Genomic DNA, 60,948 nt, shown 5'->3' with positions numbered 1-60,948 from the left:
AAGAGAGGCCATCCAGTGAAATGAGAGTGTGATCAGAATATTGCTGAGCCGGCTGAGGCTGCCCCTGGCGGTGACAGGGGCTTCTGGGAGCAATTAGCAGAACCGCACTTACAGGCTTTATGGCCCCTGATTTGGTCTGCCAGCTCATATCACCAAAGCATCTTGTCAGCTACAGGCCTGTCCCCCGTGGTGGCTGGACCTAGAGCTACCAGGCAGGTGGTATGGACTCCAGAACCCCTGTATATTTATTGTGGGGACTCTTCTGGTGGTGCAGATGCCCCAGCATGCCCATCTCAATTCTCTTATATACAAAATGGGTTACATTTCAAGCATTCAGTTTCCACTTCCCGGAAACTGGAGAGAGAAAAAAAAAACAACAACATCATTCTCCCTCTTCAGAAAGAACAGGCACTGAGAGGCAAGCGCAGGGAAGAATTCATTTTTTCTTTAAACAAATGACTCTTGAGCCCTGAGTATAAGTCAGGGTCCAGACAAAGAGACACAAATGAGGTTTCTCTGTGCTGGGAAGCTTAGGGCCTCCTGGGGGGAGACAGGAGTATGTGTGAACTGATTTAATATGAGGTGATGAAGAACAAATAAACCACCTGGTGGGGGGAGAGGCTTAGGAAAGCTTCAGGGGAAAAGGGTATCTGAGCATCCTCTTCTTCAAGCAAGAATGGGATGAGGGGCCTTGGCAAGGGGTGGAGGGGAGCACCAAGGTGCCGACTGGAGCACAGGGGAGCACCAAGGTGCCGACTGGAGCACATTTGAGCAGCAGCCACAGGTCAGGCTTGAAGTGACTTTAGGTCAATGACAGCTGATCTGTTGGGACCAATTTTTTTTTTTCCTGACAGGGTTGTATATAAGCTAGGCAGGCCTTGAAATCAATACATAGTAAAAGACCTTGAGTTTCTTTAGAATTTTTGAAATCATACTTATTGTGTGTGTGCCTGAACACGGGCATGTGTGAGAATGCTCCAACACGTGTATGGAGGTCAGAGAACAGCTGTGAGTGGTTATTTCTCTCCTTCCATGATGTGGGTCTCAGGATGGAAATTCATGTCTTCAGCCTTGGCCTTCAAAAGCCTCTTTACTCCCTGAGCCTCCTCATTGGCTCAATTCCTGAGTGCTGGGATGCCAGGTATGTGTCGTCATGGTACCAGGAACCAAACCCGGAGCTTTGTACATCCTAGACACGCGCTCTTCCAAACAAACTCTCTCCCAGCCCAGGACCACCTATTCTTACCCTGTTCGCAGCAGAGAGACTGGAACAGATTTGGATCTGACAGATGTTCAAAGACAGATGGGTGAACAGAGGCCCCCATTCTTGCACATAGCAGAGGCCATTGTGACATTGTGAGTCACCTTTGGCCATGTTGATGCCCGTTTTTCCCAGGATCATTTGTGGGAAAGGCCACCCTAATGCACTGAATGAACTTGTCTCCTTTGTTACAATGAATTTGACCATGAAGATGACTTGATTCATGCAGACGATGAGCGTAACATGGCCAGATTCTGCACCAGTAACTTGGTGCAGAATCAGGAAAGGTCTAAAGAAGAAGAGGTTAAAGAGACAGAGGAAAGAAGACAGGGATCTGAGGAGAAAAGCAGTCCCCAGGTCATCTAAGGCCCATGGCAGAGTGGCTATGTTCTCATCTAAGGCAAGGAGGTTAGCCAGAATCTTGTCCATAGAGCCTGAGGACTGGGAAGGAGACAGGCCAGAGAGCAAAAGGCAAGACTGCTGGGCCCCCAAAGGCCCACAGAGTGGTAAAAGAAAACCCACTGCAGACATAGCCACTTGCAAAGTAAGTTTTCAGTCAATGAGAGGGCTGTAAAGGCAGAGCGGTGCCAATTACAGCCGCATTATCCCGGATTAGGAAGCTCCTGAGAGGCCGCTCATGCTTCCAGACATGCTGTGCCTGGGATTTCTAGGGGACACCTGGGATCCCAATGTCCAAGCTATCAGATACAGGCTGCCAGACAAATATAACTCTGGGACCTGCAGTGACCTGCCTCTACGTCACCAAGGATGTAGTTCACCGGGAGGTAGGGGTAGCCCAGCTCCCCACAACACATAGAGCAGGAAGGAGGAAGGGAGGGAAAGAATTTAGATATGAACCATCACTGCAGGGGCTTTCAGTGGTCTTCCCCAGCATCAGGTCCCTCGATAGACCTTCTATTCCATCCCTACCCATGACATCACTCCTTGGCCTGACCCATGGAGACCTGCTCTCATTTGGAGCCAGCCCAGAGTTGCCCTATCCCTTCTGGGCTTGTCCTATCAGCTTCTCTCAACACTAGTTTCTGCTTTGGTAAACCAGAGAGATCAGACATCCCACCCCAGCCCACGCCACAACCCCACTTACAGGTCTGTTTTCAGAATGAGGTGTTGCCGATAAAAAGTCCAGAGACAAAAATTACCAGTACAACCTCCATGCCTGAGAGTGCCTGTTGAAAGAAGAACCCTTCCCACTGGGAGCCCCCAGGGGCCTCTTTCCATCATTTCCCACAGAGAAGGTTCAGCAAGTGCAGTCCAGGTGGTGGAGTGGAGGACGTTCCCTGAAATACCTTACACAGAGGTTGAAAAATCGGAAACAGCTGAAGAGGCCATTGATAGGGGCCCGATTAAATTAGGGCCATCCGTCCTGTGAGTCCTCTGCTGTAATTAGAGTCTGGCAGCATCCACACGCTGTCTTGGGCAGATCCCCACGTGGGGCTTTGTGAGCCAAGCCAATGCAAACACCTACAGAACGACGGCACAAGCTCTTCAGAGCTCTCCCACGAACGCCCTGCACTTCATCCATCCAAATACACGGCTGTGATTAACCAGAGAGAAAGGCCTTCCCAATAGCCTGGCTGTGATCTCCAGGGAGGGGCTTCCGATGGCAGCAGGGAGGTGGCGGGTGCATCAGAGCAAACTTCACCTTGCTGGAGTTTAAATGTTTTACCACACTCTGTGTCTGCGACACCTGCTTGTATTCACAGTGAAAATTCAATGCCAAGCGCAGAAAGCAGCACTTAGCCAGGGCTCAATCAAGGCTCGAGGGCCATAATTATAACCACGGTTCAAGGAGGAGCCGGCAAGGTTCACAGAGTCTCATGTCGACATCTCCAGTGCTGGAGTCTCCGTTCAGGGCTGAAGCCCCTCCAGTGGGCAAATGACATCCCCAGGCACTTAGGAGGGACAGATTGACGCCACTCAGCTTGGCTGGGCCAAGGCAATGGCCCACCTCTCCCGGAAGAGCTGTGTGCCAAGAAAACTATTGAACTACATAAAAATCCATCCCTGAAGTCCCAAAGGCATCCTTAGGCTGGAACATGGCCTTTAAATTAGATGGAGGAGGGGGAAAGAGGCAGGTTTTGCCTGTAACTCGATTTCAGGTTAGTGAGAGCTAGGGGCCAAAGAACTAACGATGCCCCCAGCTGCACCCACCCACTAAAGTCCTGTGATGGTGGCTGTGAGGGACACTCTAGCCCCACTAAGCATATAACAAGCACATGTTCCCATGGAAACTGCTGCACAGAATCCTCTGGAATTTTTTTTCTGGGGGTGGGGACACAGCTCCTGTACCTACTTCCTGGGTTTGGTTCCTCGAGATGCTTTTGTTTTTTGTTTTTTTTTTTTTTTATTGAGGAAAAAAAATTTCCACCTCCTCCCAGCCTCCCACTCCTCCCCCCCTCCCCCCACTCCTCTCCCCCTCCCTCTCCAGTCTGAAGAGCAGTCAGGGTTCCCTGCCCTGTGGAAAGTCCAAAGTCCTCCCCCCTCCATCCTGGTCTAGGAAGGAGAACATCCAAACTGTCTAGGCTCCCACAAAGCCAGGACTTTCTTTTGCAAAGGTTGTGGCGAGCTGAAGCCAACCGAGGGGTGGGGTCGGGTGGGGCTGTCAACTTCCAGCCTTTTACAACTCTTGGGAGAAGCTGAAGGTGGGAAGCTGTAGGGGGTCCCTTGAAGTGATCCTGATGTCCTAAGGCTCTGAAGAAGCTACCAGGTGAGAAGACCTCAGAGAAGCCTGGGCCAGAGAGTGCGTGGAAATCCCTCCAGGCAGGGGCAAGGACTCGCTCCACCAATGAGAGGGTCACATCAGCCTTCCTTGAAGAGCCCAGGCTCCTCTTTACCTTCCCCATTCAGCCATCCTCTCTCAAGTACCTCCCAGCTGTGCCCCTTCTGGGGGTGCTGCTAGACCCAGGAACCACCTCCCCTCTGCCTCACTCCCTGTGCTACCCACCTCCAATCCCCTGTAGCTGGAGAAGCCCTAATCTGCCTCCTGAGAAGGATGCTTCTGTTTTCTGAGGAGGTCTGTCTGCTCTCAATCATTGCCCTAGCAGTTTGAATCAAGGAAACATACTCGGAAGGGCCTGGAGACCTCCCTGTCTGTCCACTACACCCTGAGTGGTCTGGATTGTCGCTGGAAACCCAGGCTCAAGCAGGCAGGTAGTGACTTAATCGAGTCTGAGTTGCTGCTAGGAGGTGGAGCTGGGTCCTAAGGGAGGTCTTGTGCCTCTCCTCTCCCTTCCCATTCAAGGCCTGTCCCCAAGGGGTTCACATTCAGGGGCCCCTCTCCTCCTCCTTCATCCTTGCCATCCGCATCCTTCATCCTTGCACCAGCTCCCCTCTCCAGGCTCTTAGGCTTGGGTGGGTGCTCAGCCTTCTTTGTTGACTACTGGGAGACACAAAATACTCTTCCCTAAGTCTCCCTAATGTGGAAACCCCTTACTAGGTCCCACCCTGAACCCTACAACTTCCTTTTCTTCCTCCTCCTCTTTTCCTTCTCCTTCCCTTCCCAGACTCGATTCTTGACCGACAGAGCCCTTTGTAAGCCCTGCCCCCCAACCTTGTGCCCGTTTTTTGCCACAACCAGACCTCAGCCATCACACCACTCTGGCAATGTCTGTGTTCCCGGGAGGGGCAATGGGTCAGTCTTCCACAGTTCCTCGGCCACAGTAAGGAGCTGAGACTTTATTGCAAGCAAAGTAGAAGCCACAGAAGGCTTTTCACAGGCAAGGGACAAAAACAAAGTAGGTTTTGCCAGGTCCCCTCAGCTTCTTTATAGAGAAGAGGCAGTGGGGACATTGGGGACTTCTGGGAGGCCTGGGTGCTGGGTCCTCAGCCAGGGCACCATGTGAATTCACACCAGGCTTCATCACTCTCTGAGAAAGGGCAGGGGAAACCTGAGTCCCACTCAGAGAGTCCAGAAACTGGTCATAGAGCTCAGGATGCGGGCGAAGTAGCAGCCAAGTGTTTGCTGACTGCAGTTCCCATCCCAGCGTTGACCTTCCTCTCAGGCTGCTGGAGTCAGGAGCCTGGGGACAGCTCTGTGCCACACAGTTTCCCTCCTTCACTGACCAGGAACTCATTAAGCCAGCCTCGGGGAGCACAGGCCTTCACTAAACCCAGCCCATGAGGAGCTTTGCTTGTTGGATGTTCACAGAGTGGGCCTCGATAGAACCAGGCTTGTAGGTTGCTGGCCACTGGGCCCAGAAAAGCCTGGTGCCACTACCCAGGGGCACAGTGGGCTTCCAAAGATCAGCCTGTGTCTTCCGCTCTAGCCTTTCTCTTCCTTCAAGGAGGGTCTCACTTGCAGAACAGAAGGTGCTGCCTGAGGGGAGATGGTTCAGTACTGCTGGGTCCAGGCTAGGTGCCTGCACACTAACACCTCCACGTCCCCTGGGTGCACACAGGCTTTGGAATGAGAACATTCCAGGAACTTTTGAAGTAGCCTAGAAAGCAGGGGAAGTAGATTGTCCTGTCCGTTTCACAGATAAACTGAGTCTGGGAAAGGCAAAGGAGGGAAGAAGGGTGAGAAACAATCCCTGCAGCCCAGACACAGAGACCTTCAGTCCCTGTCTTCCAAGGAGATGGATTCCCTACTGCAGAGCTGCCTGGAGGATGAAATGAGGGGTTCCTTGAATGAATTTCTGGTGAGAGAGGGGGCAGAAAAGCTGAGGCTCACTTTTGTTCACCCTGGTTTGAGCTTCTTCAGCACAGAGACCCGCCCGCCCACCTACCCCGGAAAGCAGAGCCCAAGCCACACAGAGTCACACGGAGGTGGCATGGAGACAGCTAGGCTGGTCTCCATGGGCCAAAAGCAAATAAATAAAGACATAGAGAAATAGGATGAAGCTGCGGGTGGTGGGGCCAGAAGAGGTCACAAGGAAGGGATTTGGGGGAGCTGGGTCTTAGGGTAGAGCAAGGAAGAGGTCTGGAGAGCCAAGGGCAGTAGGCACAGTGAGGTGAGTGCCCACACAGGCTGGTGGGAAATCAGCTCGGGGTTCTTGTTGGGGGAAAGGAGCTACCCTAAGCAAGCCAGACTTCCCTTTCTCACCAGTACGTGTGGAACCTCCCTGCTCCGGGTCCTGTTTCACCGCCACTTGCCATATCCTAAGCCTCCACATCCGGCCCTGGACCCAGCCAGCTTTTGTGCAGTTCTTCACTGCCTACTCTTCATTTCTCCTTAGCTATACCGTTTCCCAGCTCCACCCAGTATGTGGCAGGCAGTCATTCATTGCATTGACCTCACTGTGTAGCCCAGGCTGGCCTTGAGTTCACTGCGATCCTTCTACTCAGCCTCCTGAAGGCTGCAGTGATAGGCCTGAGCCACCATGCCTGGCTGTGAATTTGTGCCTTTGGGCTGACTGAGCAGGGACCACGGCTCAGTGGCTGGGCACAGCCCTGATCTGCCTGAGGGCCCAGATGGAGACCCGGGCCAAGAGAGCCATATACACAGCTCTGTAGGGATGGCAGTAAAGGATGAAGGGGGAAAGAGGTGGTGGACAAAAGAGCCCAGGGCAGGGGCGGGGGGGGGACTGAGGCACCCTTTGTCCACAGGATCAGGGAAAGAATGGCTCTCTAGATGGAGGAAAAGGCTGGGTGAAAGCCCGGAGATGGGAACTTCTGGCTGGCAGGAAGGATGGGAGAGTAGGTCAGGGAGAGGCCTGAATGTGCAGGTGATGGCATGGTCTACGGGCCCTGTTCCTGGCCCAGATCATGTCCTCGGACAAGGGAAGTGGCTCTGGGTCCCTAATGCAAGAGAAGGCTCAGGACTTATGGAACGTCTCCTAGAGATTTTCATAGACGAGGTTAAATTCATTGTCTTCCTCAAACCTATTCCGTTTCTCCTAGGAGAGAAAAGAGAAGGAAAGAAGGAGGGAGGAGAAAGGAGAGAGAGAAATATTAGGTAGGAAAAGAACAAATTTGAGCCCATGTTTAGTCATTTATTGCATTGATCTCACCGTGTAGCCCAGGCTGGCCATGGCTGGCCATGCGTTCTCTGCAATCTTTCTGCTCAGTCTCCTGATGCTGCAGTGATAGGCCTGAGCCACCTCGCCTGGCTATGAATTTGTACCAATTTATTTTTGTTGGGGGCAGACAGATAGCTTATGGAGTCACACTGATAGGAAACATGACCTCTGCCCCCAAGCCCACCTCTTCTGCCATGCCTTTCCATAGCTGTCCTCCACACTCTAACTCCAGCAGGCTCCCAGGGCCAGTTTCTGGCTTCTCCCCATGATCTTCCTTTGGTCTGGGATGCGATCTCTTCCACATAGACACCGAGCCCTCAACTATCAGAATTCACCGGCAGGTGCATCTCAAGAGGACCAGGGAGCCCTCCCTGTCCTCACACTGGTCTGGCCTCACCACAGAACCTGTCCTCCACACAGGGCTACTGATTTCTCTGCACGTCTTTGGGGTCAATAGTTTATTCCCGCAGTGTAGGTTTCTAGAAGGCAAGTGTACCTCACTTTCCTGCCTAGCACCCCAGAGCCTGACCTTGTATAGACACTGACTGAGATCTTTCCAGTGGTCTGGGGTGGGAGACCCTGCTTCCAGTTAGGGCCTAGTTCAGGGTTTTGAAAACTAGAGATTCAACAAACACTTCCAGCCTGGAGCAAGGGGGCCAAGTACCAGTTCCTTTACTCCTTGAGGCTTCTCCACAGTGTTTTGAGACCACCCACCTTGCAGACTTCCCACACCAGGGTGACCACACTGCTGCTTTGTAGAGTTCAAAGCTCTGGGGCTCACGTTACTCTTTTGAATTCTGGCAAAGCTGGCAGCTCAGGTCAATATTACTCATCCACTTTAGAGATGAGCACACTAAGGTTTTCTTTTTTCGAGACAGGGTTTCTCTGTAGCCTTTGGATCCTGTCCTGGGACTAGCTCTTGTAGACCAGGTTGGCCTTGAACTCACAAAGATACTCTGCTGGGAATAAAGGCGTGCGCCACCGCCACCCGGCTGAGCATACTGAGGTTTAAGAGAGAAAGTGTGACAAAGTAGTGAGCCCAAGGCCCAGTCACAATAACAGCTAGAGCTGGCACCAGTGCTCATCCAACTCAGACTGTAACCGGCACGTGCCTGGGGCCATCTGGACGCCTTATGCTCTCACTCAACTGGCCAGTGTAGACACTGCACAGTGCTCACCAGCGGTGGTTATAACCACCACACTGTGTGAGTTCACGCTGGGTCCTGGGTCGCCCTCTCAACACTGTGAGCTGTTCTCAAAGAAAGCCTGGGAGGTGAGGATTATCCTGGCTCCTCTGAATATAGACCAGGAGATTCAAACTCCTCCAAGGCTGCAGGGCTGCTGAGGGATCAACCGAGTTCAAAGCTGCCAGTCCTCCCAACCACTAGGCCAGCTTGTGGGGATGGCACAGTCAACTGCGAGTGGCCCAGTTCTGGGGTCTATTAAACTCCCATGGCATAGATGAGGGAGGGAGGGGTGAGAAGGAAGCAGGCTCCATGTCCCCAGGCCCGGGCATACCTTGGAGGGAGGACTTTGGCTGGAGACAGGGCTGCCAGTCTCTCCTTCGAGGCAGGCATAGACCTCTGTCTCTCGGGGCTGTAGACCCTGTAGGAAAGAGGGCACCAGTGTCAGCGGCAGGTGACATAGAAGGACAGTCCCCAGGTTCCTGCCTGTTGTTAACCGGATGTGCTATGGAAGCCCAGGGAAGGGCAGAACCCCTGGGCTGTCTCCATTAAAACTGCCAGTCTCTGAGTCCCCTGAGTCCTTGCCCTGATTGTACAGGGCCAACTCAGTCTATACCACACCACTTCCTTCAAGGACCACCAGCAAAGCTCAGCATGGGACTCAGTCCAGACTTCCCCTGGCTGGCAAAAGGATACACTGTCGCCCACCATCCCTGACAGTCCTCCGGTGCCTGAGGCCCCAGCAGCAGTAGGAAGCCCCCTACATGACACCTAGGGTCCCTGCTAACTTCTGCCCTCACTCCCTGGTTCAGGGACTGTCCATGACAGAATCCCATCTGCTCATCCACCTTCTAGGTCTCCTCTTACTCACTACCCATCTGGGGCTTGCAGACGACCCAGGCACGGAGTAGGAGCTCACTCCTCCTTCATCAGTCCTGTGCCTTGCTGGAGGATTAAGGAATCTAACTCCAGAGCCCAGGGCACGCTGCTTTCTCCCTAGCCTATTATTTCCCTTTGGCCCCCTCAAGCCATACTACTCTGGTCATCTAGGGCCAGAGTCATTCCCTAAATATGCACCCTTGGAAACACATGCTCCCAGTCTTCCGCTGACCACAGTCCTGCAATCTATGACTTCTCCAGAGAACTTCCCTGGGGCTGGGAAGCTGGGACCCAGCCTCTGTGGCTTGCTTGGATGTGGTTCACATCCATGCTACACCCACAGCCTTCAGCAGACTGGGAATCTCTTGGGGACAGGGACCATGCCTGGTTTGTCTGTGGGCACCGGACTCTATAGCTGGTCTCGGCACAGTGACAGTGCCACCAGGTGAGGATTGGTGAGGGAACTTCTCCCTTACTAGGTGTGTGGAGTCAGTCAGTCACTCCTGAGGGTCTTTAGCAGCCAGACCACAGATTCCAAGACGGTGAGAAGACCCTGGCTTTGAAGTCAGACAAGACCAGGTTCAATTCTTGGCTCTGATACCTGCTCCCACAGGCAGCCTCTTTGCTGCCTCAGTTTCCTCATCTACAAAATGGAAATCATCTTATCTGTCTTATAGGCCCAACATGTGAATAAATACGAGGCTGCACATAAAGTTAGGCAAACAGTAGGTGCCTAATATGCAGTTGTTCGAAGATCGCCCAGGAAGGCACCACCCCAGCTGCGGTGTTTCGGAGCTCTAGAACACAGCTTGCAAAAGCCCAGGCAAGCAAGAGGCAGAAACCCTCCCTTCCCCAGTGTGCTTGTCACATGGATGCCGGCTTGTTGCCAAGGAGGCGGTTTCCCTGGCAACAGTCAAGCAGGGGTTGGTGAGGCAGGCTGGGGAGACAGGTGGTGCTCAGAGGCAGGAGGAGGGTGGGGAGGTGGGAGGGGAGAAGGGAAGAAAGCGCCCAGAGGTAGCCACGCATGAAAACTCCTGTAATAAACCATTTGGCGCTTGGGAGACCCTAACTTCAAGGGCATCAGACACAGGCAGGGTGGTGAATCTGTCCTGAGGACAGCTCAGAGTGTCTCTCAGCTAGACAGAGGGAGGGGCTTGGGAGAGGATTTTCCAGCCTGCCTCATCTCCAAGGGAAGAGAACTTCCAAGGCCCATTCTGAGCCCTGTGCACCTCTGTGCCTGACCAGAGAACTGACCTCCGCCCAGTGCACAGGGTAGAACATGTTGCCCAGACACACTATGAGCCCTCAGGCCTTTCTCAGACTCACAGACCCAGGGACCACAGGTGGTTCCCTCTCTCTTATGTCTCCACTATTCTGGCCACCCTAGCAGGTGCAAACCCAGAGAAGCCAGGGACCATCAGGGTCAGGGAAGGGCACCCTGTTTCTGGTGTCTGTGCTACAAAAGGCAAGCGTGGCCATCACTCAGCTGGTGTCCAGTGGAGCCTTTGACAGTCCTGACCTGCTGGCTGCATTTGCATTCAGGGTTTGACCTGCTGTTCCCGGCTGTGAAATGCAGGGGAGAGCCTTGTCAGCAGGATACTTCCAAACCTCTCGTCCAGTTCAGTTTTCTGGGCCTTTCTCAGCAATGAGGAGCAAGGCTATCGGGGAGGTTACCTCCCTCGACTCTCTGCCAGATTGTCCAGGCTAGGCTCTGCTGGCCTCCGCTCTGCAGCGGTTACTTGTCTGACTCAGGTCCTACAGACCCCTTTGCCTCTTGTTGCCCAGTGGGCAGTTACAAAATGTTCATTAGCCTGGTGGAAGAATCAAGGCCAGCCTCCAGGTTGGTTCAGGGCAGTGCGAAGCTAGCTGTCTGGGCCTGGATCTCCTCTGGAAATTACAGTGTAGAAAGAGGCAGTACTGCGGAGCACCCCAGCTCTGGGTCGGGGTTCTGGTACAATCATACCAGATTTTCCATTATCACATCTGAGTGTGAGAAAAGTCACTTTGTGGGGCTGGAGAGATGGCTCAGCCGTTAAGACTGCTCTTCCAGAGGGCCATGGTTCAAATCCCAGTACCCACATGGCAACTCACAACTGTCTGTAACCCCAGTTCCAGAGGACCTGGTACCCTCACACAGACATACAGGCAGGCAAAGCACCAATGCATAGAAGAATAAATAAATCTTTTTTAAAAAAAATCACTTCAAAGAGGACAAGAGGAACTGGGGGCCAGGGACACTGGGCCAGGCAGAGGCAGAGAGCAGAGGTGAGGGGAGGTCTTTAAAAGCTACTGACACCCATTTGCTATAGTTATCCCCTCTATCCTGCATCAGGTCTCGAATCTAAGCTGCCCTGGAAGGGCAGAGCAGACGTCAGGCCACAGCCCTGAGCTTGTGCAGGATGAGGATGAGGAGGGGGCTTGAGGGAGACCGCGACAACCTAAGGGCATGACCCCTGGAGAGACAGAGAGAGGACCCGGGGGAGGCTGTCATGTGTATTATTTTGGAAAGGACCATCTGAGGAGAAAGTAGGTATAGGAAGGACCTCTTGACGGGTAGACAGTGACAACTTGGAGGCTGTGAACAGACTTCTAATCTTGATCTAGGGTGGGATGGCAACTTCTAAAGGATTGCTGGCCTCAAGAATTGCTTTCTGTAGGCATAGTCATGTACACCTTTAACCCTAGCACTTGGGAGGCAGAGGCAAATGAATCTCCGCGTGTTCAAGACCAGCCTAGTCTACATAGTGAGGTCCAGACCAGCCAAGCGAGACTCTGTCTCAATTAAAAAACAAAACAAAACAAAACAAACAAACAAAAGAATTGCTTCAGCACCTCCACCTGCAAGAACAGGAAGGGCGTCTGGCCTGAGTGACTGACAGAACAGCCAGCATCTCCCGGGGAGAGAATGTTGGAGGCACATAGTGCCTGAAGATTTGGAATTTGGCTGAGAACCGCAAATGAGACATCTTGGTGGAGCTGGGCCCAAGGCTCAGGGATGTAGGAGACAAAAGCTGGGGCTGATCCAGACATGGATGGCGTCCAGAACCCTTCCCGATGAGATCACTCAGGGCTGGGGAGTGAGAGTAAAAGAGGGCAAAGGTCCCAGGGCTGAACCCCAATGTCTACACCAATGTTTGGAGATGAGGGTTCCACAGCTCCCGAGGAGGAATCAGTGAGAGGGGGCTGAAGAGGTGTGGTGGTGAATCAGGGGAGGATGGAGAAAGAATGAAATGTTCTAGAATTGAGGAGGAGGGAGCACTCAGGGAGCTGTCAGAAGCTGCTGAGTCATCAAGGGACCTGGGGACCCAGAACTGCCTGTCGCATACAGCGGATACAGCCACGTGGAACCAGAATGACTGCCAAGGAGAGCTCTGCTGAAGGGTGGCTGCAGGGCTAGCCAGTCAGAAAGGAGCGAGGGAGGGCTAGGAGATGCCATAGTGGGCCAAGCCCTTGCCACAAGTGTGCGGGGCCTGAGTTCAAATCTCCAGAATCCATACAAAACCAGGTGCAAGCCATGTATGCCTGTTATTCCAGCACTCCTACAGTGAGATAAGAGGCAGAGACAAGAATTCCTGGAGGCTCGCAGGCCAACCAGGCTGCAGTATGACGTAGTGAACACAAGCAGACCTTGTCCCAACTAAGGTAGAAAGCGAGGACCAGCACCCCAGGTTGCCCTCGGACCTCCACACACTTGCTGCGACACATTGAAATCCACACTCACATATACAGATGGTATGCACACACGCGCACACAGAGATTTTCTTTTTAAATGTCAAATAAAAAAAAAATCAAGAAAAGGCACCCTGGGGCATTCTGTCATCTGTAGAGAAGGGAGGGCAACTGGAGGGGACACAGTTCAAGAAGAGGCATTTAAGACGGAAGGAATCACAGTGTGCTGGGAGCTGCAAAGGCAATGCTGGATGACTAACCCTGCATTAATCATCAAGACCAGGACTCAGAAGGTTTAAGTGGTAGAATCAGCAAGTTCCAGACAAGTCCAAGTTAACACAGTGAGACCCTGTCTATAGCAAAACAAGCGCAAGGCTTCGCTTCTGTCAGGCTGGCCCGTTTAGAAACTCTAATAGGTCAGGATTCTAAACACAAGTTCAAGTGCTGCGGTGCTTTGGATAAAGTCTGAGTGCTCTTCCACATAAAGGCAAGCAAAGCTGACAGAGTTAAAAGGAGAAGTATGCAGACCCACCACCGCACTGGCAGACACTTAACACCTGATAAGACAGACAAAGAAAATCAATAGGGACCAACAAGGACCCAGACCATTTTAGCAACGTGGTCAGCAAATTTGCTCTCACTGACACCTAGAGAACACTCACGCACCATGAGTGAAGTGTGCCTGCACCAGGTGAGACATAAAGCCGGTTTCAGTGGCGTTCACACTATAAAAGTCAGAATACGTGTATATACGAAAAGTAGATTTAGCCAGAGACAAAGAATATTACAAAGCAGTGGGGGAGAGGACTCCATGGTTAAGAGCACTGGCTGTTCTTCCAGAGGACCCCAGTTCAATTTCCAGCACCCATGTGGCGGCTCATGGCTGTCTGTAACTTCATTTCTACAGAATCTGATGCCCGCTTCTGGCTTCCTTGGACACCAAACACATAAGTGGTGCACAGACATGCATGTAGGCAAAGGGTTCATACATACATTAAAATCAAGGAAATCTTTAAAAATAATTCTGTGCAACTCTATGTTCTTTTTTTTTTTTTTTTTTTTCGAGACAGGGTTTCTCTGTAGCTTTGGTTCCTGTCCCGGAACTAGCTCTTGTAGACCAGGCTGGCCTCAAACTTCCAGAGATCCGCCTGCCTCTGCTTCCCAAGTGCTGGGATTAAAGGCGTGCGCCACCACCGCCCGGCTAAGCTGAAAATAAAAGTAGTATAAGGGCTGAGGCTCCTGCTCGGGAGTACAGTGCTTGCCTCTTGCCTAGCGTGTTCAAGACCCTGGGTTGCATTCCCAGATGAGCGAGGAAGGGAGTGGGGAGGGAGAGGGAGGAAGAGATTGATTGGGAGAAAGAGAGATTGATTTTCACATAGCAGCTGACACTATACTCTCTCCTAGTGTAGAGCTGCTGAGAAGGAAGAGGGAATTTGAGGGAATCTGGGGCGGCATACGCTGCAGCAGCTGGTGGAAAGTCCCTGGAGAGGAGAAACTAAGGGCCCTTTGAGAACTGTCCTGTTCAGAGAGCTGTCAGTGTTGCCCCCCACGGGAACATCCCTTGGCCTCATTGCCGCCTCCCCCACCCTCAGCAAACATAGCCTAATTCTGATCATGCTCTGGGTGGGGATTTGTGACCAGGTCTCACGTGTGCATCAACAAGGTCCTGGAGACAGGAGGAGTGGTAAACACCCTCAAAATATGTCCTTGGCTACCCAAGCGGCCAGCTGTGGGGTCGGCAGCAGCACCTGGTGGCTCTGGCTGACACGGCGTGTGTGTGTGTGTGTGTGTGTGTGTGTGTGTGTGTGTGTGTGTGTGTAAATCCTTGACTTTGTCTACACTGAGCAGACACTACTCACAGAACTGTGAGCAACACAACTCAGGGGGAGTCCCACAAGCCTTTCCCTTGTGACTGTGAAAACTGTGTGGGGGGCGGGGGAGAGGATGCACGGGACACAACAGGGTGTGTGACAGGCGGAGTCCCACAAGGAGCGTTGCTGTGACTGGAGGGATAGATGAGGAAGGGACTGGTGGACAAGCGAAAGCCCTTGATGTGTCGAGAGTGTGGGGCGGTGCCGGGCCCTTTCCTCTTTTTGTGACTTTGGCTGTTGCTCCATCAGGGTCACTTGTGCAACAGAACTAGGAAAAAGCTTGCAAGCCCGGTTGGGGATGATTTGCTCAGCTGAAGGAACTTTCTTCATCCTTGCCAACTTTTGCTCTCACTGCCTCATGTTCCAGAAGGGGGCCCACACATTGCCTCTCCCTTAGCCTTTGTAGAAATCCCTAATTTGTAGAACTGCCGTGTCTGTTTCATAGATTAGGAAACACTACCCTCACACAGCTAACCAGGCCCTAGGTCGAGCCCGAGAGAGGTAGAGGGCTCTGGGACTCACCGTGTAGATGGATTCTGCCGGAGGCTTTGTGGTTCCGCCGGTGGATTTGGGACCGGGGCAGGTCCTGGTAATATGCTTGCCCAGGACTGACATCTGTTTCTGTAGGGAGAAGAAAACCAGGGCTGTGGAGGCTGAGGAGAAGCAGCTCTCCCATCTCCCTCCCCTTACAGACCCTATCGAGGGAGGAAATTGCTGATTGCCATGGGGCCACACAAAAATTAATCACTCAACCCTTTCCACTCGCCGTCTCCAGGGAGAGGTGCCTGAAGCTACAGGAAACGCAAAGACCCACGTGGGGCGATGTCACAGCAGAGTGCCTGACTCTAGGGAGGAAACTGTGTAGGTGGGCCCCAAATGAATGCCAGCCAGCCCCTCACCAACTGTGGCCCTGAAGGAAGACGCTTTCTCTCTAGCTTCAATGCCTTCGGCAGTAGCCCCCTTAGCAAGATGATTACAAAGTTTCAAGTGGGGGACAGAGGGGAGGTGCTTGGTGGCACTCAGGAAACCCTCAGTCAACCACCTCACGTTGGCTGAACACGTCTGTTAGCTGGGCAGTGTGAAAGGGTGGACACATTCCTGCCCTCCTGATCTTAAAGTTTGTGGGAGAGATGGGCCATACATCGCAAATTTACCACAGCAGAGCTTCCAGTACACGGAGACCAATGACTCAGGAAGGGGTTATTTGGGGAAAATACGAGAACTGGAGTGTGTTCAGCAGGAACAGAGGCAAGGGCTCCAGGCAGAAGCACAGCAGGCAGGCAGGCAGGTATGTACCAAACCTGCAGGACTGAGGGCGCTCAAGGAGAGGTCAGCCTGAGGCTAACTACCCTGATGGGCAGGATGATGGGCAGGGCAGTGAGGAGAGCAGAAAGCATTGAGGGCTCCAGGTAGGGTGCCTAGAGCAAACCAGCTTTGGAAAACTCCAGAAGGCTAAAACCAAATGGCAAGTGGAATTGGAGAACACTGGGTCACCCTGCTGGAAAAGCACAGGGCCCCGGGGACAGCCAGAGGGAGGCAGTTTGGACGCCCCCCTCATCACAGGCACCACACTGCCGAGAGTGGAACAACAACGGCCTCATCTCAGGGCAGGAGCTAATTAAAAACCCTGGCCACCTGCCAATCCCCAGCCCATTTACTCCCGGATTAGCAGTCAAGAGCTACTTAACTCACAGGCAGAAACCGGTGCCACCCCCAGTCTCAGCATCATACAACTGAACATGGAGTCAGGGAGGGAGATATGCCCTGTTGCTTGTGCTCAACAGACCTGCAGACGAGCTCTCGGGTCATGCTCTGTGCATGAAGAAGTAAAATCTTGGAGAGGGTAGGGGATTGTGCAGACACGCAGCCAGTAAGCGGCTGGGGCAGGATTGGAACCTGTGTCTGCGTTTGCTAAGACGCCAACTCAATGCTACCTAGAGTGTTGGCATCTGTTTGTGGGAATTTGTGGGTCTCATACAGACAGGTGCGGTCACCTGTGCGTGGTTTATAACTCAGAAAGATCCCTGTCCTGGTCACTTAATTCTCTCAGCAGCCTGAGGGAGTGGACACGGGCTTACCATCTCACAGGGAGGAAAAGTGAGGCCTGCCAAGCTAACAAATGACTGCCCATAAGGAAACACAGACCCTGGCACCTCCCTGCACTGTCTATGCCTGGAAACACTGCCACAGTTACACCCCAGGGACACTCGGGGTACATTGGTACCACCTCCTTGTCAAGATCGCTGGGGTCCTGGCCCCTCCCCTTTTGAGCCTGCTTGTCTAAATGCCACTCAAGCTGAAAGACAGGAACTCCCAGGCAGTGGCTGTTTGGAAGCTTCCTGGGTAAGCACTTTGGATCCAGACTGGAAAACACAGGTCTTGGCATGAGACACCTGTGGGCCGTGGTGCCAGACCTCTTCCATGCTGGGCCTGGCTGAGCACCGGGGATCCTGTGGCCTTTTTTTTTTTTTTTAATATTTATTTATTTATTATGGATACAATATTCTGTTTGCATATATGCCTACAGGCTAGAAGAGGGCACCAGACCCCATTACAGATGGTTGTGAGCCACCATGTGGTTGCTGATCCTGTGGCCTTTTGGGTTTGCCATTGAGAGCTCAGGGAGGTGAGCTATACACTGTTGGCTTCAGGAAAGTGCTCAGGTCCACAGGAGGCTATGGATTGTTAGGGATGTGCAGAGGAGGGACCAGCAGGGGGAGAGGAGGGCGAGCAAGAGAGTGGGAAGGGAAGAGCAAGGAAGGGGAAATGGGCAATGACGAGGCCACAGAATACAAATGACACCAGTGTCTCTACTAGGGGTATGGTGGGGCACAGTGGGAGCCACGGGAGCTGGACATGGTCAGATTCGCTCTCATCCACCTCCGTAATTGGCCTCAGACGCAGGTGCGAGGCGGATTGAAGTTTGGGAGCAATGGGGAGGAGGCCCAGGCTGAAGCGGGAATCCTATGGGGATCCTTGCAAACTTGGTTGGGTTACGTTTTGCTGTGGAGGTTGGGGATGCTCTGTCCCTTGGAACCAGCTCTGTCTACTCAGGACCCTGACCCACGCTACCAGAACTTGTCCTTTCAGGTTGTGATTATTAGGTTAGTCAGCCAGCCAGCGTGACTTCTCCCATAGTGCCTAGCTCTCTGTTGCCCATGTTTCCTCTCCCCAGTAGGCTTCAGGGAGGGTCAGCAGGCCTGGCCTGAGACCCAGCTCTCTGTACCTCTGCCCAAGAAACCTGTTAAACCTCAGTTTCCCCTGCTTTGAAACAGGAGTCATAATGTCACCTTGCCCTCCTTGTGCCCTAGCTTGCTCCTCCTCATCTTTCAGGAATCAGCATGCATATATCCCATAATTCCTTCCACCAGCACCTACTATGTGCCAGGCTCTGGCACGCACCAGGATATCAAGTCCCTGTCCTGTAGGGTGCTTCACTCAGGCAGGGAGACAACAGAAACGCAGAAGCCAGAGGTTGGATAGTAGGGTGGGGGGAGGTGATCGAGGATCCTGACGAGGGTAATGGGGCCCAAGCCAGGGCCAGGGAGAAGGGGCTGGACCTGGATAGGCTGAGGGACGAATGTGGGAGTGAGTGGACAAGCCACGCACAGCTCCAGGGTTTAATCCTGAGCCCTCAGGAGGCCTGAGGTCCTGAAGAGTGTTCTTTTGGTCATTTGAGGTGGAGATACCCTATGCCCCATATATATGAGTCACCATGTTCACCGTACCGATCTGAAGCTTAGGGAGGGGACTGGCAGCTCATCAATGGATGAAAACATAAACCCCGGGACAGATCAGTCACCCAGGTGCCTAGAGAAAGGTGCCCAGGACCTTCCAGAGCTGTTTTTACACATACATATCCCAGTCAGGCGGAGTCGTCACACCTGCTCCCATGGTGGATGTCACGGTGGTCATCATCTTCTCAGGAGAGTAGCTGCCCTGGTGCTCAAAGCAGCCCAGGTTTTCTTTAACGTTTCTCACCCCCACCTCCTGTCCACAGCCGGGATGCCTGGAATTGTCTCTGCTTGGACTCTCCTCTGCCGAGATCTCAGTTGAGGCAGGGAGGAACTGGTTAGCCTGCCCAAACTCACAGAGCTGGTAAGGTGTGTGTGTAGGGGGGTGGTTAGAGCACAAACCCAGTCTGGAGCTGTGCTCTCAAGCCTCCCAGCCCCCACTGACCACCAAGCAGGCTATCTTGGAATTTTAGTCGTTGTGTTTCCTCTGAGTTCCTAATCTCTGATATATCCTAATGCTTGGCACATAGTAGGTACTCAGCTAAGATCCACTTTAAAAGTCAACCCATGTTTTTCCTATGAAAGGACTGAGAATTATAACCCCGCCAGCAGATTCTTACTGAACACTACTAAGTGCAGAGTCCTATACCTCAGGCCGAGGCAGGTGACAAGGAAAAGACCACTGCGAGAAGGTAAGAATGAGGGGTGCCCTAGTGGGGAGTCAGCTCTCCTAGGGAGTCACCATGAACTGGAGATGGGCAAGCCAAGAGCTGGAGCACACTGTCCCCTTCACATACGCTCCAGTCTTGCTCTGTCGTGTGCTCACCATAAGCAAGTCACAGCTTCTTTGGGCCTCACTCTCTGGGGCTGAGAGATGGGAAGAAATGTCCGTGTGGAAGGGTTAGGCACACAGCATCTTTTAGGCTCTCCCTTCCTTGTTCATGGCTGGCTGTCAGGGGTGGGGGGGTGGGCTCTGTCTGGGGACCTGATGGGAGCCTGCATCTTCTGCCGGATTCTTTTTTTGTTTGTTTGTTTTTTTTTTTGTTTGTTTGTTTTTCGAGACATGGTTTCTCTGTGGTTTTGGATCCTGTCCTGGAACTAGCTCTTGTAGACCAGGCTGGTCTCGAACTCACAGAGATCCGCCTGCCTCTGCCTCCCGAGTGCTGGGATTAAAGGCGTGCGCCACCACCGCCCGGCCTTCTGCCGGATTCTTAAGGGATGAGTAACCTGGGAAAGTCTAAAGAACCCCTATTCTTTCAACTGGGTGGAAGTGGGCCTCTGGGCTGATGGAGTATCCTGCCCAGGGCCTAGGACACCCTATGGGACAGGGCAGTTCCTCTGGTCCTAGAAGCCTCCCCAGGTCCATCGTGCGGATGAAGGATACAAGACTCAGCATAAATGTATTACATAAATGTGTTACGTGTCCACTTGGTCCTTACCTTCTTCCAAAGCAGTAGAACTGTGCCCAGCACACTCAGGGCACCCAGCAGGCCAGTAAAACTGAACAGCAGGGCCTCCTGGCGCTTGAACGAAGGTGGCTGGTATGCTGTGTCTAGGCGGGAGGGAGGAGTGCGGGGAGCAAAAAGTAAGTTTCCCAGGAGAGCTCAAGGCCTACATGGCCTACCAACCCCTAGACCCAAAGCTTAACATTGCCCTTTTACCCATTTCTAACTCTCTACAGACCCCTGACCTTCAGGGCCTTGGCTTTGTTCCTGTGTGTCTTGATTGCCGTAATACTCTAAGGATAGGACTATGTCATTTGCCCCTTTAGTGGCCCTGACTCAGTGGCCTTGGCACCACTGAGGGCTGCCTCGGGGACCCTGGTGAGTCATATCATCTTTGGGGACCTCCCTTCCTGTATCTGAAATAATGGTACTATGAGTGTATGCTGTGAGGGACACGGGGACTGACAAGGACAGTTACACCAGGGGTAGACAAGGGGCAAATGTCCCCTCATCTGGAGCCCTCCCTCCACCCTCCTTCCCTGCCTCCATCTGGCTGGCAGAGGACAAAGGACAACCCACGTCTGGGCCCATAATAGTTACTGAGCAAGTGCCCAGGCAGCATCCCTCATAGGCTAGCCTGTGCAACATCAGGCAGAGTACTGCCATGAAGGTCAGACCCAAGGTCACATCCAGTCAAGCAGTAAAACAAAAAGTCAAACCCAGGGCTGTGGGATTCCAAAGTCCCAGCCCTTTCCAGTGGGACTCACGGAAGTGGTTAGAGAAAGAACCAGGACTTTGACCACGGCTCGCTTTTAACTTTGGGGGTCTCACACCATTGAGAACAGTAACTAGGAATTACTGCCAGAATGATGTAAAACAAATGCTCACTCAAGCAAGATGCTCACAAGTCCTCGTGTGCACATGCCTAACCCCACACTGCCCTGCACTGCTAATGGGGTCCCGGCACCAGTGGGCTGAGTGACCTCTCTCAAGTCACTTGTCCAAGGTGTCCAGAGGCAGATCCCCACACTGGACCCCTTCTCTTTCAACACAAAGGTGGGTGCCTGGCACTGCAGGTGTTCCCGGCAGGAGGTGGGGGGCTTCTGCTCTGTTTGCAAAGCTAGAAGGCAAGGTAGAGAAACTGTTGGGTGGTCCCAGCATTTCATTCACCCTGGAAGGATCAAGAGGAGGCCTTACCTCTGACCAGAATGAAGGTGCCGCTGCCCTGCACTGAGGTGTGTCCTTGGACTAAGCAGTAGTAAGTGCCTGTGGCCGATGCATTTGGCAGGCTGAGTTTAACCTCGCAATCCAGGGTCTGGTTCTCCGCACCAGGGCTGTGTTTGCAGTCAATTGGCTTCTCCACACTTCTCTTGCCATGGAGATCCTCATGAAAGAAGCTAAAGGTGAAGTCCTTGAATTGTGGTGTGTCCTGGTAGTTGATTCTGCAGCTAAAGGAGACAGCCGTGTTGGCCAGAGAGACCATGATAGGGAGGCCGGTGTGGGTCACTGATATCCCTCCTGTGGGGGGAAATGACAGGCTAACGTGACAGCTCACTGCAAGATTCCTCACCCAAGCATGCCTCCTGCGTGTGGACTGCACAGGGTGATCCTCAGAGAGATTCCATTTCTCCAATGGACAGAGGCCAGGCAAAAGCTTTGACTGAGGAAGAACAAGAGTCAGGAAGGTCAACCATTAGGGTGGATTCTTCAACAGGTGGGAAGTGGGAAGCAGAGACACCCCTGGGGCTGAGGGGACCTCAGAGCCTGAGCTCCTAACCCCTCTCCTTCCCACAGGATGAAAGGTACCCCCATTTGTTACCCATACAGACCTAAGGGACTAATAGCTAGGGAAGAAATGAAGGAAGGAATACAGGAAACCAGAGCACTTCCTGGCGGGGGACAGAGGGAGCAGGTCTTCATGCCAGCAGGGAAGGCTGGCCAGCCGGCAGAGATGGGCCATTCCCAGAATCAGGGCTGGGAGAACATTGTCAAGTCTCCAGGTGGTATAATAACCATTCCTCGGGGAGCCATCCTCCAAAGATGCAGAGATGCTCACATGCGGGCACTTGTGCCCAATGCTCATCACAAGGCCAGTTCCTCTGGAGCCATCATCCCTAACCCACACTCATCAGAAAACAGTTTAAATACCCCCCTTCCCGTGCCCGCACAAGCAGCAGCCCAGCCCGGCTAGGCCTCCTCCTGCAAGCTTCCGAGAGGCTGTTTAGAATTGGAGCAGGGTCAGCAGCCACCGCCCCCGACTTTGGCAACACAGGTCTCTCAGCTTCAATATTCCATGCCTCCTGGGCCCTTCCTCTCCAGCAGCTGAGCAGCAGACAGTTTTTAAATTGAGGTCGGCAGCAAGCAGCCAAGAACACGCAGGCCGGCTTGTTAATCGGGAGAAGATCGTGCGTTTTGAGACGCTTAGAAACTCTCAAGATTTATTTTGCCGAGGAAAGTGAGCTGTGGGCCTCCTGCCTGTGGGCTGGCATGGAGCCAGGAGGGTCTCTTCTGGCCTCTTCAGCTTTCCCCTGGGGAAAGGGCCCTCAGGAGAGGCTGAGCCTTCTGGAAGATGCCAGGGCAGGGATGGAGATGATCCTCCAGTGATTGCTTACAGATTTGAACAGGCTGATATTTTGAATTTACTGTGGAGCCTCTAAGAGACTCTCCACCCCCTAAAGAACAGGGGCATTGATAGTACCACGTTCACTGCTAATGTGGTACAATGGTCACTTTGGGAGTATTTACTGAGTTAGTGCCCAGGCCCCTTCCCTGGCAAGGAGTCCCTGTCCTGGGCTTCCCTTAGGCTGGCATTACCCTCATATTCTCTGGCCTCTGTTGCGGAGCAGTTGCAACTCGACTATACTATATACACAACATAATACTGGCAGAGCAATGTTCTAGCTTTGTTATTAAGAAGCCTCCTCGATCAGGGTAGAGGCGGTCTGAGGTACCACATGACTGGATAGAGGAGGCAAGAGACAGGAGTTACAGAATGATCTCCCAGGGTTCCAGACGGGCTGGAGGGTGCATGAAGCCATAGCATGGAGTGATTGAGAGCTCTGCCCACACCGCCAGCAGCTCCCCTGTCCCCTTCTGTCCCATGCTTCTGCCAGTCCTTCCCTCGGCAGCTGCACGGCCAGCAGCCCCCTGTACCCACAGATACCCTCTCTGTGGCCTGTCTGTGTCCCCCTCTGCCTGTGTTTCTTACCTGGAGAGTCCTCTGTCCAGAGCCCCTTTACCTGTGCTCCCTTCCTATGGCCAACTCCTGAGATCCTAGTCTTGATTCCTCAGAGGCTCCCGGTACCTGATCCTCCTGATGGGCTCTCCATATGCTCCTGTCAGGCTGCCAGGGTAAGCAGAGCCTGCCTGGCTTCCCCAGGGTTCCAAAGTGAAGGGTGGAGGTTGGAATCCCACAGAAGAGACCTAGAAAGGGGTCATCCCTTCTTCCCTGGGACCTTTTGCTTCTCCCGTGTTACGAGGTCAGTCTCAGACTAAGGGAGGAAGACATGCTGCCAGCATGACGAAGCTACTTTCCTAATTTTTCTGGCAGGAAGATAACCATCCAGTTGTCTTAACCTTCCCCCATTTTCCCCCATCTGCCTCTCCCCGGGGCCAAAGCACCCTTCTAAAAAATGACAGAATCTGCTAGAGCAATTAAGCCAATCTTTACAATTCTGGAGATAGCTATAAAAATAGATGTCTATTGTTCAACAGCCTTAAGGGATTGGCTGTTTTCAGGTTAAAGGGTTAAGATGACAAAATTCAGGGCCTGACTCTGGCCAGTCATAGTACACAGAGACCTGGGGGTGAGAACCTCGGGCCTTGATGAAAGCGCAGTATCTGGGGGAGAGCGAACTCAGCTCCTTCCATGTCGGAGAAGCAATGACAACTAGTCTGGAGACAGCTGAGAGCCAGGAGGAATCTCAGTTGGTACAGTGCTAGGGTGTCTGATCTGAAGATGGAGTCCATCACTGTCCCTCCTTTGTGGGGTGTCAGCACCCCACAGTTTGGACCATGGAGCTACTGTGGATATCCAGTCCTCTGCTCCACTCCGTTAGTTTGCCAGTGAGAAGCAGCCCCCATTTAAGGTCCAGAGCTGCAGATGAGCTCACAGAAATTCTAAGTCCATGAAACCTTTCCCTCTAGCATTTGCTGTGCCCCAAACACACACACACACACGCATGCACGCACACATGCACGCACAAGCACACACCACTCAGTAAGGGTACCAGGCAGCTTGCAGGTACTACCTGGCCTATCAGCATCCCCTGTGATAATAAAGTAGAGATGCTTGGAGTGGAAGGGAGGGAGGGTAGAAGGGAGGGAGTACGCAGTGTCTCTAGGTAGGTCAGGAGGTGCCTGGGAGTTGAAAACTTCCTTGACTTGGAGTGGGTATCCAGAAATAGAAGGAAAAGAACATGAATAGGAAATCAACCTAGCCAGGTATGACACAGGCTAAATGCCAGTCTAATACCATGAGGCAATTATAGTAACCTCACTCCAGAGAGAGAGAGAGAGAGAGACTAGAAAGATGGCTCAGTGTAGAGCTGGAGAGATGGCTCAGCAGTTAAGAGCACTGGCTGCTCTTCCAGAGAACCCAAGTTCAATTCCCAGCACCCACATGGCAGCCCACAGCCATCTGTAACTCTAGTCACAGGGGGTCCAACCTCCCCTTCTGGTCTTTGCAGGCACTGCATGCAAGGGGTACACAGACACATTTAGGCGAACACTCATAAACATATGATAAAAAAAATAAATAAAACCTCTCCAGGTGTTGGGATACACACCTTTAATCCCAGCACTCTGGAGGCAGAGGCAGGTGGATCTCTGTGAGTTCGAGGCCAGCCTGGCCTACATAGCGAGTTCCAGGACAGCTAGGGCTATTACAAAGAGAAACTCTGTCTCGAAAACCCAAATAAATAAATAAATAAATAAATAAAAACTAAAAAAAAAAAAGAGAGGTGGTTCAGTGGGGAAAATGGCTGTCACCAAGCCTGATGGCTTGAGTTTTATCCCTGTGACCTACATGGAAGAAAAAGAACAAACTCCCTCAAGTTATCCTCTGACAGCCACACTCATGCAAGGGAATGCACGCACTAAATAGTTACATGTTAAAAGAAAATCAGGCGGAGTCTCAGAGGCTCAAAGCTCCAGGATTCATGAACAGTGGCATTGTGCTTAGAACGAGGCTTCACCTGACGCTGCTGAGGGGGCAGAGCCAAAGGCCATAGGCACAGGATGGAGAGGGGGTGGTGTTCATGGAGGAGCCAAGCACGGTAGCCACCAGCTGCCAAAGACAGCCTGTCAGATCCCGGACATTTGCACAGTCCAGTCACGGACAAGTGGTTACACGCCCTTTGGCTCATGTCTCATGGATCTCTGAACTTTGGCAGTGTCTCACTCACAGGATAATGTGGCCCGGACAGGGAGCTGTCTGAGTGTTCTCTGCGGTTCTGTTCATGCAGCTGTCTTTGGAGATAAGTACCCCAGGAGCAGGACTGAGCGGACCCCAGAATTCAGGGACTGAGGAGGGAAAGGTTCACGGGGTGTGGTTTTGTTTGTTTGTTTACTTGCTTGCTTTTGTTTTGTTTTGTTTCGGTTTTTCAAGGCAAGGTTTCACTGTGTAGCCCTGGCTGTTCTGGAACTTGCTCTGTAGACCAGGTTGGCCTCACACTCACAGAGATCCGCCTGCTTCTGCTTCCATCCCTCCCAGCCTGAGTGGAACCTCCTGTCCTTGCAGTTCCCAGAACACAATGACCCTGACCCTACTTGGCTCTGTACTTCCACCCCGGGTGACCACGTGGAAGGACAGGAGTGGGAGTGGAAGGTCTGAGTGGGAGAGGTTGCCAAGGTCAGCATGGCTGTTACAGGGTTGGAGATGTGAAGAAGCAGGAAGCATTGTGACCAAGTGATCAAAGACTGTGACTTTCTCAGAGTGACCAGAGCTGCTGAGGGTCCAAAGGACCCTGGCACAAGCCAGAGCGGCTCTTCTGGTCATGCTCAAGGTGCCACAGGTAGGTCTTCAATGCAGGCTAAACAGAGACAAATCTGGCACAGGAAGACAGTCCCAAGAACCTTGCGTGTTTTCCGCAAGGGAAGGGACTCAATGCCGCCTCCAAAAGGTTGCAGATATGCAGCCTGCAGGGTTCCATGAGGGCAGTGGGTGAGAAGGCAGGGAGGAAGACCAGGAGTTTTCTGTCTTGCAGTGGCTGAGAGCCCCTCCTTTTGACCCAGGTGGAAAGCGGGGAAGCAGGAAGAATTGAAGGTCAGGTAGGGTGTCTCTGGATGGGAACCTGGGAGCCTATGTGATGGTGGCCTAGATAAGAAGAGGGAAAGTGGGAAGACTCGAGGGTCAGGTGTGTGTATGGGGGGGGGGGGGGTGACATCTGTCTCTGGATGAGAGCCCTGAGCCGTGTGAAGGTAGAGGCAGAGGAAACCGGAAGTCAAGTAGGATGGGATGGGATGTCCCTAGAACAGAGGGGCAGGCCTGGATAGGAACCTGTGAGCCTGCAAGGAGATCGATGGGATGATACAGGGCACAGAACGGAGAGGGTACCAGGGTACCCCCAGAGAGTGAGGTCTGGGGAGGGCACATGCAGGAGGAGGCAGAGGAGCAAGGCCAGCTGGAGACAGGAAAGGGCTAGACTCTGCACTCAGCTTGGCTTTGTCCCATTTGGTCTCGAAGTCCTCTATGCCCCTCCCTGTCCTCACATATGGTCCTGACTAGGAAGCACAAGCCACGGCTAAGCCCACCTACCCCACTTCCCAGAGCAGTTCAGAGAAGATGGACAGCTCTCTGTAGCTCCCCGCTGTCAGGAAGCGCAGAGCCTGGCCACAGATCGGATGGGGATGAGGGGTACTGAGGAACTAGAGCCCTGCAGACACAGATTTGGAGCCTGGCTCTCCCACTCAAGAGCTGTGCAACTCTGAGCAGGTGACTTGGCTTCTCTGGGCTTCAGTAGCTCTTCTCCGGCAGGGGAAAAGGAACAAGGCTACCCTCACAGGGTGTGGTGGCACAGACCTCACACTTCCGGTTTAAGTGACACACCCACAGCAGAGCCCAGTTGGTTTTTAGTACCTCAGGTCCTTCCCTGACTGAGCAATGGGGTTAGTGTCACTTTGGAGTATCAACTGGTGGCCCAGCCTGGAGGCTTCCAGCTAGGTGTCCAGTATGTGTGAGGGGCAGGCACACAAACTGTCTTCTGCTTCTCCCTGCCTGTTTGCAGACCCTTGGAAGAGACAGCCTATCGCCCCAGGTGCCTGAGTCCTTCCCTTTCACAGTCTGCTGATGCTGTGACCACTTCAACTAATGTCAAGGCTGGGCGGAGTCACCAGGGACCTCTGTGCTGAGTCCAGGATGGGGAGTAATTTGTAATCAGAGAACCTGATCCGAGAATGTGGGCTCTCACCCCAACAGTGTTCCTTTGTGTGGTCAACTAAATCCCCTCCTGCCGTCTTCCTACGGGACAGGGTTACCCGAACCCCTCCAGCTCTCCGGAAGACTCAGACTCATCCTAGCCCCGCCCTCCCTGGTCAAGCACGAGGCCCAGGAGGGAGTCTGAAATCAATCCACAGCGTCAAGACAAGCCATTTATAGAGACCAGAACCTGGAGGGCCCATTTCACGTGGGGTTGAGCCATGGCGTGTGACCGGGTTTCAGTTATTCTCAACTGGGTTCAGACAGGGTCACCCTAAAACATGCAGCTTTTAAAAAAATATATATATTTATTTAGTATACAATATCCTTTCTGCGTGTATGCCTGAAGGCCAGAAGAGGGCGCCAGACCTCTTTACAGATGGTTGTGAGCCACCATGTGGTTGCTGGGAATTGAACTCAGGACCTTTGGAAGAGCAGGCAATGCTCTTAACCGCTGAGCCATCCCACCAGCCCCAACATGCAGCTTTTGATTTGAGGTTACTGTCCTGCTCTTAGAGTCACCCCTTCATATCCAAATCCCCTTTCTGAGCTGTGCTTCTGGGTCTGGCTTCCCCACACAGCCTAGACTCTTAGGTGAGAACAGAAACTGCACTCGATCCCCTTTCACGAATGAAGTAAACCAAGGCACAGAGACGAGATGAGGTTTGCCCGAGCAGTACAGCTATTAAGCAGGGATGAGACCGTACTCTGGATATCTCTGAGCTCCCCACCCCCATACACAACACACACACACACACACACACTTGTATCCACTATTCTGCTATTATCTAAAATGTCTGAGCAAGCAAAACTCAAATGAAAGAAATATACTCTTTTCCAGGGAGCTGAAAGATGAGAGAAGCATTTCCCGAAATGTGGGTTAGCAAACAGGCAGACGGGGCTGACCCGTGGAAGGTTGGGGGGAAAGCAATACTCAGAACTGACCTGGATCCTAGAAGCATTAGGGGGGGGCTGCTATTGTCCATCCAGCACCAGGAGACCCCGTGGCTCTCAGAAGAGGAAGTGGCCCATGAATCCTCTACAGAGCAGTCTTGTAAACAAGGCTAACCAACAGTCCTCCCAGGGCGGACAGTGACCCTTTAAGCAGGAGGCGGATGAGAGGAATAACCTTGACAAATGCCACTGAAGGTGCAGAGAGGTTAGTGCTTAAGGCTTCACTTCACCCCGGCTAACACCGCCTCTGCTCCAGCTGCCTGACCTCGCCTGTGAGCTCTCCGGAATCCACCAGCCCCTCCTGAGCCTTGGCTGGCTCGCCGCTCTGCCTGCAACTCAATCCCTCCCAAGGCACTGAGAGTAGTAAGGGCCCAGGCGCGCTGATCAAAGGTATCCGCCCTGACTCAGGTCGATTTTCAAGGAAAACACTTTGATTCCCAGCTCCAAAAGAAAGCCGTTCCCACGGTCTTTCTATGAGGCCTGGGGTTTGCCCTCCGATCCATTCCGGCAGCTCTCAGAGCTGCGTCTCTTTAAAGTTTCCTCTAAAGGGTCCCCAGGAAGACATAGACTGTGGCTGCTGGTTTGTCCCTGAGCCCCAGCCATGTGCCTGAGCGTGAATCTCAGGACACCGCAGGGCAGCCGGCCAGTCATTCATGACGTGGCAGGCGGTCGCCAAGTGGCTGGTGCAGGCGTTGGAAGGCGACCTTTGAACAGCGGGTGTCTTATGGAGTTTTTAGTGCTAATGTTCTCCAAATGCCACGCTCAGATTGACTGTCATGTCCTTCAACACCTCTGAATCACGGTTGCATGCAGATGTGGCTTGGCTGCAGGCTCTGTCCACAGCCTGTCCGCACCCCATTCTCACGTTTCTAGACCTCAGACCCCAGAGTGCAGGACAGCCATGACGACTCACACCAAATGAGCGTCTTTGTCGAAGGTTTGGCCTGGATTAAATGCACAAATGTTGACGGGGGTTTCTCTAGCCGTGGCCTTTCTTACGAGCCCCTTTACAGTATGGTGAGCAAGACCTGGGTCAGCTGGGGACTCGATGTCTCCCTTTTGACCCATCTGTACCCTCAAAAGGATGGGTAGAGACAGTGACAGAGCCAAGAGTGGGGACAGGACTCTGTTTCTTGTCTTTGAATGGGGGATGGGTGAAATGTCCTGAGGACTCCCGGGGGTCCTGAGAAGGGGGCTGAATGACACAGCTGGACACGAAGCAATAGAAGGGAAGCCTCTGGGGCTATAGAAACCCAGAGGACAGGACCTCACCCAGCCTGAGAAGGGACAGGAGCTTTCTGGGAAAATACTCGTGGACTGGGCCATTATTTTCTGAATTATAATTCTTCAGGTCCCGCCCCACCTCCTCCCTCCCTAAAAGTGAGACGGGCTCAGCGTAGAGATTCTGGAAACCACAGGGAAGGATCAAGAAGAAAGGCGGACTATCTGCAGTTCGCCACCCTGACAGAGCAGCTGCGAACGTTTTTGATGTCTTTCTTTCCCATCTCCTTACCAGGCTGAACTTTGAAGGAAGAAAAGACGAGGAGGCAGCCGGGTGGAGGAGGGGCGGGCAGGAGCATTTTAAGCCTAAGAAAGCTCTTGGGTAAAGCTTCTAGAAGTTTCCCCACAGGGCGCTGTGTCGGGGCAGTGAAGAGAAGCTGGTGAGAGAAAAGGTGAGCAGGGCATCAGGGTACGGAAGAGGTTGGAGGAGGCGGGGGGCGGGTAGCTAAAAACCAGGTAGAGCCTCTGGGAGCTTTTGCTTTAGAAGGGAAATGTCATTGCATTTTAGAAAGGGGACGAGAGAATACCACAGTGTTCTAACCAGCGGACCTGGGCTACCTAAAACCTCCCCGGCACTGGTGATTCATCTGGCTTCTCCTTTCTTCCCTTCAGTCTGCCTTTAAAACACAAGCTCAGGCTTGGAGATGTAACTCAGTTGGGAGAGTGCTTGCCTACCATGCACAAAGCCCTAAGTTCAATCCCCAGCATGACATAAACCCCGTGTGGTAGAGCATACCTATCATCACAGAAGCTGGGCAGGAAAAGCAGGAGGATCAGAAGTTCAAAGTCATCCTTGTCTGGCTACATAGCAGGTTTAAGGCCAGCCTGAGCTCCAAGAGACCCTGTCCTTAAAAAAAAAAAACAAAAAAAAAAAACTAACTACACTGTCGGGAAGTGATGGCGCAGACCTTTAATCCCAGCACTCAGGAGGCAGAGGCAGGGGGATCTCTGTGAGTTCAAGGCCAGGCTGGTCTACAGAGTGAATTCCAGGACAGGCTCCAAAGCTACAGAGAAACCCTGTCTTGAAAAACTAAAATAATAATAATAATAATAATAATAATAATAATAATAATAATATAACCACACAAGCTCCCATCCTGATCCCTCGACCTCAGTCCCCCCCCCAACTCCTATACTCACTTGCCTCCTCCCACTCCCTCAGACTCCGACCTGGGGCTCCTCTTTCCCTTCCCTCACCACAGCTTTGCAGGCTGCCTCTTTGAGCATCAGGAGGCTGGTCTGTGATTCCCACTGCTTCTGGTCTTGACTCCTGACCCTCTGTCTGTGGCTTCCCTTCTTTCTGGGATCTCCACCTGTCTGCTATCTTTGACATTTGCCGTTTTTTTTTTTTTTAACCTTGTCCACCTCCAAGGGTCTTAAGATCCTTGGCACAGTCTAACCTGCCCTAGATAGGCTCAGCTGTCTCCTGAGCAGCAAAGGGAGGGCTGTCTGCTGGAAGTGAGGCTGTATGAACAGCTCACTGTCTCCTGGTCCCCAGGCTTCTCTGCATGAGAAGGTCTAAGAAGGGCACTTGGTTCTTTTGAATGTAGGCCTATGCTCACCCTGACTTGATGACACAGCCTGCATGGCAGAGGCCACCCCTGCCTGGCTCCATGGTTTCTGCTGGCTCAGCAACAACAGGTGGGGTGTGGTTTGCCCTTCCTTTCTCTAGAGTGCATGCCTTCCTCAGGCCGGATAGGAGCAGTTGTCCAACCACTTCGAAGCACCCCGCTAGACCACAACACCTAGAAAAAAATCCCAACTACAGTCACCTATCAAATACATGGTGAAATCAGAAGCCCCTCCCCACCCAAGTCCCAGCCACGAGCCCGACAGGATGCCAGGTCAGGGCCCAGCCATCTCGGACCTGGAAGTCCTCATCTGGGACAGGCTCTATGCTGATTACACCCTCAGAGAGGACAGGGCCTGGCACAGCCTTCCAGAGGCTCTGAGAGTGTGTCCAGAGACCATGAATGGCTCCCTGTCACCTACAAGGAATCTGGGAAGACGCTAGGAAGATCCCAGACTCTGAGGTACCCAGATACAGAGGAGAAGGTGGTAGCAGGGAGATGCTGGACGCAGAGGAGTCCACTGGGCAGGGTATACACTGATCCCACACTGGGGAGTAAGCACCGAGCCACACAATTCACTGTGCCCATGTTTGAGGTTTCACACATCCTCAGTGAGGGTGTCAGCGGTACCAAACACGACTTCCTGCCATTGTTAGCAAGAGATTTGCATGAGAAGCTGCCAGATACCTCCGCGGGATGGGAAGGGAGGTGGTGAGCAGTCAGGTAACTGGGCCAAGGTCTCCTGAGAACTCAAATTCAAGCTGGCCAGGCCACCTTCACCAGGCTTTTATGAGCTTCATCTGCCAACTTCAAGTCTCCCCTGACCTCCTCAGCCTCATCTGGAGTTTCCCCTCCCCTTCTTCTGGCTTCAGTTGCCACTGCAGCGCCCGATGGTCCTAATCCTACCACAGTAAACCTGGGCTAGAGTCACCAGGAGCAAGGAAGGGCAAGTCCCAAGCTCACTTGCGAGTCTCTCCAACACCTGTCCACTCCCACTCACAGTACCCAGGAGACTTTAGGCCAGAGCAGACGCAGGCCAGATGGTGTAAGAGCACATTCAGCCCGGGTCTAACCAGGATGAACATCTATCCCAAACCCTGGGGAAAGCTGGGCTGTCTGAGGCTGATGAGCTTAATGTGCTGCTGTTGTTACTGTTTTCTGAGCACCCCTGGGTGCTGAGCACCGTGCTGGGAGTCACGGATGTAAAGCCCCATCCTGCGGACGTTCCATACCCAGCCACACAGGATGACAGAGTAGCTTCAGTGGGAGCATGTGCCCTGGAGCCCAACACACAGGGATGCACAGAGACACACAAACACACCTGGAGACCATGCCTGTTTTCACAGCCCTAAACAGGATGGCCCTGAAATGCCCAGCTTGGCTTCAGACAAGCAATGTGCTCACTTCGCAGGGTACTCTACAGCAGGTGTCCCCACAACATGGCAGGCTGGTGGGCCATATTGGTTGCATCCCAGCTACTCCGCCATCACAGATGGTCTATGAACAGAAAGCACTGCCGTGTCCCTGGAAAACTTAGTTATGGACATGGGAATTTGAACTTGGCATAATATTCATGTCACAAAATATTTTTTTCTTTGGCTTTCTCCCCCGACCCCAAACCTTTGAAACATATGAAAAATCCCTCATAATACTCTCAGGCCATATCAGGGAGGTGGAGAGCTGGTCTAGGGGCCGCAGCCCTACACTGTGACTCCATAGCAGAGACAGATGCCACCTACCTCTTATCAGCGGCATATACCTTAAAAGGCATAGTGTTGAGTCAAAGAGACACACCACAGAAGAATACACACAGCAGCATTTAAATTAGATCAAGTTCAAAAGCAGACAAACTAGGCTCCCACATGCTTTAGTGTGTGTGAGTTTCCATTCCCAGGGCTGAGACAAGAGAAACTACTCTCCCATAGTGACTTTGTGCTAAATGATGAAAGTATAAAGAAACAGGTCCAGGCTTACCAGCACCCCCATGTCCACAGTCATTCAGAAGAAAACAATACCTCTAAGGGAAGAAACAGCGTCTCTGGAAGAATGTCCTAGAATGTTCCAGAATGTTCTCTCTCTTGCCCCGTGTCTCAATCAAGCCACATGTTTTTTTGGGGATTGTATTTGTTATTCTTCACTGTACTTTTCAGTATGTGATTTATATTTCACGGTGACAATGAAGAAGGCATCGAGGACAGGACCTACTGGGACGGCGCCTGAACCTCCGCCAGACCGGCATTATAATCAGCTGGCAATGGTCTCACATCCCACCGCTCTGGGAGAATTTCCTCTTCAGTCAACAGAACCTCTCACTCTTTCTTTTCCCGGCTTTGTCTTCTGGCCTCCTGGCCTTTCCATGCTGTGCCCGTGTACCACCTCACCTGCTCTGCCCCTCTGGGTCCAGCCCCCAGCCGATGCCCTCTCCAGCAGGCAGCCTTTCCAGCTCTCCCTGAGCCCACCTCAGCACCGCTGCCTCTCTGCAGGCCTCTGCCTCCCAAGCTCTTTATTGGGATTAAACGAAGATGAAAGGCAGGGGCTAGTGGTGACAGAGGCTGGAGGGGCAGGAAGGGAAGCAGGAAGCCTTAGCTTGCAGAAGGCAGTGCTACTATTCATGTTTGGGGAACAAAGGGAGTGGTGACATCTGAGGCCAGAGAGCACAGTCAGACGCACGCGTGAACTCCATCTGGGTCCTGTTCCCTAGGACAAGTCTCATGATCTCCACCCAGCTATGACAGCAGCCTGGGCCTTGTTCACGTCTGTTCCCCATGGCGTCTAGAGACCTGTGGCCCTGGAGGCTCGGCAAGCCACTTCGATTCACTTCCTCCTCCACGGGTATTTGAGAGAGAAATCAGCATAGCTCCAAGTTTAAAAACAGTCAAAAGAGAAAAAAGGCTGACATTTGTCAAAGACACTGAGGCCCAGACACAAGCAGATTACCCCAGGTCACACAGCAATCAAAAGATGCATCTGAATCCCAGCATTTAAAAAACTGAGGCAGGAAGATGGATGGAGAGTTTGAGGCCAGTCAGGGCTGTACAACAAGTTCCAAGGTACATGTTGAAATCGTGTCTCAACAAAAGAAAGAAGGGGGGCTGGAGAGATGGCTCAGTGGTTAAGAGCATTGCCTGCTCTTCCAAAGGTCCTGAGTTCAATTCCCAGCAACCACATGGTGGCTCACAACCATCTGTAAAGAGGTCTGGTGCCCTCTTCTGGCCTTCAGGCATACAGACAGAATATTGTATACATAATAAATAAATAAATAAATAAATAAATGAAAAGAAAGAAGGACTAGCAAGGTGGTTCTGTGGGTAAAGGCACTTATGGGGTAATCTTGGCAATCTGAGCTCAATCCCCCAGAACCCATGTAAAAGTGGAAAGAGAGAACTGGCTCCACAATGCTGCCCTCTGGTCTGTGAGAAACACTTGCACCACACACCCAAACAATAATAATAAATAAATAAAATAAGAGGGAGGAAGAAGGAGGAAGAGGAAAAAAGGGAGGAGGAAGAGAAGGAGGACTCTTAGGGTATCAGGTGTGGTGATGCAAGCCTGTAATTCTAGCACTTAGGAGGAAGCTGAGACAGGAGGATTGCCATAAATTGGAGGGTATTTAGGAAGCCCTGTTTAATGAACGAGAGAGAGAGAGAGAGAGAGAGAGAGAGAGAAGGGAGAGAACGCTTGCGTGGTGCATGGATGTATGGGAGAGCCCTTAAAGCTTGCGGTAGGGGTGTGGGGGGAAGAGCAGAAGCTGTGACAGGCAGGGGGCAGGAGTAAGAGAGGGGCTGTGTGTTCCTGTAAGCAGCTTCAGAAGCGAGGGAGCAGGCTTTATTTTCTCATGCAAGAGCAGGAAGAACTTCTCTATGGCAGAGGGTTTGTTGCAACACAGGGGGAAAAATCTGTTTCTGTTTTGGTTTGTAGCTCACCCTCTTTCAAACCAGCTTTCCTGCGGCTGAAGTGGCTCGGCCAGCAAAGCCTCCTCCAACTCAGTCCTTGGCCTTTGGAGGGGAGAACCACACAGAGAAAAGATGGGAACCTGGGGGACAGTAAGTTAAATTGACTAAGTGGGGCTTTTCTTCTTATTTTAAGGTAGGGAATGAGGGTTGTTGAGGCAGGATCTCACTCTGTGGCCCAAGTTAGTCTGGAACTAATAGCAATTATCCTGTCTCCGATTCTCAAATCCTGGGATTACAGGCATGGGCCACAACACCTCGTGTAAGTGGAGGTTCAAACACACTGTCAGCAACAGGCACAGTCTAGCTTTTGCCTGGTTTTACATAGGCCTGGGGTGAGCAGTGTGGTACACACTGAAGGAGACAGACCACAGGGTTGTACCCCAGCCTGCGATAGAGGCTGCACAAACTGGATCCTGCCTCCCCAGTGTAAATGTTCCTATGGAGAATGTTCTTTGCAAAGAAAGTAACAGGACCAGCAGAGCCTCCTGGACAGGGTTCTGGCTGGGCCGAAGCTGAGTCTGAAAATGACCCTAGCCTACAGCCTAACCTCTGTTCTATCGCCTGACTTCATGTGGACAGACCTCCGTGGGTTTGTCTCCCGCTCAGCGAATGGGGGCGGAGGACGTTCAGTGCTGGGTCTGTGTGAAGGTTCAATAAACACTAACTCCTGGTTATCAGGAGAACTGTTTGTGATATAAATGGAAAGGGGGATGTGACACTATCAGGGCAGAAGCAACTTCCTCGTCACCTCCTCAATGTCAAAGCAGCACTGGGGAGGGGCCTCAGCGGGAAAAACGCTCGCAGCGCAAGTGTAAGGACCTGAGTTCAAATCCCTAGAATTCACATAAGTCACAGTAGCATGTGTCTATAATCCTATTGTTCCTGCCACAAGCCTAGGGGACACAAACAGAATCCTTGGAAGCAGGCGGGCCAGCCAGCCTGGCATGTGCAAGCAGTGACAGACGAGCAGACAAACAGAGAGAAATGCTGTCCCAAACAAGGTGGAAGGCAAGGAGGGACACCTGAGGCGAGCCTCCGACTCTGCACACTCACCACGGCACGCACACACTCTTATCAAAGAAATAAATAGAAGTCAAACTGAGAAGGAAGAGCGTTCCATTTCCACAGTGGGATACCTTGGGTCAGTCACATGCCAGCTGCTAGCCAGGCCAGGGCAAGGGCAGAGCACCTGGCAGATCTTCCCCAGCACTTCCAGGGAGTGGTGCTAGCTATCCTGAGAAGGACACCTCGGAGCTCCACTGCCTGGACAAACTCGCCCCTACCCCACAGCCTGCTGTGGATCCAGACCTTCCCAATTCCAAGGGAGCCTGGAACCAGGAAAAGGCAACAGTGTTGGCCCTAGGGACACTCACTGGGGTCAAAATCCTGGGCCTCTGGCTGTGTTTATGGAATTGGGAAGTGTGGCCCCTCTCGAGAGACCTTAACAGCAACTGTGCCCCCAGACGCCATGCTCTGGCTGGCTACCGTCCTGTCCCTGTCCTCTACAGTGAACCAACCACCAACAATAGCACCCAGGGCAGCTCTGCCACCTGGCAGATTCAACATGAGAAGTCTACCAAAGCCCCCATGTCAGAGCTGTTTTTCCCTGTGCAGATTCCTCTCCTGACCTCAAAACCCACACCCACCCTCCTTGTTTAAGGACCAGGGGCCCAAGCTATGCTGTCAGGGAAGCTGTTAACACCACGGTGAAGACACGGCGCTGTCCCCCACCCCTTCAAACGCCACCTTGGCAAGGCATTAGCTAAACATCTCCTGAGTCCCCAAAGGCTTCCCCTGTGAAGTCTACAATGTTCAAAAGCAACCAGCAAATCCCCAGAGACGGGTCCCGAGAATTAGTGGCTCCCGCTGGATGAAAGACACTCTGATGTACGTGAACAAGAGGACGTGAGGAGGAGACAGACTTGCCTGCTAGCTGCAGGGTCCAGGGCACCAGCAGCAAACGGAGGAACCACCAAGCTGGGAGGCAGCTGGGAGGATGCAGGCATCCCACCCCAGCCCCACACCATGGAAACCAGCTCTCCATCCAAGGCAGCAGCAGCCGCTGTGAACGGGACACTTCATCAAAGTCTTTCTTCCTCTTTAGCTCATTGGAGGCTCTGGCCCCTGCTGGCAGCCACAGTTCCCTTTTGTGTCCCAGTAAGTTCCTCCTCTGGACGCCTTTCTGCTTCCTCAAGCTGTTCCCCTTAACTCCGACTTCCCTCTGAAAGAGTGGGGGCAGCCTTAGTGGGGGTTCCAACAGAGAAACAGTCTGGAACTCCAACTTGTCAAGCCACACAGTAGGAAAAGAGCTAGGGGTGGGGACCTAGGCCTCCCCAGGCCAACATCTGTCTGTTTCTGTCCTCCTAGGGCACTTGCAGTATGGGACCCCTGTCCAGGAAATAGCGGTGCTCCTTGGATTGGTACCTTACACTTCTAAAACCCTGAAACCACCCACAATCCCACTTGCTCAGAAATCTCCTCTGCAATGTTCCTGCACCCCTTGATAAGGTATCCTGAAGACTAGGGTTTCTTTGGGGCGCGGGTGGCTGGAGCATGGGGCAGTGGAAGGGTACAGTGGAGGGGTGGAAGCCAACTGCAAGGCCAAAGGGCCTGAGCCACTTGTCCCAGCCTCCGTGGGAACCTAACACCTCCAGAGAAGGCACTGGCCAAGTAGGGCCTGGCAAGGCCCTTCAGAGAAAGTCCTCCTGGTTCACCTTAACTGTCCCCACTCCTCCTGGAGGTTTCCCTAACCTGGGTTCACTCCATGCTCCTAAAATGAGACACAGGCACTGCTTTCCCATGATCTCTGCTCTCACTGGCCCTACTTTTCTAGGGGCACCAGCACAGGGGCCCAGCACAGTGATGATCTACTGCCAACCCTTAGCAGACGCTAAGGAGAACTCTTGAGGTCCTGGAGCCTTATGTCTGTCACCTGAGAGGCAGGGGTTGAGCGGGCAGGTGGAGGAAATCAACAGGAAGGGGGCTGAGTGCCAGATCTGCTGAGTACTGGCTTTTCTCATTAGTGTCATCAACCAGAGAGAGAGGCCTGCATGACCCCACCCCAACAATGAAAAACTGCAGCCTGAAGAGGTGAAACAACTTGTCTACAATATGGACAAGTCTGTGGAGGCACGACCTGGAAGGCCAGACAGAATCACACCTGGATTTTCTTTGCCATTTCAGACACCACGGTGGAGGTTGGGCACATGGCTGAGGCCCCACAATGTCACCACGGGACTTGTGTTAATGTCTTGCCTAAATCCCTCCCCTTTGGCCTCTGCACAGTAACAGTGAAAGCTGTAAGGTGTTGGGGAGCAGGAACCCTGAGGCAGGAGTGTAGAGGCAAGCCATAGGCCACCCACTTGCTGAGGAAGACACGAGCAGGAGAAGATGCATTGCGAAGGGGCGGGCCGGGACCCAGGAGGTATTGGCTGTTGATCCATCAAGGTGATACATGATCGCGGGTGTCACAGCGAAGCACGGATAATCTGCTTCACGCCGCTCCCCAGCTCCTGCCGCGAGCAGGTTGTCTAAGCACTCCGGTGCCATGGTGATAGACGTCACGTTAATGCCTCGGTGCACACAGGGAGCATTTTAAAGGCTTCGGTCTGTGCCTCCGCGAGTTTCCTCATGACTTGGCACCTGTGCGGCACCCGGCTTCTCCAACACTCGTGCTGCCCCCGTTCCTGCCCAGGTGCCAGCTCGCTGCTCCCGCCTGCATGCGCTCTGCGCTGCTCGGCATCCCTGAGACAAGCCTCGGTCCCTCATAGCCTACCTGCACCTACGCTGCAGGCAGTGGGGGGCCTCATGGGTCCCTCTTGCACACATAACAAGCCATCTGCTCTCCTGTCTCCTGCAGACCCTCAGCTCTACAGACTTCGTCCCTGAGAAGGATGTTTGCTCAGAGGTCAAGGGCTGCCCAGGCTCCAGGTGGGGCTGATGAGGCCCACACCTACACCACAGCTGTGCAGCTCAGCTAGGACTGTAAGAATGGAGACTGAGTCACTAGATCACTGTAGGGCTTCTGATCTCCTGGGGAAAAGAGCCCCTCTGACCCAGGTGACCACACGCAGGAAATTAAACCACAGCCCTTTCAGAAGCCTAATGGTTGCCACAACTTTCCGGCTTCCTGACACCCTGTGCTGTAAATGGCAGACTAGCTGGATTCCATTCGTTGGTTTTTCCTGGCCTACGCCCTGGGCAGGAGCCACGAACAAGCAGAACGAAGGCCCGGATGGTACTGAAGAGGAAGACAGAAAAGATTGAGGCGTCACAGCTCTGAGCTATGCCTTCGAGCTTGATTTTGTAGATGACCTCACTGGGGGCAACACCTCTTGGTCACGGCTTGAGTCTTGCTACGCACCCACCCACTTACCCCACCCTTTACATCTCGCTGGGCACACCCTCTACCTAAACCGCTGGCCTTCCGAACAGATACAGAAGGGTAAGAGAGCCCAGCTTTGAGGAACCCTGTCTGCAGGGAACCAGATAAATTCAGGATGCCTGTGTGGCCCAGCCTAGCTGTTGATGTCAAATATCTCTAATTTAATGCTCCCATTTTATATATGCAGAAACTGAGACACGGGCAAGACAAAGTAGTTTCTAGCCAGTTGTCTTGTCCGGTGGTTCTCAACCTTCCTAACACTGTGACCCTTTAATATAGTTCTTCATGATGTAGTGACCCCCAACCACAAAATTATTTTTGTTCTTGCTACTTCATAACTGTAATTTTCCTACTGTTAGGAATTGTAATGTAATGCTGGTCTTAGGCGACCCTGTGAGTCTTCTGACCCGAGAGGGAGGGGTCGGGACCCACAGGTTGAGAACAGCTGCACTAGACTGAGTACCTGAAGAGCCGAGCAGCACACAGAGCAGAGGGATGTCGGGGAAGGAGCAAGCATGGTGGGTTCCTAGCGGGGCTTCGTGGACGGCCCCGAAGGATATGGCCTCTCGCAGTCCCTCATGGGCACCTGCATACTAAGACTAAAACTTCCTAGGAAGGATGGAGTCACCAGCCTTCATGTTCTGTTTACTTCATGGATATTTCTGGTGTGTCAGGCAGTGAAGATATAAAACCTAAACCAGAATTTTGCCCTCAGAATGTCCCAAGACAAACAGACCCCAGAAAGGGAGCTGGGAGCCAACCGCTGCTGCCTGGCCTGAGCTCAGAGGATCCTCTCCCAGAGGCAGAAGTGCCAGGACAAGAGACCCCTGGCCCAGCTTCACGTCACCTCTTTCTCCCCAAGACTCCAGCTCCCAAGAAATCTATCAGCAAGGAGACCCCGGCCAAGAGTGGCCCTCTGTTCCGTCCTCGTAGTTAAAACATGAGGGAACCATTCTGCCGGTCCTAGGGACACTTCTGTCTAGGATGTCAGAGGGACATCTTCCTGTCCTCCCAGTACCTCGTGTGCCCAACAGGGGCAAGGGCAACCTTCTGTCCTAGGGACACTGGGTTTGCATTTGGGAAGGACCCTCTCCAGTACCATGTAACTGATCTGTAGTTAGGTGCTGCAGGCCTCTGGCTGAGCCAACCATCGGCCTGACAAGTCTGACTGGGTCCTCACCAGCAAGAGGCAAGAGAACTGTCAGTGACTCCAGAATGGACGTTGATACAACCATGTGTTGATCCGCAGTGGCCACCTCCTTACCTAGGAGGGGATGAACTCAGCCACTGGAAGCAGGCAAGCCCACCTGGGACCCATCACCCCGCATGCTGATGGGAGGTTCCTGCCCTGGCAAGAAGCCCAGGCTGGCCCATCTCCAAATCCCTTCTCAGTTCAGGCTGCCCTATATCTTTGGTTGTTCCTTCCACATCAGACCTAGTTTTAAAGGCTTCTCGTGTGTGCTGCCTCCACTCTCACGGAAACCTCATGTGGGAGGAATTATCATTGCCCCTAATTTACAGATTAGGAAACTGAAATCCAGCGACTCAAACCGCTTGCCTCAAACCCCACAGCGAGGAAGCGGCCAGGTAGGAACTCAGAATCCTGCGACTGCCCTTTGACCCTGTGTGCTCTTGCCGTCCTCCGGATTTTCCAAAGCTGCCGTCCTAACCCTCATTTTACAAATTTAATGAGAAGAATAGGATAAACTGCCTGTTTGGAGGTGGCAAAGGGGATCAGAGGGCCTAAGACCAGCATCTGGCGTTTGCCTGATAAATGCGCACCCACAATAAGACCCATGTCTAGAAATAATGAAAAACAAAGGCATTCCAACATTTCTTTCATGTTCACCATGCAATCTTGCGGGGCTCTTGACACGGCTGTGTCACTGGAAGAAACAAGCACCACCCAGGAAGCTAATTGCTGGAGGTCCCAGGGAGCAGCTGTCAAAGCTGAGTCCTGTGCTTCTGCCACGGGATTTCCCTTCTGGCCATGATGGACAGCCCTGGGACTGGTCTGTGCCGATGGCGCCACCTGGTGGCTGACATGGGAATGCCCTCAAATGAGACGCTCCCACCCCCCCACCTCCTCCCCACCCCCTTTTAAGGAGCCTGGGCCACTCAAGAGGCCACCACCTTGCCAAGTTAGGCCCGGGCATGAAGGGCGGCAGTGTGGGGCAGTAGGACAGAGGTCAGGGACAGGCAAGGATACAATGTGTCCAGGAGGTGGCAAATCGACCTGCTGAGGCCCTGCCACCCTTTGGAGGTGAGGAGGGAGGTGATCAATTCACTTCTTTCAGACAGCTGCGTCTACTGGAAGCCCTTTCTAATCTCTTCTGGGGGAGCCTCCTCAGCTGCTCACTGACCGCCAAGCAAACCCACCCCATCTTCTGGAGGCACAACCAGGGACTTTCCAGACTCGTTCTCCAGGGGCAGTCTCAGCCAATTAAGGGAACAATTAGCTTCCCTGAGGCAAACTCATGCTTTGTCAATCCAGCTCTGTGCTTCTATGGGACTTGTGTATACAGGCTCCTCCCTCCCCGCGTGTGCATGCCTGTGTGTGTGTGTGTGTGTGTGTGCACGCGTGCACGTGTGTGCTGTGATCCCACCTTGAAACTTTGGTGAAGAAAGAATCGAAGAAACCGAGGTGAAATCACTTGGCAAGAATAAGGGTAATAACAGAAAGGCAGGTGTTAGCTAGGTGTGGTGGTGCACACCTGTGATCCCAGTACTTGAGAGGTGGAGACAGGAGACTTAAGAATTCAAAGTCAGCCTAGGCTACACGGGGCTCTATCTCTTCTAAAGACCTTGTGTATAGGTTCCTAGACAGGGCGGGTGTTGGAGGAGCAGCTTATAATAAGGGGTTCATCAAGGAGACATGAGGGCCACAGACCTGGAGGGTGTGTGCTGACTGGGATGAAGGACTCTGAGGATGGCATGCCTGGGAGGGGGACAGCCGCCTGTGTGGGACAGGAGGTAGGAGAGGAAAGGGGGTCCTCCAGGTACTTCCCCACTTGCCAGGGCAGCTGAAGGTTGGAGTTGCAGGGTAGGATTCATGGGACCAGGCAGCACCAGGGGGTCTCCTGGGCTCTCCCAGGCTCAGCCTCACTTCCCAGGAAAGTTCTGCCTCCCCTCCTGCTCTCCCCTCCCCTCTGCCTCCCTCATCCCTTTCTACTGTGGTTGGGGTACCCTCACCACCAGGACTACAGAGAGTGGGTGCTGCCATGCGCTTCTGTGTCACGCCCAGAAAACCTCAGGTTTAAAAGCTAGCAGAGAATTTAGGCCTGCACCCTGACTCCTTTCAGGGCTTCCTTCAATGATCCACAAGGAATTCTGGGTGATGTATTCATTCAGGGCACTAACCTAGGTGGGCACAGTTCAGGCTGGCCACCAGGGAGGGCAGGACCTGACACCTAATTCAGTATGAATGCGATGGGCAACAGCTCAAACAGGGCCCAAAACCAGAAGCCTCAGGCCAAGGTCAAGGTATTCCTAAGGCCTTTCCAGAAGTTCCTAGGCTACCAGGTAAAGTGGTACACCTCTGAACTCGGGAGACAGGGGCAGGCAAATAAAGAGTGAGTTCAAGGCCAGCACAGGGTACCTAGCTAGACTGTGCCAAAAACGAAACAGAACAAAGTCATAGGATGAAAGGGGCAGTGCAGGGGAGGGGGGGGGCGGGGGGGGGGGGGGGCTGAGGTCAAGGAAGCCAGACTGCGCATGCTCCTTCCCTTGACGAGCCTTCTTTCTGGTATCTACCCGTGGTTGGGGGGCGGGGACGACAACGACTACCGTTTCTGTCTGCAACCAGTATCAGTTTCTTTTTTCTTCTTTAATGTACTTGTTTATATTCGTGTGTGTGTGTGTGTGTGTGTGTGTGTGTGTATGCACGTGTGCCTCGGTGGGGGGGGGGAGATCGAGCTCCTGGTCCTTCCCCGCCCCCTCCTCTCCTAGATGGTCTGGCTTCTAGTGGCATGTCCACTCATGACATACCTAAAGAAGTTAAGAGGTGTCAGAGGGGCAGCCAGGGGACAGCTGAGCTGCGGGGATAGGAGCAAAGGGCAGGATAGGAGCTCTGGGTTGCGGGTCACAGACAGGCTCAGTGGAAGGAGGGGCTGCCTCTCCCCTACCCCCGCTCTTCCATCCTCCCCCATCAGTAAGGAGGTCTCTCTGTCTCCCTGGCAGCCCTTGCCCTAGATGGGTAGGGATTCTCCTTGGATCTTTTTTTTTTTTTTTTTTTTTTGGTTTTTCGAGACAGGGTTTCTCTGTAGCTTTGGTGCCTGACCTGGAACTAGCTCTTGTAGACCAGGCTGGCCTCGAACTCCCAGAGATCCGCCCGCCTCTGCCTCCGGAGTGCTGGGATTAAAGGCGTGCGCCACCACTTCCCAGGCACAGGTCTCCATTCTTGGCGCAGATACAGCAGGGTCTCTGATTCCCCTCCCCCTACCGGTCCAGGATAGGCTTTACCCCTTTAACCTGCCTCCTTCTCCACAGAGGACACTCCTGCTTGCAGTCCCTGGTGCCCAGCTGGGGCCTGATTGAGAGTGAAGCTCCTGGTACCATAACTTCCTCCCTCAAACTGGGCTGTAAATCCTCCGTGGAATGAATGCTTTCTGGTCTCGCCTTTCCTCTGAGCTTGGGCTGGAGCCAAGTAGCTGTGGAGACTCGCATAGCCTCCTTTCCCTACTTGAAGCCCTCCTTCCTCTGAGACCCAGGACAGCCTTCGGTGGAAGCCCTGGAGCTTGCCACCCACGTGGCAGGGCCTCGCCTGCCCTGTAGCGAACCAATCAGGGCGGCCCTCGGGGGAGGGGCTGCTTTAGAGGATCCCTTCCCCTTCCTTCCGCTCAATCTTAAAACCACCCGCTCAGCACTGAGATTGACACTTGCTAATTTGGTTTAAAATAATAATAATAACGTTATCGAGCTGGGGAGATGGTTTGGCAGACAAAAGCCTGACGCCCCGAGTTCGGTCCCCAGAACCGATGTGAGAAACCTGTGATATTTGTTTATCTGTGATCTCAGCGCTCCATGGGGAGAAGGGCAACAGAGACCAGGGAACTTCCTAGAAGCTCACAGGTTAAGTAGCCCGAGTGGACAGCTCAGCAGCAGAAATAAAAAAGACCACATTGGTGGGGTGGTGCACACCTTTAATCCCAGCACTCAGGAGGCAGAGGCAAGCGGATATAGGAGGAGTTCGAGGCCAGCCTGGTCTACAGAGTGAGTTTCAGTACAGCCAGGGCTATTATTACACGGAGAAACCCTGTGTCCAAAAACAACACTAACTAACTAAATAACTAAATAAATGTAAAAAATGGGGTCTCACGTCTTTAAACTCACTGTGTAACCGAAGATGACCTTCAACCCCTAACCCTCCAGCCTCTGCCTTCCAAGTGCTGAGATTACAGGTGTGAGCTGGCACACCTGGTTTATACAGTGTTGGGTGGGGCTCAAAACCAGGGCTTGGTGCACGCTGGACAAATATTCTACGGAGCTACTGAGCTAACTGAGCTTTGTCCCCAGCCTTTACTACAACAAAATCTATGGGAAGAGTAATAAGTTTTAGGTCTGGATCCAGTTCCGAGATAGGAACAGCACAGATTCCAGCCTTGTGGCTTGGTGGGTCTTCTGAATGAGCCCTCCTTGGATGGCTCCTGCTTGAACCCTGTGCTGCTTTGAAAGCTCCCTGCAGGTGCCTATCCTGAGTTTTCCGAACCAGCAAGAAGCTGAAATCCTTCCCATCCCATCCACTGAGTCTTTTTTCACACCTCGGTGGGAATGCTCTGGAAGCCACGAGCACCCTTGGACAGCAAACAATAATTGTACTACATACAGAGGTAACTTCGAGTCAGACAGAATATCCCAAATCCCAAGTTAAATGCATTCCCAAATCAATGTTTCCAAACTATGCATGTGCTGGCCAACACCGTCTGACCAGATGGGAGGCAGGACGGAGGGAAACAAGATCTGAGGCTGAAAAGAATCACGTTTGCAAGCTTGGAGAAGCGTCTGACCCTGTCAACGTGATGCAACCACACACGCAATTCCGAGGTCGGAAAGAATGTGTTTTTACTGTCTGTCACTGACATGCAATACAGAGAAGTGTACGGAGCCCAGCAACGGCCTCTTAGCTGCTCCAGAGAAGGCCCCTGCCCCTCCCCCAAAAGATCTAGTGCCCAAACTCCTGAGAGTTTTGGCTTTGAGACAAAGTCTCACTGTGTAGCCCAGATTAGCCTTGACTTCATTCTGTAGCCCAGGCTTGCTTCAAATTCGTAATCCCCCTGCCTCAGCCTCTGGAGTGCTGGCATTACACTCAGGAAGCCCAGCTTCCCAAACAACCTTTCTGGGTGATAGTGGCTCTGCCTTACTCAGGAAATCTGGGTTCAAGGCACTACCCTGCCATTTCCTGTGGGAGACCTTAGGCAAGCTATCCAGGAGGTTTAACGTCACTTTCCTCATTGGTAAACTGAGTATAGTCCCTGTCCCCTGCCACAGATACGCCTGCAAACTCTGAGAAGCTGGAGGTTGTATGAAGCCTCTCTGCAGTAGGGTGGCCCAGTTCTGTCTGAGCACAACTGTCAATTAGGGTGGCCTGGAGCTCCTGTATCTCAGGGTGGTATTTCGGGATCAGGATTTTTTTTTTTTTTTTTTTTTTTTCGAGACAGGGTTTCTCTGTGGTTTTGGAGCCTGTCCTGGAACTAGCTCTGTAGACCAGGCTGGTCTCGAACTCACAAAGATCCGCCTGCTTCTGACTCCCAAGTGCTGGGATTAAAGGCGTGAGCCACCACCGCCCAGCTCGGGATCAGGATTTTGAACTCTCCTGTAAACCCGGCAGGAGGCTATGCCTCGGGGATCTGTTTCACCCCGGCTTAGCCTGTCCCTGCATATCCTAGGCCCTCTGCCATGCTAACCACAGCTGCCTCAGCACACAGACTCCAGAAGGAAAACCCGAAAGGCAGTTCCCCCACTCAGGCCTGATGGATAACAGGCCCTTCTTCCTGATGCGGAGAACTCCAGCCCGTACTTTGCCTCCAACTCAATCCGCCTCCTCTTCATCCTGGCATCAAAAGCCTGTTTGATCAGCTTTTCATCCCTTTTCTGAAAATTGTGGCGATTGAGAGATGTTCTGAGTCTCTCAGAATTGTACGTCCTGCACCCTGGGCGTCGCCAGGGCAGCCACAAGCCTGACTCTGGACAGCTGCCCGGCTCTCTGACAGTTCCTTTATCCTTTCTACCTCCCACCTCCCGCCCCACCCCAGGGTCCTGGACCCTGGTCCTCCCAGCTTTGCCAGAGTCACCCAGAAGAGAGTCAACTCGGGCTCTCCAGAGGGTCAGGAGCCCTAGGAAGGGATCGGATGCCCCTGTACCCTGGGGTGAGCCAGGAAGAGAGGGGACAAGCCAGATCTGTGGGATAAGGTGGTGTCTCTGTTGTCTGTCCCTCTCCCTCCCCGTCGTTGACAGTAAGGGAGATTGATGGAGTGCTGCCTGAGCGTTCTGTATGGAGTCTTTAGTAATAAGCTTTCTCATTTGGTCGCAAATCCCAGGTTTACTGAGCAGTTTTTCAACCGTTTTCTCCCTTGAGCTTCCCAAGAAGCCCCTGGGGGAAAGGGAAGCTGAGCTGAGCTGAGCTGCCTTCGCTGGTCAGGTGACAAGAAGAGCCAGGGTGCACTGGAACTTGTGAGTGTCAGGAAAGAGGTCAGTGGAGTAGGGCAGAGGTCAGGGAGGGTGCCGGGGTTCAAAAAGGGCAACGTAAAAAGTCTGATAAGAAAAAGTGGGGCATCGTGTAGCATGCTTGTGATTCCAGGAGGGAGGCGGGGCTACGGTCATGTCTGTAAGCCCACATGGTCATCCTCCACTACATAGCAAATTTGAGGTTAGCCTGGATTACATGAGACCTTGTGTGTGGTGTGTGTGTCTCTGTGTGTGTGAGAGAGAGACAGAGAGACAGAGACAGACAGAGAGAGAGAGATGGGGGAGGGGAATCAAAACTGTGCCCCCTTCAGGGAACCCCATTGTTTTCTGCCTCTGTGCACACTGAAAGGCTGGGTCTTTCATGGGGAATCTGCTTGATTGCTCTTTGGGGAAGATGCTGGTCCCAGTCAGGCCTCAGCACCAACCCCTTCTGTTTAAAGGTTCCCTGTCATCTCTCTGCACAAGGACAGCTAGGCGATCTTTCCCAGGCCAGATGATATAGGCTTTGAGCCAGTGGGTAGCTGGCCCTGCCCAGGTCAGTTAGGGGCAGTCAGCCCTGCCCAGGTCAGAGAGGGGCAGCCGGCCATGCCCAGGTCAGCAAGGGACAGTCACTGCTGGAGTTCAGCAGGTTGGCTACTTCAGAAGGGAGCATAGATCCAGGTATTGCAGGGCTGTCTGAAGTGGGAAGAAGTGGCTAGTTTTATGTAGAAGACAGAGGGACAGGGAGCAGGGTGGGGACAATCTGACCAGCTAAATGACCTGAAAATTGGGAGAGAGCAGGAAAAGCAAGACACCATTGCTGGGGAGTGGGGAAGGGGGTTGCTGAGCAGGCCAGGTCCGGCAGAAACACATTAGGAAACTTGAGAGAAAGGAGGGGAACCATGGGCCTTATGAGGAATGACAAGCTGTGACCCTCTCTCTGAGTCGTGGTGGCTCTAGGTCACCTGCCCCAGGCAAGGGCTGGAGAATGAACTGGACAGACAGGAAGGGGATAGCTCTGCAGGAGGTCTGAGGGCAACAGCAGAGGTGACCCGTGGCTGGTCCAGCTTGCCCTGCCCTTGTTCAACTGCATTAGTTACGTTCAAGTATTAACCCTCAGCCCCCACCTCCAAGTACAGTAAAAAATCTTTTATCTTAAGACGAGATGGCCCCAGATTGAAGAGCCCTGTGTCCTTGGAAGAAGAGCAGTATATATCTTAGGAACACAAAGGAGCCCACGGGAAGGGAACCAGAGTCAAGAGATGCTTGGTGGGTGGAGAGACAGCTCTGCAAGCAAGAGCATTGACTGCTCTTGCAGAGGACCCAGAATCAATCTTCAGCTCACAACTGTCTGGGACTACAGTCCCAGGGGACCCAAAACCCTTTTTCTGGTCTCTGTGGGCACCAGGCACACATACTCTACATAGACATATAAGCAGGTAAAACACCCATGAGCACCCATACACATAAAATGTGCGTGGGTCCTTTGCTGCTTATATGCCTATGAGCCCAGAAGCTGGAGGAGGGGAAAGGACCCTTGCCTGGAAACTAGAGGGAGCCCTGCCACACTGATAGCTTGATTTGAGACTGCGGTCCTCCAGAACTCTGTAGGAATCTGTAGTTGGGGTTTTGTTGGTTTTTTTGTTGTTGCTTTTGTGACTCATTTGTTTGCTTTTGGGTTTTGGTTTGTAACTGAGACAGGGTTTCCTGTATACCAGGCTGGCCTAGGACTCACTGTATAGCCGAGGATGTCCCTGAACGTCCGGTTCCCCTTCTCCACCTCCCAAGTGCTGGGTTACAGGAGACACCATCCCTGGTTATGGAGATCGAACCCAGAGTTCTGTGTATGCTAGACAAGCATACCTGCCAACCGAGCTGCACCCCGCAGCCCAAATCCTTAAGCTTTAAGGCATTCCTTTTATGGAGCCTTGTGGAACTAACAGACTGGATAAAGCAACGGGGTGAGGGCTGAGATATAGCTCAGTGCAGGGCACTTGCTTGACAAGTGCAAGGCCCCTGCTTCCACCCCAGCACCAAGAAAGGAAGAAAGAGAGGAAAAAAAGAAGAAAGAAAGAAAATCAGAAGGAATGTGAAGTTTCCTCGGGAGGCAGTAATTGAGGCAAGAGTTTTATAGTTTTATTTTACTGAATTTGTTCTTTTTTTTTTTTTTTTGAGACAAGAGCTCTCTGTATTGGAGGCTGGCCTTGAGCTCACCATGATCCTCCTGCATCAGCATTTTCAGTGCTATGATGTCAAATGATTAATAAAAAGCAAGAGACAGATATTGGGGTTCAACCTGAAGGCCAGAAAAGCAAAACAGCCAGCCCCTGACTCTTTTTTTTTTTTTTTTTTAATTTTTGGTTTTTCGAGACAGGGTTTCTCTGTGGTTTTGGAGCCTGTCCTGGAACTAGCTCTTGTAGACCAGGCTGGTCTCGAACTCACAGAGATCCGCCTGCCTCTGCCTCCCAAGTGCTGGGATTAAAGGTGTGTGCCACCACCGCCCGGCCAGCCCCTGACTCTTACCTTTACCTCAGTCTGTAATGGCGATCCTGACTCCAGGAATCTCAGACTGAGAATGTGTCTAAGAGCTGTCTCCTCCTGTTTTACATTCTTCTCTAGCGCTGGGATAAAAGGTGTGCACCACCACCACTCGGATCTATGGCAAGCTAGTGTGGCTGCTGGGATTAAAGGTGTGTGTCACCACTGCCTGGTCTGTAAGGCTGATCAGTGTGGCTGTCTTACTCTCTGAAGTTCAGGCCGGCTTTATTTATTAAAATACAAATGAAATATCACTACAATGTGATCCCAGACATGAGCCTCACACTCAGCAAAAGGCAATTGATTTCAAACACTGGGATTGTAGGCGTGAACTGCTATAACTCATTCCGGGCCAGCCTGGGCTACATAGTGAGTTCTAGGCCAGCCTGGACTATGAAGTCCCTCAAGATGTATTACTAGATGAAAACCCTTGACAGTAGATGTCTTTAGCTCACTCACCTGCATGGTGGAGCTTCTAACCCTACAGTAGCTGGTTTGTTCCCATGCATGCCCTGTTGCCCACTAGTAAATTTGCTGTCCATAGGTCAGCCCCTCTCTGGTTAAAAAATAAAGTCAGAGTCATAAGACTGAGTTTAATATTCTTAAAAGTCAAATGTGTCACAACTCTCTTCTGTTTTTATTTGGCACTAATATGAATGTTTTCCTTTCTATTTAACCCTGTTCTAGGGGTGAAAATCAAGGCCTTGGGGAAAGGGAAGAGGGAGGGGTGGTAATGGCGTAATAGTACTCACTTATGAAATTCCCAGAGGAAAATCATGAGCTGGAGAGATGGCTCAGTGGTTAGGAGGGCTTACAGCTCTTACTGGAGTTCAGTTCCCAACAGCCACATCAGGCAGTTCATACCTGCCTATAAATCCAGCTCTTGAACTCTGATGCCCTCTTCTGGCCCCCTAGGGTACTGCATGAATATGCACATAGCCACACATATGTACACCATTTAAAATAAAAAATAAATTCTTGCCTGGAGGTAGTAGCACAGGACTTTAATCCCAGCACTCAGGAGGCAGAGGCAGGTAGATCTCTATGAATTTGAGGCCAGTCTGGTCTACAGAGTGAGTTCTAGTACAGCCAGGGCTAAACAGAGAAACCTGTCTTTAAAATCCAAAATAAATAAATAATAGGACTTTGTGCATGCTGGGAAATAAGTATACTGAGATATAGTCCATCCTCTTTTCACCTTAAAAATACATACGTATGTGTGTGTTTACATTTAAGAAGAGTAAAACTGCCGGGCGATGGTGGCGCACGCCTTTAATCCCAGCACTCGGGAGGCAGAGGCAGGTGGATCTCTGTGAGTTCGAGACCAGCCTGGTCTACAGAGCTAGTTCCAGGACAGGCTCCAAAGCCACAGAGAAACCCTGTCTCGAAAAACAAAAAACAAAAAACAAAAAAAAAAAAGAAGAAGAAGAGTAAAACTCACTCTTTGGTATGCAGTTCTTTAGGACACAGGCATACAGTCATATAATCATGACCACAGCACAGGCACAGCCCAGAACAAACAATTACCCCCAAGTCTCCCTGTTTCTCCCCCAGCAACCACAGGCTGCTCCAGCTTTCCAGACTGTCTCAGAAGTGACCGTGACGGGCATGGCCGAGCCTGGCTCTCCCACTTACCGCACATGTCCCTCTACACCGCCGTGCAAGCCGACACCTGCTGCTTTTTTTACAGGCTTCCTTTATGGTCTCTGTGTGGATGAACCACCGTTCACTCATCTGCTCTCCAGGCGAAAAAACGCGAGCTGCTTCCTGGCTGGGGTGACTCTGAGTACAGCTTCTGGGGTGTTCCACTTCTCTGGAGTCCCTTTGAGGTTTCAGAGACTCTGCCAGCCATCCCTGCTGAAAAGCCTGGCTGGAGAGAAGAACACAGCCCAAGGGTGCTCAGGTCACATCAGGAGCACAGGGAGGGGAAAGGTGGCAGCTGGGCTCCCTCTGTCAGGCCGCCGCCTTCCACAGGGAACAGGTGTTCTAACCATTGTCTTCATTAATCGTCCTTATATACCTTACTAATAGCAGTGAGCTAGAAAACATCTTTTGATGAACTCCATCTCTGTCTCCTACTGGCTCATTCTGACATTCTTCTCCCCATCAAGGTCAAGAAACCTGTGTTTGCTGCCATGGAAGAACCTTTCAAGAAGCTATGGAGGATGGAGAGGAGCTGTATCTCCATCCCCCCTCACGCTCCCCCTGCCTCCACTGACTGAGTGACCATGAGAAGAGGCACAAGCTGGCATGCCCCATCACTGCTCCTGGAAGCCACCTGGCCTCACTTAATACCCATGAGCCTTTTGATCTCACACAGCCCAGCATGCCCCCTGTAGGAGCGCTGCGATTGCAGGAATTCTTGCTTCACAGTGGGCTTTTGTGTGCCTTCTGGCGACTAACCCAAGCCTTCACAAGGATGCAACAGATGCTTGACCACTGGGCCATCTCTCAGCCGGCATGCTCAGCTGTTGATGTGGGTGCTTGGGCTCACACTTAGGTCCTGATGCTTGCCAGGCAAGCACTTGCAGATTGAACTATTTCCCAGCTGAAGACATGGGTAGGTACATAAATATAAATGACTTGTAAGCAGCTCTGGCGGTGCTCTCTTTACATCAGTGCAGTTGTAGCGTGCACATGTGGAGGCAATGCACTGTTCACCTAGACAGAATAGATGGTGGGCACAGCCCCCATTTATGCTGCCTGGATGACAACGTCCCCAGCATTGCCCTTGTCCAAAGACTGGCACTGCAACCTGCTACTTCAACCTCTTAGCACATGACCAGGGTCCTTAAAAGGCACCATTATCATATAACTATTATTATTATTATTATTATTATTATTATTATTGGCTTTTTGAGACAAGATTTCTCTGTATAGCCTTGGAGCCTGCCTGGTACTTACTCTGTAGCCCAGACTAGCCTCGAACTCAAAGAGATCCACCTGTGTCTGCCTCCGGAGTGCATGCGCCACCACTGTCCGGCTATGACTATTATTATTGTGTGTGTGTGTATGTGTGTGTGTTCCTGTGGGGGACACACATAAGCTATGGTACACGAGAAGGTCAGAGGACCACCTCAGGGGTTGGTCCTCACTTCTGCCTTATTTGCGACAGGTTCTCTTGTTCACAGCAGCTGTGTGTCAAGTGGTACAGACACAAATGGCCAGGCTTGATTGGCAAGCTCTTTACTCGTGAAGCCATCTCTCCAGCCCCAACTATTATTTTTCTGAAAATTTATTTTATTCCTGGGCAGTGGTGATGTACGCCTTTAATCCCTGCACTTAGGAGGCAGAGGCAGGTGGATCTCTGAGTTTGAGACCAGCCTTGTCTACAGAATGAGTTCCAGGACAGCCAGGGTTACACAGAGAACCCTTGTTTCAAAATACAGTGACACTACCCCCCTCCCCCGCCTCTGTCTTTCCATTTCTCTAGCCCCCCCAATTGCTAACCTTTTTAATGGAGGAAGGGTCCGGTAAAGTCAGAAAGGGGCAGGGTCTTTGCTCTGAGCATGGCTTCCTCAGACTTGGCTTTGGCACTATTTTGGGGTGCTGCTGCATCCACCAGGTCGGGGGGGGGGGGCGACAGCAATGGCTCCTGCAGACTGATAACCTGTGCCCTGACCATGCCCGTTCTGAGGAACAAACATTGAATCCTGTACATTGTTTCCACTGGTGTCCTCTGTAGCCTCAGGGAGGGTTGTTTGTTCTCCTAGCCCTGGTGCTGCTGCTGGGCCCCGGAGTCTGCAGCATCCCTGCTCACGCTTCTCGTAGCTTTACTGAAATGTTACCAGTCAGCTGCCATGTCCCATGTCAGCAGAGGACAAAGCTCTCCTTCGTATTGTTTGGCCAAAGGCCCTAGGGTCGCATTGCTCTTCTGTTTCTCTCAAGCCTTCTAACTACTGTCATTAAAGCCATTGCTCTCCCTTAATCCCACTCTTTCCCACCAGACTGTCATGGCCATTACTGCTCCTGATTCACTGTAATGACCATTTATAGGTCTCTGGCCCTGGCTCCATAGCCTGCGTGCTCTCCAGTCAGCTCCCACCAGGCAGCCAGAACGACCTCTGCCAAGAGGAGCCATCAGCCCCAGTTCCAGAGCAAGCTGGGCGTGGTAGCACACACCTGTAATCCCAGCTCTTGGGAGGCTGACGCAGGAGGACTGGGAGTTCTGGGCTACACAGTAAAACACAAAACAACAGCAACAAAAAACCCTTCAAACAGCCTCCTCACCCTGCTGGGTGGCATCCTCCCCATCTAGCCATGGGGCATCCTCCCCATCCAGCCATGGGGGGCATCCTCCCCATCCAGCCGTGGGGCACCCTCCCCATCCAGCCGTGGGGCACCCTCCCCATCCAGCCATGGGGCATCCTCCCCATCCAGCCATGGGGCATCCTCCCCATCCAGCTGTGTGGCAGCCAAGTCCTTCCCGAGCCAGCAGCCTCCTGCCTCCGCCCCCTCCCCCCCCCCAGCTCCCATGCTTCCTCTACCATAGCTCCATGCTGAGAATGAGGAGAAGCCCCTCTTCAATTCTCCTTCATCCACTGCCGTTTAGAACATAACCCTCCTCAGGTCTGGACTCCAGTCCTGCCTTCTAGTTCAGATTGCATCCCAACCAAGAACATTCCCTGATGCTCTGTTTAAAATCGCAACCTAAACCCTCTCTACCTGGATGCCCAGTCTCTTGACCCCAGCAGGTGTCAGCATCTGCCACACTGCCTGGGGCTGTTCTGGGCACTTTCTCAGCACTGGGCACTTTGCAAAGGACCTAGGTGGGAGGAAATGACCGCAATTACAATGGAGATTTTAACACAAACAGCTAAAAGGTTACAGAGAGCACGCATCTCTGCAGGACAGACCCTGTGGTCAGGCAGCATCGTCTTTTCAGATTAAGGAAGAAATGACTCCCAGAAGGCATCCTCCAGCTGTGCTGGTGGGTGGAGACTGATACTTCCAGGAGGAAAAATCAGCCGTGAACACCCCACAGAAAACTACATGCTTGAGCCAAGCCAGGTATTTGGAGGCATAAGATGGGAACTGGGGGGAGTTGTTTGCGTTTGAGGAGCTTGTGCTCACGGTGGACCAGGGCTGAGAGTATGTGGAAAATTACTACTGCCTGCGCCTGCCTGTCACCCCCCCCCCCCCCCAGGGCGGCTGAAGCAGAAGGATTACTGTGAGTTCCAGGCTAGTCTGGGGACATAGTGAGACTTATGCTCCCTGCCCCACACCCCGGCCCCGGTGAAGAGGATCGTTGCTATGGCTTGCAGAAGGCTTCTCTTCCAGGGTTCCCATCTTCACACACACAGCTGATCTCTAGACGCCCACCACAGGAAGAGCTCAGCCTGGATCCCTCAGTGCAGCCCCTTCACAGATCCGTCTCTTCAGCTCAGCCTCTCCTCCCTCAGCCACCCGGAAGGAGTGAGTGACACATCCCAGCAGCACCTCCCTCCCTTTCAGCCCCCACCTTGCAGGTGTTTTGGGAACCTTGGGCTCAGTGCTCAGGTCCTCCGTCTCAGAGACCTGAAATGGAGTTCTACTATGGGCTAGGGAGTCAGTGAAACCATTATGGGTCAGCATTGGAGTGGACAGTGAAAGACAAGCGTGTCTAAAAGCACCGTAAGGTGCTGAGGAAGAGCCGTGGGTAGGGTTCAGACAGATCCTGGGCAGTGCCCAAATTTTCAGAAGCAAGGACTGGAAGCGTTATATGTATTTGTTAGAAACAGTGGTGGGCTTTCTGGAATTGGCAGGACCAGTCCTGACGGGTGGGACACAGACACACACAGATATACACACACACACGACAACTGTTTCCCTTCTGTGTTAGCCAGACTTCATCGCTCTGGCAAATGCCTGAAAGAGACACTTTATGGAGGGAAGACTTATTTGGGTTTACAGTTTCAAAGTTTCCAGTCCATGGTTCACCTGTGACATTGCCTTGGGCTCGTGATGACAGAACGCCACGGTGGCAAGAACATATCCGGTACAAGGCTACTCATCTCATGACAGGTAGAAGGCAGGGAGATGAAGGGCCCCACGGCAAGCTGAGCCCTTCAGAGACAAGCTCCCACTGGCTCACTTCTTCCAGCCAGGTCCCGTCACCTCCCAACTGTCTATTCAATTTTTAACTCACCAATGGAAGGAACCATGGATTACTTCAGAGTCTAACTGTCTTTGGAAACATCGTCCCAGACACGTTCAGGGCTGTGCCTTACACGCCTCCTCGGTGTCTCCAGCCAACCAACTGGAGTCGATCAAGATCAACTACCAGGGCTGGTGTTATGGCTCAGCGGGCACTTGCCACCAGCCTAAAGATCTGAGTCCAGTCCCCGGGACTCACACGGTGACCTCACAGCTGTCCTCTGACTTCCACATGCATATCACATGCATGCACACACACACATACACACACACATGGGCGCGTGCACAAACACACACACACGCACGCATTCATGAGTGTGCTCTCGGGGGCTGGAGAGATGGCTCAGTGGTTAAGAGCACTGCCTGCTCTTCCAAAGGTCCTGAGTTCAATTCCCAGCAACCACATGGTGGCTCACAACCATCTGTAATGAGGTCTGGTGCCCTCTTCTGGCCTGCAGTCATGAGTGTGCTCTCTCTCTCTCTCTCTCTCTCTCTCACACACACACACACACACACACACACACACGGAGGAAAAGATCAGCCATCACACCTTTTGTGTCCAGACTCTGGCTGAGCACAGGCCACATGGGATAGACAAGAGCATGAACTCCCTGCTGTCACAGAGCTGCCATCTGAATAGGTATGAGGTACTGAAGAGGTTCACATTAGGACAGGGGCGATGGCCAAGTACTTGCCATCCATGAGGACCCAAGTCTGAACTGTCACGGAGCACACAAAATCCAATCATGGCAGCATGCATTTGTAATCCTGGTTCTGGGGAGGCAGAGATGGGAGGATTCTTAGGGCTCAGACATCCAGTCTAGCAGAATTAATAAGTTTCAGATTCACTGAGTAGTCCTATCTCAAAAAAAAAAAAAAAAAAAAAAACCAAGGTGGACAAGCTGGAGGGATGGCTCAGAAGTTAAGAAGAGTTGTTACTCTTCCAGAGAGTGTAGATTTGGTTCTCAGAACCCATGCAGCAGCTCATAAGTGTCTGTAATTTTAATTTCAAGGGATCTGATGCCCTCTTCTGGCCTCCATGGGCACTGCGTGCGCGCACACACACACAGTATATACATGCACATGCAGGCAAATACTCATAAACAAAAAATAAACAATAGTAAGATAAAGTGCCATTGAAGAAAACTCAGGACCCTGGTCTCTGGCTTCCACAAGCATGTGTACCTCTGCACACACACAAATGGGAACACAGACAAATACACAAAAGAATGCTCACATTAGTACAGAAACACCAGATGGCCAGGAGGGGTGAGCACCCTAAAGCTGAAGCTGTTTCCTTGGTGGCCTTACAGCGACCATCCCTTCTCCGAGCTGGCTTATCCTGGTCTTCTCTTGGCTGCGATCCATTCTGAATGTCTGACTTCAAGGAAAGACGAATGTACCCAAGACAGCCAACTCTGACTTCACTGCCTCATAATCTGGGGAACAAAGAGATAATGAGGCTGGCTGCCTGCCCGCTGGGCCTGCCAAGCTACCTGCTGCTCATTTGCTCTCTTGATGGGATCCAGAGCCACAGCTGAGCTGACCCCCACCTGCTCTAGGACCCTGGGTGAGAGGCTCATCCTCTCCCTGTGCTTTCCTGCCTGGAGCTGGGGGTAGAAGGACCCCACAGCTGAGGCTGCTATGTGGAGTAAATGCAGTCTGGGACGTGTGCCTGGCTCCTGTACTCAAACCTGTGCCTTGTGTCCCTGTCCTGCGTGGAGGCTGGACTCACTGCCTCACTCCACTCCAGAGCACAGTGCAGGATGAGGTGAAGGAGCTGACCTCTGCAGGTGCAAAGGGAGACTTGCTGGGGGCTCTTCATTTTCCCTCCTCCTTCTTTCCCTCTCCTTTCTTCTGCCCCTCCCTCTCCTCTAAGTAGCTTAGTTTTCTTTTTGAAACACCGTCTCATGTAGCCCAGGCTGGCCTCAAACTTGCTATGTAAATGAAGAAAACCTTAAACACCAGCTCTTCCTGCCTACACCTCCTGGGTGCTGGGATTCTAGGTGTACATGACCACACTCAGTCTTTGTAGTGCTGGATGGAACCAAGGGCTTGGGGCGTGCTAGGCCCATACTCCACCAACTGAGCTACACCCCAGCCCTCGTTTGCTTACTTTGATGCTATACTGTGAGCTAGCTTATGGAGAGACAACCACAAGAAATCAGAGACCACGGGCAACATAAAGTTCGCTATGGAAGTGAAACATGACAACAACCCTACCCAAGGAGACGAGAGGCCCACACCAGAGGACCTGCTGAGCTGCACCAGGTTCCTGGCACACGGATGCTGAGGTCCTATGTATGTGGTTTAAAGCTAAGACTCAGTGAAATCCATTGCACAGCAATTGACAGTATGTCCAACATTCAATGCAGCACCCGGCTTATGGACAGCACTCAGCTAATGGCCCACGACCACCCCTGTGTGTACATAAGGGACATTCACAATGCCCAGGAAGTTGCAGCATATAAACCTGTTCTCTGGGCACTTGACCCTGTGCCCGCACCTTCTGCCACTTTTATGAAGTCATACTCAGGAGTGGCACCGATGTAACCGGAAGGGGAATACCTGTCCTATGTGTTCTTGTTTAACTAAGATGTGGGGGATGTCCATGAATAGAAACGTGTCTACTTATATTAAACAACAACAACCTAAATTTGCACGATGAGCAAGCGAGGACAGGGCAGAGAGGGGGAAATGGAGCTAGCCTTCTCTAAATACTCCTTGCTTATCCGTTCTTTTGGATTCATGTGGATGCTATGTACAAATGTAGCCCAAAGCGGGCTGTAGCTCCTGGACCTCCTTAGCATGTGACTCTGGTTTTGATCCTCAGCACTGCAGGGAAAGATTTTAAACCCAAATGGAACTGAAATGAAAAGTATAATCCTCTTTTTAAAAAAGAGAAAAATGGGGCTGGAGAGATGGCTCAGTGGTTAAGAGCATTGCCTGCTCTTCCAAAGGTCCTGAGTTCAATTCCCAGCAACCACATGGTGGCTCACAACCATCTGTAAAGAGGTCTGGCGCCCTCTTCTGGCCTTCAGGCATACAGACAGAATATTGTATACGTAATAAATAAATAAATATTTTAAAAAAGAGAAAAATGAGGCACACAGGTGTGACTATATACTGTATGTGTATATATATACATATACATATTATATATATATATACAACTGGTGGCTCCATTTCTCGGAGAGGAACTGTTTTGAGGAAATAGTAATTTAACCCAAGAAATGTTCAAAACGGTTTGGGGAGGAGTCTTCAGTTGTTATCAGCAAGCACACTGGCGCCATTCTGAAATATAGGATGTAGATTAAACACACTCACTATGTTATATAATACGGTGCATACTGTGTAATTCACCACATATAAACGTGTATAGATACAGTGAATAAGTATGATGTTAGAGATTTTAGGAAACAACATTTTCAGCACGAGAGAAAAAAGAAACACATATGTGGGGAGCAGATAAAGTCCTGAGTGGGTGTGTATTATTGACACGTGCATGGCCATGTCAGGGACCCCAGCACTTCAGCTCCATGGGAATGGTAAAGCCTTTCTCTGGTCCAGGTACACACGTGTGCAGAAATTATCGATTGCAGCTTCCACCTGACTGCTACCTGAGAGCCCCTGCTCCCTGCAGAGACCGCCTGTAGATCAGCTAATGGCCTCCATCCTTCTTGGTGTTGTGCATTATAAACGAGCCGGATTCCTGGCTGCTGGTGGCCCCCATCAGAGTGCACAGCCCACACAGTCCTTGCTTTTCTGTAAGTGTGTGTATCTCTCTTTCTTACCCTGCCATCCCAGCCAGGTCAGTCCCAAAGCCATGGAGGTCTTGATGGCACAAATATAAAATCAAAGAGAATATGTATAAACCCTGTCATCCTAAATTTAAGCTGGAAAATAAACATAAACTCATGTGTTCTGTGTGTGTGTGTGTGTGTGTGTGTGTGCACGCGCGTGCGTACACACATTCATGTGTGCACCTGCCTGTCTGCCTGTCCTTTTTCTTAGACAGGTAGTCTAGACTGGCCTCAAACTCACTATATATACAAAGATAACTTTGAACTAAAAAAATGTATTTTCATTATTTTACCATACATTGTCAGGTAAGGGCCTCTATCCACTGAGCCATCTTACTGGCTCAAAAGATGTCTCCTAATAACTGTCGGAGGGCACGGCATCCACACGCAGATCTGAGGTTACTGTTGGTTTTATCTGGAATAGACCCCGACTTTGCCACCTTTCTATATCTCCTGTACTAAGAACCAAAAGGGGGCAAATCATTTCAGATGTGAGACTGGATCAAAATTCAAGTTCAGAAGCATATGGACCATGCAGGTCACCTCATCCTCCGCCGTGACGTGAGTTCAAGGTCAACCGAGGCTACAGGAGCATTTGTCCTAACAGACACACAGAGGTAACCAGACAACTGAAGCTGGACCTGTCATGTCTGCTGCTGCTCTGAGCCTGACCTCACTGCTGAAGATCACTGCCAGAAAAATCCTGGGACGGCATTTACCCCGTCCTGTGACAGGCACAGGATGCCTGAGCTGTTTTCCACCCGTGACTCCTTGTTTCATTATAGTCACCCCTGCAGAAGTGTGTGCAGTTATCCCAAACTGCCCCTCTGTGCCAAAGACGAAAGCAAGCCACATACTCTACACGACTTTTTTATATTTATGGGGTGGGGGAGGAGGAGGGGGAGAGGGAGGACAGAGTTAGGAGAGGGGATAGAGAGGGGGTAGAGAGGAAGCGGGGAGATTCTGTGAAGTCCAAAAAACTTCCAGGAATCAATGTTCTCCTTCCGTCGTGATTGAGGGATCAAATGTAGTCCTCAGGCTAGGCAGCAAGAGCCTTTGCCCACTAAGCCATCTCCCCGGCCCCATAGACCACTGATGCTTCCCTCTCACGCTGGCCTCCTGTTCCTTTTTAAAAACCGCTCCACTTAAATATCAAATAGAAATTTAGTTGTATTTTGTAAAGGGACCCATCTTCTCTTTCAAGCCAAATGAGGGTGCCCCCCCCCTTT

General features: G+C 52.1%; 1 protein-coding gene across 3 annotated transcripts; it reads right to left on the bottom strand.

The window, feature by feature from the left end:
* Window positions 1–4,955: 4,955 nt before the first annotated feature.
* Window positions 4,956–37,241, bottom strand: Nfam1 (NFAT activating protein with ITAM motif 1). Of its 3 annotated transcripts, none has more exons than XM_041672314.1 (6): window positions 37,124–37,241; window positions 21,219–21,539; window positions 20,016–20,128; window positions 15,365–15,463; window positions 8,758–8,844; window positions 4,956–7,116 (listed from the first exon to the last, which is right to left on the bottom strand). In XM_041672314.1, exons 1-6 carry the CDS (start codon window positions 37,239–37,241, stop codon window positions 7,057–7,059), a joined length of 798 nt encoding a protein of 265 aa, XP_041528248.1. In that variant the 3' UTR covers window positions 4,956–7,056. The 3 variants fall into 3 exon arrangements, with proteins under 3 accessions (XP_041528248.1, XP_041528249.1, XP_041528251.1); XM_041672315.1 differs by lacking the exon at window positions 37,124–37,241 and adding an exon at window positions 29,906–30,023; XM_041672317.1 differs by lacking the exon at window positions 37,124–37,241 and adding an exon at window positions 21,592–21,621 and having other exon boundaries at window positions 21,219–21,469.
* Between the last annotated feature and the right edge of the window lie 23,707 nt (window positions 37,242–60,948).

The sequence above is a fragment of the Microtus oregoni genome, unplaced genomic scaffold, assembly GCF_018167655.1.
Source record: "Microtus oregoni isolate MIOR12 unplaced genomic scaffold, Mior012 000022F_ref0000154, whole genome shotgun sequence".
In the NCBI taxonomy this organism is placed as follows: domain Eukaryota; kingdom Metazoa; phylum Chordata; class Mammalia; order Rodentia; family Cricetidae; genus Microtus; species Microtus oregoni.
This window is presented reverse-complemented; position numbering and strand designations above follow the sequence as displayed.

Excerpts from the sequence above, each read along its gene's own strand:
- Nfam1 (XM_041672314.1), bottom strand. The coding sequence starts at position 37,241 with ATGGAGAGCTGGTTTCCATGGTGTGGGGCTGGGGTGGGATGCCTGCAT. Across the intron at positions 8,845-15,364 it reads CGGCAGAATCCATCTACACG|GGTCTACAGCCCCGAGAGAC; the intron begins GTGAGTCCCAGA and ends TCTTTCCTACAG. Across the intron at positions 7,117-8,757 it reads GCCAAAGTCCTCCCTCCAAG|GAGAAACGGAATAGGTTTGA; the intron begins GTATGCCCGGGC and ends TTTCTCTCCTAG.